This window comes from Lycorma delicatula, chromosome 8 (assembly GCF_047948215.1).
Source record: "Lycorma delicatula isolate Av1 chromosome 8, ASM4794821v1, whole genome shotgun sequence".
NCBI lineage: Eukaryota > Metazoa > Arthropoda > Insecta > Hemiptera > Fulgoridae > Lycorma > Lycorma delicatula.
In genome coordinates this window covers 140,799,964-140,872,052 of record NC_134462.1, presented here as the reverse complement: position 1 = coordinate 140,872,052, position 72,089 = coordinate 140,799,964, and the positions used below count along the sequence as shown (strand labels likewise).

Below are 72,089 nucleotides of genomic sequence, written 5' to 3'. Positions count from 1 at the left end.
AAGCGACTTAAACTCAAAAATAGAGTGATAAAGTAAATTTTACTTGGTTTAATACAGTAACAGTTTGTGATGAGGCTACCCTCATCGTAAGATGTTTAAACTAAAAATATATTCGATAAAGTGTTTATAGTGTACTGTTAATGATTGTTCGAGTCAAAACTGACTGAGTTGTTATAAAAATGAGCAAGAATATTATTTTATTTTGTTACAGTGTACTTTATTTATAATAGCGTTCGATGTTTTTATGAACGTGTAATTTTAATATTATGAACGGTATAATATTCATGATTGTCATTAATTTTCAGTAAATAAAACCTTTCAATAAAAGCCTTTTTTTTCATTGAAAGCTCCTCCATGTAATAGCAAAAATAAAAGTCTATCGGTTTTACAGTCGCAGAATACGTTTAATTTGTACATTAATTTTGAACTTCATATTTTCATTAACTCTCAGGATGTAGAATTGTAATTTCTTTTATGATTTTTTTGTAGAGAAATCATTTCAGAAACTTGTCTATAGGAATTCTGAGTGATAAATAACACATCCAGTGTTAAATTTCTGTCCTAGGCAAAGAATATCTTTTAAATTTTACTTTATTCATTAATTTTTTTTTCTATTTTGACCTTGTTCATGCATTCATCAATATGTAGTTTGACAAGAAAGAAGATATAAAAAAAAATTATCTGCAAAAATTTGCATCCTTACAACAATCGAATCAGACACCAAAAGGTTTAGAAAAACAAGTGTGCTGATCGCTGCCAGATTTATTTAATCCTGTTAACATGAATCATTTACTTATCCAAGTTAGAATCATAAACGCTAAAAGAAAAATTCCTGTTAATATTGTCAATTTTTATATGCCTCAAATATTACCTGTTTTTTTTGTCAGTATTTAAATAATCATCTATTTATATTTCTGAAAGTTTTTTTCACATTCTGAAAAAACCATAAATATTTTAGGTGGATTCAAAAAAATAGCTATATTCTAGAATAGATGAAGATCTATTCCAGTGCTTTTTAATGTTAACAGAATATTTATGTATAAATAAATAATATTGAATGAGATTTTTTAATATCAAAAATATAATCACCTTGTATGATTTTCTGAGAAAATTGTTTCCTCAATAAATGTTTTCTACTATCATGTTATTTATATGTTGTAAAAAAAGAACAATGTATCAGGTAATATTTTTTAAGTTCGCCTTGACTCTAATGAACATGTGAAACACATCAATGGTATAACCAGAGAAACTGATTCCTGTATCATATGTTGTTAACTGAAAGTTGTAGGGTAAAAATTAATACTATTTTTTTTTTTTTTCTTTTTTAGTAAATTTATCTTTTACGTTTTTAAATGTGCTTGTATGAAAGATTTACTGTTTTTAAAAAATTCAGAATATTTTTACGTTGTACAAATAAGACTTTTGTATGATATTGATGAAAAAAATATAGGAAATAACTATAATTACTATATAGTTATCGATTAAGCTAGGTGTCCATACCTTTAATCTTGAATGGAGCATACAATATTTAGGTAATGTTGAGAATATAATATTTTGAATGCTTGACAAAAGATTTGACAAATGCTTGTCAAATCTATTCTTTCATATTAGTTTCATATAAATTGAATTACATCAAAAGCACACTACCTGCACTGTGAGGTTTAATAAAACCTCACAGTGAGGTTTAAAAACCTGTGAGGTTTAATTTACCTAATTCATAAAGAAACTAATATTAAAATTTAAAAATAATATCGCAACCTTTCTTATTACTATATAAGAAAGGTTACTATATATCCCATTAATTCACATTTAGGTAAAATTCTTCCTAAAATTCACCTGGCGTTATTAAAAATTACTGTTAACAAGCTTTTAATTATTATGTTTGTTTTTAATTAGTCACTTTGGTGGTCTGGTTTCAATTAACCACACACCTCTCAGTAATGGTCGACCTGAGACTGTACAAGACTACACTTCATTTACATTCATACATATCATCCTCTGAAGTAATATCTTACGGTGGTTCCGGAGGCTAAACAAAAAAAAAAAAATTTAAGTAATTTTTAAAGGAAATAATTTAAATAATTATATAATGTAATTAATTAATTAACTGAGCTTTTAGGGACATCGACTACTGCGGTCATTAGCCCTTTTCTACATCAAAAAGAAGAACAAGAAAAAATCCTTTCTCCTTCCTATTAAAAACACAAGCGACATAGTCAGTACACTAGTCTTGTCACAACAGATCATCCAGAAATCAATTTGTCAAGGGGTATTAAAAAAAACTAAAAAGAAACAAAACACAACAAGGGTGTGTTTTGTTTCTTAGCCACTTCAAAAACATTTAAAACTAATACACTAAAAACACTTTAAAAAGAAGCTTAAACCGTTTCTAATGAAATGCTGTCAACATCATGAAAATAAATTCACTGTCAAACAAAAGAAATTAAATACTCTAATTTAATTAAAATTCTTGAAAAGTTCATAAAAACCTATCTTGATCATTAATTCTATCGCCTAGGTTTTTCCGTAGGTCACCTTTCTTTTTCCATCTTCCTGAAGGCATCGATGTCAACAGATGGATTCTTCTGATCTTACGTAGTAATTCACGGAGAATCTCCTGCTGCCAGCTTCAGATGATACCGGCTCCCATGGTGCAGTCTGCACTTCATCAGAGTCAAGACTGGATGCACTTCCCGCTAGAGCGTGGGAGGCGGCCGAAATGCTCGACCTCTCGTTAAAGGCGTCCGTGCTTTCGGAGGCTTAGTTATTGATTTTACAAAATCTTGGTTTTCTAATAGCTTTACGTCTGGTTTTGCAGGTCCTAAATGGGGATTTTTTTAATCTGTACTTTAGCTTCAGCCTTCTTCATTTTGGTTTCACTTTCCTTCGATTTTGACTGATCGAAGGTTCACTCCTGGGTTGTGTAACAATCTTTTGAGTAGAGACATCCGCTTCTTTCTTCATCGGTTTTGGATTACTTTCTCTTATTGGGTTACTCTTCCATCTGCAATCGATGATATGTTCGACATTACTTGCCAGTGTTGGAGAGATTACTTTGGTTCAAAAGAAGCTGCAGTAGCCGCAGCAACCTGAGCGTAGGACGTTAGCTTCGGTGATTTGGTGAGCACAATTTTTATGGTTTGGAAGTAGCTGATCTTTTGAATTGTCTTTTCCTCCTGGATTTTAGATCGAACAGCTTCGCGATCTAGCAGAATAATGTACATTAACACAAATTGGCGGATCCTTGCAGAGTCATCTGGATGTAATGGATCACCACAGGAACAGATCTGTTTTCTAGTGCATCTCGCCGCTGTATGCTCAAATTTCTGACATTCCAAACACCGTAATGGAGTCGGACATTCAGTCTACGAAAGCCAGCCTTAATTTTCTCATTTAGGTTTGTTAAATGTAAAAACACACAACGCAGAGGGTACAACTTCTTCGTTGTATACTTGGCACTCTCAAACACCCGTTGTCGGGTGTTCAAACGACGACATGCAACAGCTCCTTGTTCCTGAATTTCCTAGCGATCTCTTCTTCTGTGCAGGTAAGAAGATCCCTGCCCACAACTCCCTTGGAGTTAGTTAGTGACCGTGCAGTACAACCTCAGCGTCGATGAGTCCTATCTTCCTAGCTTTCAATAGCCGTGATGACTGTAGGTTATTGATGGTCTCCACAAACAAGCTCATAGCAGTCTTCCTTGTCTCTTTTATAGGGCCTCGTGCAGCTTCTGTGATCCCATGAGCAATCATGAAAAGGTTAAAAAAATTTGCCTTTAGAAAAATCTCCTTCTTTCTTCTTTATTACCAGATACTTAGGAACTGGCCCAAAACTCTTAGGTTGAAATTTAATTTGGATGTTCTTCTCTGGCTCACCGAACTCTATGCTCTTTCTTCCCTTCGCTTCGCTTATTATTATTATTATCCAGGTTTCTCTGTTTCCTTTTCTTTGTCTTCTGTTTTTGGTTCAAAAGTGTTGGAAATGTCAGGGATGGGGACGTGAATATTGATTGTTTCCAAGGCATGACATACCTCATAAAAATAAATGAATTTAAAAATTCACTGTGTTATTTCTTCTATATTTCTTACCCGTCGTGGCCTCGCCCAAGCAATACTTGAATTTTTAACATATTTATTGAATGTTTTGGAGTGATGCTTTTGCTTATTATGTTGCTATGTTTAAAAGATTATGTCAGAAATAGATAATAGAACTCCTGTTCTTATCACTCATAATCATCATTCATTATCATAATTACTTGCAGGCTCCCAAAAAAAAAAAGTCTACCCTTTTTTCCATCCAAGCCCTCACAGGCCCAGTGTTTTTAAAAATCTACTAATAAATACTAAAAACTTCTTAATCGCATGTTAATTACAGAATTTATTTTAATAAATATTTAAATAACAAACATAAATAATAAAAAAACATTAAATAACTAATAACAAAAAATGAATATAAATATTTTAAGTATAATATAAAAATAAAATTATTCTAGAACTTCTTTGTAAACTACATTAGATATTTTTCCTTCTTGCACCAAAATAAATAAACCTGAAGGGTTGCTGATTCTGGAGCATGCCACATAAAATTTCCCATGTGAAAAACAGTCTTCTCTAACATCAATCCCAGCAACTTGTAACATTTGACCTTGTGATTTATTTATTGCCATTGCAAAATAAACTTTAACAGCAAAAACTGCAAACTTCGTTCTCTTAAATTCAAATGGACAGTCCAATAGTATCATTGGTATGCGACGAATGAGCACCGATTCTCCTTTGGCACACCCAGTAATAATTTTAGCTTCAATAAAATTTTTTTTAAATGGCGATTATACGCAGTACCATTGCATAACTTAGGTGGGAAAGATTCCTCAATATTATAAATTGGAGGAATATAAATCAACTTATTAATATAAATCAACTTTCAAAGTTAGCACGTGTGGTGGAAACACAGGTAGATTGAGAGAATTGAGAAATTCAACGGGTAATTAATTGCTTCATCGACTTCCAATACTGAATTAACGGATCTATATTCCATTCTTTCTGCTTAGAATGATTCTAATAATATTTGATTTATTTTAGCTGCTGTTTCATTTTTTGAAGTCAAAATGGCTCTCTCTCATAGCCAGTCCATAGATTTGTTTCTGAGGTTTCAAGTATCCAGATATATTCTATATATGAGTTCTTTTAAAGTACTTACTACTGTAGCAAATGATGCAGGTAAAGTAATTTTTCCTTCAGATTCAGGGAATTTGCCATCTCCTATTTTTAAGAGAAGTTCAGAAAACTGTCCAGCAGTATTGTCTTCTTTTAGGTGCAACCTCATATGTTTTAGTAGGAGAGAGATTTACTATATGAGGCCACAGATATGAAGTTTTGAAACATGCCTCAACATCGTTGCCTCAAATTCCTCTAGGCTCTACTGGTAGAGTTTGACGAAAATCTCCAGTTAAAAGGACAGTAACTCCTCCCAGAAGTGTATTTGAATTTCTGAGATCTTTGAGACAGATACTTAGAGCTTCAATCCCTTTCTTGTGTAACATTGGACACTCATCCCAAATAATTAATTTACATTCTTGTAAAACCTTTGTCATATTAGACTGTTTACTGATGTTGCATGTAGGAGTTTCGATATTATTGAGATTAAGTGGTAGTTTGAAAGCCGAATCTGCAGTCTTTCCTCCACTTAATAGTGCAGCAGCGATGCCAGATGATGCGACAGCCAAAGCAATGCCGTGAGTGCTTCTTACTTTAGCCAAAAGAACATTAGTCAAGAAAGTTTTCCACTAAAAGCACCTAAAAAGAATACACCTCCTGAATTTGATTCAATGCTGTGTATAACTTGATTGCAGACAGAACGTTGTTCATCTGTCAAAGATGGTTCGTTATCTGACACAAACTCATTCAAAGCCATAACATCATAATTGGTTTCCCTCAAATATTCTCTGTTTGTCAAATTCCACCAAGTCTTAATGGCACTGGTAAGCCATATTCTTTTAAACTTTGACCACCTAAATTTAAAACAAAATCTTCAAGTAATATTAAACATCTATTATATATTTCATCTTCTGTTACATTATTTTCCATATGCTGTCTAAAGTACTGGTGCTTAATATCCTCTATCTTTTATCTATCTTAATATCCTTTATCTATCATATCTGCTGTAATTTTATTTTGTAACCAGAGTAATATATGAACATGTGACAAGCCTCGTTTCTGCCATTCAACTGAATGCATAAAGCATTTCACACTTCCAAAAAGTTCTCCTTTTACTAATAGGTCTATTAACTCTTTAAATTTATGATTAAAAACTCTTGCAATGATATCTGGACGATGATAATGCTTTTGCCCAGGTAATAATGTTTCTTGAATTTCTTTACATTTGAGATTGCATGTAAAAGTTATGAATAAATCCGAACTGCCATAATGTCAAACATACGTCAGTCCATCTTGAGCTCCTTCGTGCATATATCATGGACCTCCTGTGAAAGATGATGGCAAAACCACGACTCTACGTAGTTGATCTGCTTGAACATCTTGTCTCCGTATTGCATCTTTTAAATGGATATAGTTATCTGCCCTAAGCATTTTTTGATTGCATCTGATGAAATTTAATCTTTCAGTTTCTATTTTGGTGTACATATCGACTAAATACTGATTAAATAAAGCACCATAACATAGCAAATGAATATTTTTTCCTTTTCTTATCATGATTCTGTATGCATAAAAACTGGCAGCAGATACTGACTTACTCAAAGGAAGTTTTGTTGTTGGGTCACATTGAAAAATATCTATAGAAAAACCGTCTTCTCTGTAACAAAACAAAAGTGGATATTGTAGTGCGTCATAAGATCGATGAAGTTCACTGATATGTTGCAGTCAACCATCGTGACTCTGTAAACAATATCTGGTTTTTAAACTGCTGTTCAACTATTACTAAAGCTACTTCATTAGATGTCGCAGCATTATAACAACCTCTGTGAGCATTTGCAGGGTTTCTGTCTGCACGAATCACCACTTGAAATTTTTTACAATTCTGTGGTACTTTATCCACATTAGTTTTCAAATCACTTATGTACTTATTTTCTTTATGGAGCATATCTTGCAACTGTTTTACCAATCCTTGATTCACTTCTGGATAGTTAGAGCATCTAAGTTTAATTCTTTTTCATCTTCACCAACAAAATATATTTGCAAAAAGTTTGCTTCTTCCTGAGAATGTGGTATCAAACTATGGCAGTTTGATACCACATTCTCAGTAAATAGTAAACTTGGCCTTGCACTTTAAAAGTCGACATAAAACCTTCTTCAACAATCTGCTTAGCACCAAAAGATGTCATCTGAAAACAACCATTATATTTTCTACTATAGTCAATAAAGTGGCCATGGTCACGGTGATCGCAATTTAATAAGGTACATAATGGTTCAGGTGGTGGTTTCAGAGGTTTTAGCTGTACTTTTCCAGAATTGCAGCACATGCCAGGTGTTTCACCTTTCCATTTAAGAGCATAACAAAACTGACATTTTTCAGTCATAACTCCAGTGTCATTTTTATAATCTATATTAGGATTGTAAGCCAAACCAGACAGTCTTAATTTTCCAAGGGCACGAACAATTTTCTGTACGAATCCCTGAAATCTTGCACCCATATTGATGTTGGGATGCTCCATGATCTTCAGCATGATTGCTTTGATATGTATCTGGAGCAGTTCTGAGTACTTCTGCCTATTTTGATAGGCTACTACTGCAGCTCTATGGACCTCTGAATGATTTTGTTGATACTTTTTCACAGCTTACCTTCTGGGTTGATTTGTGCATACTTTTTCGCTGCTTTTTTGACTTGATTCTTTCTTGTTCTGTCTGTGATCCTTGCACGATGCTTTTTATTATTTCTAACAGGAATAGTTGAAAAAGAATTTTATGAAATGTTGTCTTCTAAATCAGGCAAATATGCATTGAAATGACCACTATTAATATTCCCAGTAAGATGCAACCTTTTTACGGGCAATGTGTCAGTACCAAATTTCCAATAAAGATTGCAGTTGTAATAAACTTCAAATAAAAATGGAAAAATCTTACCAGCTGTAAATAATTCGCAAGAACCACCGTAGACTGAATGAATTGACATTTTGCGTACATATTCCTCACAAGTTGGAAAGTTGTGACCATTTGAAGATTTGTAAGACATATGAGCCAAGTCAATCTAATGATAAGCCACGTACGAAACGATTGTGTGTCATACCTCCTGGCATCGTTCTTCATCACTGAATAAGTGAAAAGCAAGTGCTCGGAACAGGCATGCACCAACTTTGATAGGTTTAACTGTTTGGGTTATTAACGTGTCATTGACAGTTATCTTTTCAATTGACGTGTTTATTCACTTTTTGAAACACTACACTAACCTGTTGTCTCATAAAAATTCATATGACTTCTTTTTTCTTAAATGTTTATAAACGATCGGTAGGAAGAAGCAACACCAACAAATAAGAGCCAGAAGAAACATGTTGATGCCCGTCAAAAAATCATAAGAATTTTTCTTAAATGTTTATAAAGAATAAATAAATAAACATTAATAATATATTTAAATTAACTTTAAAAATTAAATTATTAATAAATTTTACTACTGTAATCCATTCATTCAATATCGATTGATCTTAAAACACAAATAAATCGATACTGAAAATACTATCGATTATTCATTTGAACTCCTTAAAATCATTTATTTGAACCCCTTAAAATCAAAATTTTGTAAAATCCTTTCTTAATGCACACCTACTTAAGATACAAAGGTACCCTGAAAATTTCAAGTCTTTACCTATAATAGTTTTGGCTGTACATTGATTATGAGTCAGTCAGTTAAGACATTCTCTTTTATACATATTGATAAATAAATTTAACTACTGTCTTGTCTTCTTTATATTCAGTGGCTTAATTACAGGTGATATTTAATACATTATGTTCCACTGTATTGTTCACTCTTGTTTGTAACTACAGACTGTCATGATCATCTCATATCATACACCATAAACATAACACAACAGTGTAATTCATATTAAATGTAATATACTTAAATATGTAAATATTAACAAGAAATATTATTGAACAAGTGTAACCAGTCTATTTCATTGCGTAAAGTGATCCTGTGGATTACAGTATTAGAATAGTGGAAAATTAATGCGGACGCTATTCAACTTACATTTTGGTCCTCCTCCAAGGATTTAAAGATTTATATGTGATGGTGTTCAAATACAGATTATGTATTTTTCAAATTATAATTATGCTTAAGCTTCAATATTGATCCTCATTAATACACAAAATAATGAATTGATCAAGTTGCCGTCTTACAATGGAATTGAGGTTACTATACCTTATCTATTCAGTATTCACGAAATATTACTTTATTTTTTGCTTAATTTATAGTATTAAGAATTTCATTGTTGTGGATAAAGAAGAACTGTTAAACAGAGAAAGACTGTTAAAGCCGCTATTACATGAATCAGTATATTCACTGATAAATTTGATATCTCAGTGGGTGATAGTTACGCCCTACAATCAAGTTGAGAAATCTTGATTTACAGAGTAAATATGAAGTTATACAATCTCATCTCGAAACGGAATTTGATGATGATGATCTCTCCTTAGACTGTATTGAAGTTGAAGATGATTTATATTCCATTGAATGTAGATTACAATATCTGATAAAATAAAACAGTAATCAAAAAACAACAATTTGAAAAGCCAGTGTAAACACAGCAGTTAAACAATTATAATTGTAGCCAATTGATATACCAATATTTTAGGGTAATGTATTAGATTTGCAGCATTACTGTAGCATCTTCAATGATCTGGTGCATTATAGAGATTATTTGGCAAACTTACAAAAATTGCATTACCTATGTTCTTCTTTAAAGGATAATGTGTTGGCTGTTATTAAGAATTTGTCCATTACAAATGAAAATTATATCATTGCACTAGAGCAATGAATGCCAAACAAAGTTTAAAATTAAATTCTTTAAAGGGAGAACCTTTAGACATGTCCAGATTTATTAATGAAGTGTCTTAAGTAAATGCTTTAGATTTACTGCAAATTCCAATTAATTTATATGAATTCATTGTAGTTCTACTTTTAACTTGAAAATTAGATTACAACACTTCTAAAAAGCAGAAGGAGAAACTATTAAATCTACAGTTTCCCAGCATTCCTAGATTCAAGACGTCAAATTCTCTGATACCAATCCAAATAGGTCATGTTATCAAAATAACATAGGAAATAACATAACACTAAAGGACATCATTATAACAATGCAACCAAATCTTTTACCAAAAGATTTACTTCAAACACTAATAAACAGTATAAGGAAATAATCTTAGTTGTTATTTAGAATTTAATTATATGCATCTATTTTCTAATTATAACTATAATTTATATTCTTGTAAAGATTTTTTATTCACTGATGAATGAGGAGATTTTTTGAGACATAATAATTGTTGTCATAAAGGCCATTCAGTTAATGAATGTTATTTTACTAATATATATTAAATCTGCTCTCAGAAACATAACACTCTTGCTCATATGGGTGAATTTATTGAATCTAAATTAAATGACAATAATAACCATTATTTATATAAATTGCAATCGGACAAAAAATCAATTTTTCTACGGTAATTTATAACGCCAATGATGCTGTTTGAACATGTCGGATCTTGTTAGATTCAAAGCTTGACATGCTTTGAATCTCAATAATTTTGCTTTGGGCAAAATTATTTTTGCCCAAACGTTAAGGCTTCTGTTTTTTTTAAAATTAATCTTTCCATTACAGGAATAAGTAATTCACTTTCTCAATCTCAGTACATTGTTGTGGTTACATTGCACTCTTTTCTTTGTATATGGATTTTTCGTTTAAGATGCAATGTGCTATTCTTTCAAACATAACCGATCGTTCATTCTTTGTTTGTTACATTGTTCATTACATTTAATGTATCCATTAAATGATGTGAATTTTAAAAAAAATCATTGATTTGTAGATTACATTTTGCTTTTCCTTTTGCATAATGTACAAGCATTTTTTCCTTGCGACTCATTCTTCTCCATGATCTCCAGAAAGTATTGTCCAGTTGCATACTAAATTAACCTACAAACAGTGTAAGTATAGAATCTACTTTGTTTTTGCAAAGATGAATGACCTGACTTCACATTTGATAATAGAGTGTACTGTTAATTATGGTGATGTATACACATACATCAAAGCTGTGAAATCACAGCTTTTAATTAAATCTGGGCATTGAGTTCAGAGGTATAATGCATACATCTAACAGTTTTAGATTAACTGTGTACAAAAACTCCCTAGCCTGAATGTTTAAAGAGCTACCTTAATATGTTGCTAATAAAAACATAGATGAGGTATGTAAATTTAACTCATCTCTACTCATATTATTGACTCAATCGTTTTTTGTTTTGTTCATTTATTAATTCATACGATTTTTAAATCTTTACTTTTATCAACAAGCTCTGCTTTAAACCTGGTTACAACAAACAATAATACAGCCTGTTTAGGAAAATCATTACATAAGGACATAATAAGTATCAAGTAAAATTCTGATGATTATTACCTGAATTATAGGAAAGTGAATTTGATTAAAAGTACATTGTTAATTTGTTATAGTACGTGTAATCAGAATTAACAGCATATTAAAGTATGAACTCAATAAACTGCTGCACACTTATTTATAATAATTTATAGGTAAATGAATACCAAATAGATACTTGAATATATGATGAACGTATCTTAATATGCATGTACCTTAGCCAATAAATGCCACTGAAACCTATGACCGACTTAATTCTCAATTCACATACAACATACAGAACACCAAGTGAGTTAGCACGTCAAATAAAGAGCGCAATACAAAATTAATGCTGGTAATGCATAACAGATACAAATATAAAATTCGTATGTATAGAAATTAAAAAAAAAAATGAATTAGATGTAATTAATTGATTACCCAATTGTTTTTATCATAAATACAATTTTTTTTTTTGTTTTTTACAAAAAAGAAAATTAATTTTGTGTTAAGATATATGTACATTTTACATGAGTATTTGAATGCCTATCTAATGTTTCTAGATAACTGGAAAGTCTACTTTTTCTCTAAATGATAATTAAACCTAAAATATTACTGATTGAAATATATGGATTTAAATAATGTTAAGCCCAAAAAAGACTCGACATTTAAATAACAACACTTAATCATTACAATTACAAAAATATAGCAAGAGGCAGTACCCTTCATTGGTTTGAAAGATTTAATAGGATAAAACTGGATCAAAGAGGTTTTAATTTTCGGTTTTTGTTACAAATTTGCTAAAAAACATTTCAAAGCCCTTTACTTATTGGTTTTTACTGATCCCCAGTCAAATTCATGCCCAGTGAAGTCTTAATATTACATTTTAATATACTTGTATGATGAATTAATGCATGAATCTGAGGCAATAGCTGCCACTGCCAACCCACAGCCAACTGTATTCTCTATTCACATACAGCACTATCTCGTCTAACTTCCTAAGCTAATGAAGATGAATCAGGGTTCAAGATTCACTACCATTCAGGCAACTTAGGATTGATATCTGCTTAATAATGACATCCTGTTTAGGATTGACATCTGCTTAATAATCTAATAGTCTCCATTATTTTTTAACATCATTTGATAGCGCATGTATCTTACTATATATATATAAACTTCATTTAGATTTTGCTAGTGAAAAGGAAAAAAGAAAATGGTCAAATTTAGTTAAAACCCAAAAATTCAAAATTTAGTTTATCTATATTACTATAATTATCTATAACTATAACTATCTATATTACTATAATTTAAAAAAAATAAATATTTTACTTTAGTTACAAAGTAAGAAGACATTATAATTGCTAGAAGTTTCTATATATAGATTTATACATGCAACAAAAGCATAGTCGTCTTTTTATGAAAATCTGGTTATACTATAGTATCTAATTGTATGCAAGTTGCAAAGCTACAGCACCATTAATACCAAATAATGCAAGTCTTTTTATACAGTAAAAGACCAGAAAATATAAAAATTATTTCTAAAGATTTAAAAATGATGTCTTCAAGAAGTCTAAGCTTTTTATTTATTCCTAGAATATTATAGGAACAAACAAAAAAAAAATGTAGTTGGAAAGAAGAATTTTGGGTCTTATTAGGCAGTCTCTGATAGGTTTTTTCTAGTAATATATTTATGGATGTGTAAGTAATTTTATACAAGGTATACAAAGCCATCAACTAATTTGTACTGGTAGTATAGTTAGCTAGAGTAATATTCCAGTTATATTCCAGTCAGTATAATGATACTGACTGTGTTTTGTGATGTAATAAAACCATATGTGCATGTCAAAAGTCAGTATAAAATTCACGAGTACCATTATTATTAACATTATTATTTGTTTCATTTACAATTGAATACATAAGTTGTTTTCTTTTTAACGGTGCAATCATGAACTCAAGCTAGCAGCACATACTGTAACAGATAGTAACAACTACATACTAGAAATATATGTTGAAGCTGCTCAAGGTCCTACTGTTATGTTAATGAACAGGTAAATTATAATAGAAGAAAGTGATGAAACTCCAGTTGTAAAGACCGTACTGAACAAGCTACTCCCAACAGTTGTGTTTGAAGGTGTTAGTCATGAGACAAAACAATGCCAAAATATTTCACACATCCAGATTTGGGGGGAAACACCCATATTATGGTGGTTTTGAATTCTGCAATTTTGTGAAATTCATATTGTGGTGGCTAATAAAAGACATAAGCCTCTGTTTGATAATGTTCCAGAATATTGATGACCTACTGTGAGACTAAATTGGGTAAGTAAAAGTGTATACATTTATTAGTTTGTAAGTAGAAAAAACAGTGTCCCGGTCAAATTATACAATTCATCTTCTTGCTTGAAAGAAGATAAAAATAAAAAAAATTTATTTTTCATTTTGGGTATTCCCATACCCAAGTGGAAGAATAGAGATAAAATTAGTTTTTAAAAAAATAATCCATAAGTCATAATAAATTTAAAAAAAGAACTTTCTAAAAGCGCTAAGAAAATACAAAGATACAGCCATAATTCTAAATAAACAAAGTTGTAATTTTTTAGGAAGAAGGTGAACATCATTGGCTAATATTTTTTCAAGAAATTAGACATGAGTCTATTAAAAAATTAAGAATTTCACATTTAAAATGCAACAAATAAATTGTGAGATGGATTTAAATTTAAAATTAATTAAAAAAAATTAATTAAAATTTTGAGGAGGAGGATGAATATAAAGTGAATTTTTTTGCCAATTTATTATTTTGGATAAGAACTTCAACTTTTGAAAGAAAAACCTTTTGCTAGAGTACCTAGTAAAGATTTTAAATTTTATTTTGCCCAAAATATTCTCACCTCTTTTTCCAATTTTTGCAAAATTGTAGAACATTCCTTCCCCCTGAAGTTAGTACCTGTCTACACGATTGAAGAAAATTGGTCAACAGGGTCCAGAGTTATAAAACCAAATATAAATAATTTTTATTTTTAATAAAAAATAAATAACCAATAAAACACACTGTTTATAAAAAAAAGGAAACTTTATAAAAAAAAAAGGAACGTTTCCTCGGTATCATTCTGATAAGTTGATATATTTATGTTGGAGGAGTTATTTACCTGTTATTTTAAATTATATTTTAATTTTTGTATTTTTTAAGGTGTTTATATTTTTCATTCTTTTAAGGTTTTTTTATTTTTTAGTAATTTATGCTTTTTTTTAGATTTTTAGCACATTTTTAGTTGCTTTTGGTGGTTGTTTAAATGTGCATACGCACAAACATCCATCTGACAAATTTTTTGGGCTTGGAATAAAAACTTTTCTCAGATTATTTACAATTAATTTTATATTTTTATCTCCTTGAGGCATGAAACTTAAAAAAAGAATAATTTATTTTTAGACCAATTATATTCTGTACTTTCCCACTATAGCTGGTAAAGTAAAAATTAAAAATATAAATAAATTTGATTAAAAAGTGGAAATCAGCTGCTTTGCCTGTTAACTTTTTTTTTTGTGAAGTCTTCAGTGAAATTTCTGGTTTAAAAGAAATTTATTTAATAAAACATATATACATAAAGTTTTTTTTTGTTTTTTTTTGTTTTTTTTTTAACCTTCAGGACCACCGTTAGGTATTGCTTCAGAGGGTGAGATGAATGACAGTTTTTATAGCGTGTGAAAATGCCATACCTGACCAGGATTTGAGCCTGGGACCTCCAGATGAAAGTCCAAGATGCTATCACTCGCTTCACGTAAGTAAGGTAGGAGGTAGGTCCACGTGACGTAAGTTTCTCTGCTTTAAGCTTATTATATGCATTATTATTGTTATAATTATTGCATAACAGAAATTTTCAACTATTGTTCTTACCCTAGTATGAGTTGATGTTATTGTTTGTTGTTTTTATTTTAATAAGGCAACTATTTATTTAGGATACCTAAATTCTAAAAATTAAATTTAAATTGAATATTCTATAATAAGTTGTCTTTTGTGAGTGTGGAGTTTAATCATGTCCACCAACTATTCGGTAAATTTATGATTTGTTCCATAAATGAGTTTTTAATTTTAATTTAATTATAAATAAAATATTTCTTGAAAGCATAAATTCCTTACAAAAATAGCATTTCTTATAAAATTCCAATCATAACCTCTTGTAAATTATCTTGATCTGAATGTGGTCCATCTTTCTGCTGTTTGATTGTTCCTTTACTCTACCCAACCTTTTCCTTGTAGTTGTTTCCTTCCTCTTTGGGCCAAGTATGGCAAATTCTCCGATTCCACATGTGGTGTTCCAAGCTTGTGCCCTTGGAACTATCAAAATATCTCTTATCTGGGGGTCGCACAATAAACCACAAAAACCTATTTGGTATAGCATGACTCCTACTTGTTTAATTGCAAAGTTTGACAGTGTACTATAAAAAACCATTTCTCTCTAAGACAATTCCAGACGCAGTAGTCTATACAGATGGATTAAAACAGAATAACAGCACACTTTCAATACTGTGTGCTGCTGAACAGTATGCTATCAATAAGGCATTTAATATCATTTTACCGACATATCCTTATTTGTAGCAGCTCGTGTAGTGCATTCCAAGCTTTAGAATATTTGTACTCTGAACATCCTATTGCCACCAAAATCTATAATGCCGCTGTATTGAACTGCCACTTGACTGTGTGTAGTGCACAGTCCACACAGTATGTGGCATCCGTGTGAATTGCATATCTTATGTGGCCTTGCATCGTAAATTTAAATTGAACAAAAACATTCGTCAAATCCTGGGCAATAATAAGGAAGTTTTAGACTGGCTGTTGCTATTATTCTGAAGTGTTAACATTTTACATAAAATTTTATATATATTTTGTTCTAGTGTAGAAGAATTATTTTAATTTTGTTTTATTTAAATTTTTTCATTTAATTATTAAGATGTTATATTTTATATATATATTTTTTTTGTTTTTAATTCTGTTATCCGACAAGGGACCTTTTACACCCCTCTTGGACTTAGACTTTTTTTTTTATGTTTCCTTTTAAATAAATTTACCTTATTAATATTCCTACTATGATATTAGTTGTAAGTTTTAGTTTTTTTTTTTATTATTTAGTTTTTAACCTAGTTTTAATTTTTGTGATTGTCTTCCTGTTATCTGAGAAGAGGCCCTTACATTCCTCTTGGACTTTGTTAAATTCTATTTATTTTTAGTTAAACTTTATATTTTTTATGTTTTTAATTTTATGTTTACAACTGTGATATTAATTTTAAATGTGTTTTAAGATAATTATAGCTGTGATATTAGTTGTAAGTTTTTGTTTAATGTTTTAGTTTTTAGGCTAGCCTTGCTATTTTTTTTTTTTTTTTTTGTAAAAATATTTTATTCTGGATGATGATAACACGAAAGCGTTCCTCACCCTTTAAAAATAACCATCAATTAATGATGTATTGATTATAATCTATTACTATACGAATAGAATTTAAATGTTTCATTTGTGTTGTTATTATTGTTGTATTCACTCAAATTTTTGTTTTTTTATGATTAAGGTGTGGTCTTCTTCTGTATTATAAACATGATCCAAAAAGTAATGTAAATTTTATACTAAAAGGAGCTGTTGTCAAAAGTTCTGGAGAAGGACCAAAAATGGATATTTATAATCAAGGGGCTGTTGAGAAACCCAAAAAAATTATGGTTACTAAACACACAAAAAATATGGGGAAATTCAGCTCCGTTACTGTATCAACTATTGATGAAGAGGAGGATGAGATCGAAGCGGTATGCAGATTTATCAGAATGAATTTTTTTATTAATGATAGGTTATCTATTCTATATCTGCTTACTTCTAGTTATTTGTTCAGGGAGGAATCACAAAAATTGGAGGAATCAAAAAAAATTTTTGATTCCTCCAAATATTGAACAAACTTTACAAACAGTTGTTTTTAAAGTTTTTCCTCAATTATTTAATTTAAAATAATGATAATAAAAATGAGCATGCTACTATCAGTCTATTAAAATTAAGAAAAAAGTACCCAGTTTTTACAAAATGTTTCATTTAAATCAATTTTGAGATAAAGTTTCTTATGCAATGTTTCATTTAAATCAATTTTGAGATAAAGTTTCTTATGCAATCTACTACAAAATATTTTTCTTTAGAAACAAATATTCTTACATTATGTTTATGCATGTTACTAAGTGTCAATGTATAAGGAGTTGGTAATTTTAAAAAATTGTAATTTTTGTCCCCGAGGTATAATCATAAAATAGTACAAACATTGCTGCCGTATACTACAAAAGTAAAAGCAACTTGATGAAATTTTTTTTTATTTTACATGCACCTTTATGAAAAATTGAATATTTCATTTAACTTCTGAAAAATGGCCCAATTATTTTTATTACCGACATTAACAAAATTAATCAGTTCAGAAAAGTACAAGGTTTAATACCAGCTTTGAATCTAAATTTGTTGCTTCTCCGTGATATATGACTTCAAATCCTAGCTTTATCTTCCATTTTAGACTTTTCGTTGAAGGTTACTCTTAAAATGATTGTAGTTCACGTGATTCAGAAGTGGTATAAACAATGAATGTCTTGAAAGTAGTCTTAAAGGTTATGCCTCTTTATGACATCAGAGGGGCACAAAATCAGGCCTGTATTAATCCTTTCATTGCGTTATATTTTTAAAGAATTGCCAGCCATAATATGAATACAGGTGTAGCAATTGCATTCCTGGATTGAGGCCACCAAGACAGACTTATACTTGTACACACAATCAATCAAAAATATTTATTGTTTTTGATAATTATATTGAACCTTCATTCAGTATAGTGCTCACACTTGCTTCTTTAACTTGTTTACTTACATATTGCGTATATAATGAATTGAATACCAAGAAAACACTTCCTTTGATTTCAGTTTACTCATCATAAACTTTTGAATTGAATGAGTCAAAAGTTAATGAGTCATTAACAAGTGAGAAAACAAAATATTGCTTGCTGACATAGTCACTGTTTGGGAACATAAATATTGATTGTGTGGGAACTGATGAAATTCTAATTTATTTTCAGAACCATATCATATTGTCATGAACCAAACCTTATAAGTAGTTCATGGTGTAATTGTATTAAACGTGTAATGTTGTCATTGCAGTTGAACCAGAACAAATTTGGGCAACGCTCTTACATCAATCAATCCAAACTTTTAAGAGAAATATTGTGCGAATAATTTATTTATTATTATGGGAAGTGTGATTCGTAGCACCATAAAAAATTACAGGACGCCAGAAAAAGTGACAGCATATAAGTCATACACTGGCCGACCGTCTTTTGTTATATAGAACACAAGATTGCTACTGATGTTAGAGTAACTGATGAAGACAATCGCATGACAACGTGGTCACAAAAAAACATTCATTAAAAATATGGGTATACTGTAATTTTTGGTTTTCTGACTATCTTCAAATTCTCTTGTTGTCATGCGATTTTCTTCATCAGGTTACTCTAGCATTAGTACTTATGTTGTATATAACAATAGATTGCTGGCCAGAGTATCAATAATATGCTGTCACTTCTTCTGCCCTCCCTAAACTTTTTATGGTGCTGCGAATCATAATGTAATCATCACACTTCCCTTAACAATAAGTAAATTATTGGCACAATATTTCTCTTAAAAGTTTGGATTGATGTATGTGCGTCGCTCAAATTTTGTGACCCAAATTCATTTCTGGTTCAAACTAAAGATAAAATCATAATACCAAAAACTACAGTACACCCATATTTTAATGAATGCGGTTGGGTTGTCCCAAAATTGATGCACAGTTCATCAGGATTCAAACAAAATTTATTTTGGCTTCAATATTTTTGCACATTTCATGCAGATGAATAAAATATTAAATAAAATAAATATTACACTTGTTTTACAAATGGTTATTACTCTTGAGTTATGTAATTTGCATAATGCTGTATATTTGTATTCAATAATATTCAGACAATTATTGAAATGTGCACAGTTGTATGGACTTCAGTAACTGAATTCTAAGAAAGAAACAGTGAATTTAAAAGTAATGTGTAATAATTATGTATGTGTATAAGTATTGTGTAATAATGTGTAGTAATGTAATAATTTTTAATGTAATCCATTTCTAGAGAGAAGTTGCTGATTCTTATGCGAATAATGCAAGAATTATTGAGAAACAGTTGGAACGAAAAGGAATGAATAAACGAAAACTTGTAGTACAACAGACTCAGGCAGAAATTGATTCAAAGAGAAATAGAGTTAGAGGAACATTAATTGATAAATAATCATAAAATCACATTATTTCATATTGTGTTTAAAATTGTTATATTTTACTTCTCTGTAAATAGCTTCTTGAATGTAAATAAAAGTTTAAAATTTTTGTTTGTTTGTTCTTATTTAACAACATAGAATCCTAATATTCTAATTCTCTGATAATAAGCTACTTCTCTACTACTGTATGATAAAGAAAACTTAGCTTTAATTTTATTATCTTACTTTGTGAAGTCAAATTATGGAAAGAAGAGAGTAAAAAACATTTATAATGTTAAAAATTCAGTTTATGTTTTATCTTTAAAGTAATTATTAAAAATTTTGTTTATTTTCCATTAAAACTGACCGATATTGAATGATTTTCAATTGCCAGTTTTTTTATTTACTTTTAAGTTCTTTTTTGGTTAATAATTACTGTTAATAATATTTTTTATTTTAATACGGCGAGTGTTACTTTGAATTTAACATAATGCTTCAGCTGCAACAAGCTAAGGTTAGGAAGCCAGCAAGATAGGTAAAATTAGGGATCTATGATACATCTTTCTTTTATTGTGATCTGATGTAGAATGTTAAGAAATATCTTTGTAGATGGAATGTTGCATCAAAACACAATATAATATATTGTGTATATTTCTATTTCAAATCACAGAATGGTGAAAAAGATACAAAAGATGCAAAACATTTACAGACATGTTTACAGAAAATTTTTTTCTTATGCTAGTCCATTATTCCAAAGTCAATTTGTAACAAATTGAAATAAAACAAAATTTATGTTTAAGTTTGAGATATTTACCTGTCAGCTGATAGAAATAGTGAAATACTACAGCTAGAATGTGAAATGAATTGTATTATATGATGATTTATTTGTTCTGAATGATGCTACACAGTAAATGAATGTTCACAATAAAAAGAAAGATATGTAACCTAGATCCCTACTACCTATCTTTCTGGAGTCCTAATTATTCCCATTGCAGCTATAGCAGTTATAAAAAATAAATGTTGCCAAAAGAAATTTAATGAAATTTAGTATATCTTTTTTTAAACCAATATATTCTATGAAATTTTGTTCATAAATTTCAAAATAGCCACAATTTTAATTTTTGTCTGAATATGACTCGAGAACTGTTAATTTTTAGAAGTAATTAATTAATTACCTGAAAATATAATCATTTTATAATGAACAATGCGACACCTTATTATTCTAATCATAATTGGTAGGATGGGCCATGGTTGGTATGCACCCATCCGTGCAAGGTGATCTGCTTGTTCATTTCCATAGATACCGCAGTATCTGTGTATGTTGGAATCAATTGCATCACTAGCTCATCTACGGTTTTACTGAGGGTAACCTCGTTTTTTTGGCATGTTAGAATTCCATAAGTAGACAGGGGTTGACTAGAGGCAATCGCAAGTAGTGCTGCCTTTGAATCCGACAGCACCACTATCTTTTTTAAAGAACAATTTTTAAAGAACAATTTAGATTCGGAGTAACAGTACAAGGTGAAAAGATAAAGATGCTACGATTTGCTGATGATATAGTAATTCTAGCCGAGAGTAAAAAGGATTTAGAAGAAATAATGAACGGCATAGATGAAGTCCTAATCAAGAACTATCGCATGAAAATAAACAAGAACAAAACAAAAGTAATGAAATGTAGTAGAAATAACAAAGATGGACCACTGAATGTGAAAATAGGAGGAGAAAAGATTATGGAGGTAGAAGAATTTTGTTATTTGGGAGGTAGAATTACTAAAGATGGACGAAGTAGGAGCGATATAAAATGCCGAATAGCACAAGCTAAACGAGCCTTCAGTAAGAAATACAATTTGTTTACATCAAAAATTAATTTAAATGTCAGGAAAAGATTTTTGAAAGTGTATGTTTGGAGTGTCGCTTTATATGGAAGTGAAACTTGGACGATCGGAGTATGTGAGAAGAAAAGATTAGAAGCTTTTGAAATGTGGTGCTATAGGAGAATGTTAAAAATCAGATGGTTGGATAAAGTGACAAATGAAGAGGTATTGCAGCAAATAGATGAAGAAAGAAGCATTTGGAAAAATATAGTTAAAAGAAGAGACAGACTTATAGTCTACATGTTAAGGCATCCTGAAATATTCGCTTTAATACTAAAGGGGCAGGTAGAAGGGAAAAATTGTGCAGACATGTTTGGAATATGTAAAACAAATTGTTAGGGATGTAGGATGTAGAGGGTATACTGAAATGAAACGACTAGCACTAGTTAGGGAATCTTGGAGAGCTGCATCAAACCAGTCAAATGACTGAAGATAAAAAAAAAAGACCTTAGACATATAATTGTCCAATATTTTAACATTTTGTCTGTTCTGATTACATGACTGCCTTAATGTAGGTGATATGTATTCCAAACAACCTGCTGTCTATGATATACAGTGCGTTATTTCTGAAAATAACTGTAATATTCAATGTAAAAAACTGTGAGCTTTTGCTGGATCCCCAGCCATATTGGAATTTCAGGTAATGAGCGTGTGCTGATAGTGCAGCAAAAGAGGCTTGTTTCCAGCTCCTTTCACTAATTACGTTGTTTCTGATAATCTTGTGTGTTTTCTGAAGAAGGTGGTGTGTGATGAGTGGCAAAGTGAATGTAATGTGACCGTCAACATGGCATCTTTACTGGACAAAGTTTATTGTTAATGAACACCGTATAGAGGAGGTTATTTGTGAACAAGACACAGTAGACACACTTATAACTCAGACCAATGCACCACTTTGTGTTCACTGTGACTGCCAACTAGCAGTATAACACATCCTTGCAGAATGTGTCTTACGCAGCATTATGTTAGAAGCTTAAACAAAGGGCTAACATCCAAAGTATCTTAGGCAACAATGAGAGGATGTTATCAAGTGTTCCACTATTTCTTAAGGCTGTCTGTTTATATTGAAATTTTTGATTATTAATATAGAGTGCTCTATATCTATTTATACCATTTGGTGTATGGCAAATGGTAATTTTATTGTTTTAATTAAAATTTTTAATATTGTATTTCATTGTGGTTTTATTCGTCTTTAGCATAGCATACTCCTTAGGCATTTTACAACTACGTCGTACAGCATGAGGAATATTTTTCGTTATGATGTTGTGCATTTTAATCGTTTCATTTTATTTGTTTTATTGTAATGTTATTCAATTTTTAACCCTTTGCACTCGGTTGGCCAGCAGGACTGGCTGTTTTCCACTCCCAGTTCGCTCTTTCATATGACCGCATTGAACGTACGCACAACTTGGATGGCCACTTACGTTTCTGTTTCGACTTACAGTAACCATGCGTCACCAGCTCAGAACTGTTTTTCATTACAATTTTAAATATTTTATTGGGCTTTGTTAAGTAAAACTATAAAGAAATTAACGACTTTATGAACATTTATTTGTCACACTAAGAAGTAAAGAAAATAGATTTTAATTAACATATTTTTTTAATAACGGAAATAATATATATATTATTAATAATAATAATATATTTAAATATTTAAAAGACTAAAAAATGAAACATTTTAACTTCACATACCATACAAAGTCCTTTTTTTTACTTCAAATTAGGTTTAAATTTCTTTACTGAACGATATTTTTCAAAAAAATCTCCTATATATAAAGCCTTGGGATTATTTTGGCAGGTTTTACAGTAAAATATACTTTGTTTTCTCACACCACTTTCCTTGTAGTTGTTTCCTTCCTCTTCGGGCCAAGTATGGCAAATTCTCCGATTCCACATGTGGTGCTCCAAGCTTGTGCCCTTGGAACTATCAAAATATCTCTTATCTGGGGGTCGCACAAAAACCACAAAAACCTATTTGGTATAGCATGACTCCTACTTGTAATGAAATCTAATTAATTGCAAAGTGTAACAGTGTAGTATAAAAAACCATTTCTCTCTAAGACAATTTCAGACGCAGTAGTCTATACAGATGGATTCAAACAGAATAACACCATAGGATGCACAACTATAGTTACAGACAGAACCTATATATTTGGTTGACCTGGTGTTGCAACTGTCTTTACTGCTGAACTGTATGCTATCAATAAGGCGTTTAATATTGTTTTACTGACATATCCTTATTTTGTAGCGGCTCGTGTAGTGCATTCCAAGCTTTAGAAGATTTGTACTCTGAACATCCTATTGCCACCAAAATCTATAATGCCGCTGTGTTGAACTGTGGCTAGTACACAGCCACACAGGATGTGGCATCCGTGTGAATTGCATATCTTATGTTGCCTTGCATCATAAATTTAAATTGCCCAAAAACATTCATCAAATCCTGGGCAATAATAAGGAAGTTTTAGAGTGGCTGTTGCTATTATTCTGAAGTGTTAACATTTTACATAAAATTTTATATATATATTTTGCTCTAGTGTAGAAGAATTACTTTAATTTTGTTTTATATAACTTTTTTCATTTAATTATTATGATGTTATATTTTATATATATGTATTTTTGGTTTTTAATTCTGTTATCTGACAAGGGACCTTTTACACCCCTCTCAGACTTTGTTAGATTTTATTTACATTTATTTAAATTTTATATTTTTTTTTTATGTTTCCTTTCAAATAAATTTACCTTATTAAGATTCGTACTATGATATTAGTTGTAAGTTTTAGTTTTTATTTTTATTATTTAGTTTTTAACCTAGTTTTAATTTTTATGATTGTCTTCCTGTTATCTGAGAAGGGTTGAATTCTATTTATTTTTAGTTAAACTTTATATTTTTTATGTTTTTAATTTTATGTTTACAACTGTGATATTAATTTTAAATGTGTTTTAAGATAATTATAGCTGTGATATTAGTTGTAAGTTTTTATTTAATGTTTTAGTTTTTAGGCTACGCTTGCTATTTTTTTTGTAAAAATATTTAAATCTGGATGATGATAACTGAAAGCGTTCTTCACCCCTTAAATAAAACCATCAATTAATGATGTATTGATTATTACTGTATGAATAGAATTTTAATGTTTCATTTGTGTTGTTGTTATTATTGTTGTATTCACTCAATTTTTTTTTTTTTTTTATGATTCAGGTGTGGTCTTCTTCTGTATTATAAACATGATCCAAAAAGTAATGTAAATTTTATACTTTTTAGTATAAAAAGTATAAAATTTACATTACAACAGCTCTTTTGAGCTGTTGTCAAAGGTTCTGGAGAAGGACCAAAAATGGATATTTATAATCAAGTGGCTGTTGAGAAACACAAAAAAATTATAGTTACTAAACACACAAAAAATATGGGGAAATTCAGCTCTGTTACTGTATCAACTATTGATGAAGAGGAGGATGAGATCGAAGCGGTATGCAGATTTATCAGAATGAATTTTTTTATTAATGATAGGTTATCTATTCTATGTCTGCTTACTTCTAGTTATTTCTTCAGGGAGGAATCACAAAAATTGGATTCATGGCTGTTTGTAAAGTTTTTTCATCAATTATTTAATTTGAAATAGTGATAATAAAAATGAACATGCTACTATCAGACTATTAAAATTAAGAAAAAAAAATTTAGAAAATTTTGTATCTAGTTTTTTCAAAATTTTTCATTTAAAACAATTTTGAGATAGTTGCTTATGCAATCTAGTACAAAATATTTTTCTTTAGATGAAATATTCTTACATTATGTAATGCATGTATAAGGAGTTGGTAATTTAAAAAAATTGTAATTCTTGTCCCCGAGGTATAATCGTAAAATAGTACAAACATTGCTGCCCTATACTAAAAAAGTAAAAAAAAAACTTGTTGAAATTTTTTTTTATTTTACATACACCTTTATGAAAAATTGAATATTTCATTTAACTTCTGAAAAATGGCCCAATTATTTTTATTACAAAATTAATTAATTAAAAAAAGTACAAGGTTTAATACCAGCTTTGAATCTAAATTTTTTTGCTTCACCATGATATATGACTTCAAATTCTAGCTTTATCTTCCATTTTACACTTTTCATTGAAGGTTACTCTTAAAATGACAGTAGTTCACGTGTTTCATCCGTAGAAATGGTATAAACATTGAATTTCTTGAAAGTAGTCTTAAAGGTTATGCTTCTTTATGACATCAGAGGGGCACAAAATCAGGCCTGTATTAATCCTTTCATTGCATTATATTTTTAAAGAATTGCAAGCCATAATATGAATACAGGTGTAGCAATTGCATTCCTGGATTGAGGCCACCAAGACAGACTTACACTCGTACATACAATCAATCAAAAATATTTATTGTTTTTGATAATTATATTGAACCTTCATTCAGTATAGTGCTCACACTTGCTTTTTTAACTTGTTTACTTACTACATATTGCTTATATAATGAATTGAATACTAAGAAAACACTTCCTTTGATTTTAGTTTACTCATTATAAACTTTTGAATTGAATGAGTCATTAACAAGTGAGGAACAAAATATTGCATGCTGACATAGTGACAGTTTGGGAACATAAATAGTGACTGCGTGGTAACTGATGAAATTCTAATTTATTTTCAGAACCGTATCATATTGTCATGAAGCAGACCTAATAAGTTGTTCATGGTGTAATCGTATTAAGTGTGTAATGTTGTCATTGCAGCCGGAAAGAATTTAAGCGATGCTCTTACATCAATCAATCCAAACTTTGAAGAGAAATATTGTGCGAATAATTTATTTTATGTTATGGGAAGTGTGATTCCCAGCACCATAAAAAATTTCAGGAGGGCAGAAAGAGTGACAGCATATAAGTAATACTCTGGCCGACCGTGTCTTGTTTTAACACAAGATTGCTACTGATGCTAGAGTAACTGATGAAGACAATGTGGTCACCAAAAAACATTCATTAAAAATATGGGTGTACTGACTTTTTGGTTTTCTGACTATCTTCAATTTCTCTCGTTGTCATACGATTGTCTTCATCAGTTACTCTAGCATTAGTACTTATGTTGTATATAACAATAGATGGTTGGCCAGAGTATGATTAATATGCTGTCACTCCTTCTGCCCTCCCTAAACTTTTTATGGTGCTGCAAATCATAATATAATCACCACACTTCCCTTAACAATAAGTAAATTTTATTATTTAAAATATTTGCACAATATTTCTCTTAAAAGTTTGGATTGATGTATGTCCGTCGCTAAAATTTTGTGACCCAAATTCATTTCTGGTTCAAACTAAAGATAAAATCGTAATACCAGAAACAACAGTACACCCATATTTTAATGAATGCGGTTTTGTAACCAAAAGTTAAAGAAATGGGTCTAGAAAAAATGAGCAAAGGTGTACAATTTTGCAAGACATGCATGCATTCACAAATTGTTAGTTCTATCACTGATATTTTCATTTTGTTTGAATCGTGATGAACTGTGCATTACTTTTGGGACAACCTTGCTTGCTATCAAATTACATAACAATTTGTTCTTCGGGTTCCTTTTAAAGCTAATTACTAGGGTTGTCCCAAAATTGATGCACAGTTCATCAGGATTCAAACAAAATTTATTTTGGCTTCAATATTTTTGCACATTTCATGCAGATGAATAAAATATTAAATAAAATAAATATTACACTTGTTTTACAAATGGTTATTACTCTTGAGTTATGTAATTTGCATAATGCTGTATATTTGTATTCAATAATATTCAGACAATTATTGAAATGTGCACAGTTGTATGGACTTCAGTAACTGAATTCTAAGAAAGAAACAGTGAATTTAAAAGTAATGTGTAATAATTATGTATAAGTATTGTGTAATAATGTGTAGTAATGTAATAATTTTTAATGTAATCCATTTTTAGAGAGAAGTTGCTGATTCATATGCGAATAATGCAAGAATTATTGAGAAACAGTTGGAACGAAAAGGAATGAATAAACGAAAAGTTGTGGTACAACAGACTCAGGCAGAAATTGATGCAAAGAGAAATAGAGTTAGAGGAACATTAATTGATAAATAATCATAAAATCACATTATTTCATATTGCGTTTAAAATTGTTATATTTTACTTCTCTGTAAATAGCTTCTTGAATGTAAATAAAAGTTTAAAATTTTTGTTTGTTTGTTCTTATTTAACAACATAGAATCCAAACATTCTAATTTTCTGATAATAAGCTACTTCTGTACTACTGTATGATAAAGAAAACTTAGCTTTAATTTTATTATCTTACTTTGTGAAGTCAAATTATGGAAAGAAGAGAGTAAAAAACATTTATAATGTTAAAAATTCAGCTTATGTTTTGTCTGTAATGTAATTATTAAAAATTTTGTTTATTTTCCATTAAAACTGACCGATATTGAATGATTTTCAGTTGCCAGTTTTTTTATTTACTTTTAAGTTCTTTTTTGGTTAATAATTACTGTTAATAATATTTTTTATTTTAATACGCCGAGTGTTACTTTGAATTTAACATAATGCTTCAGCTGCAACAAGCTAAGGTTAGGACCCCAGCAAGATAGGTAAAATTAGGGGTCTATGTTTCTTTCTGTTTGTATCTTCCTGTTTCCTGTTATCTGATGTAGAATGTTAGGAAATATCTTTGTAGATAGAATGTTGCATCAAAACGCATTATAATATAACTATATTTCTATTTCAAATCACAGAATGGTGAAAAAGATACAAAACATTTCTAGACATGTTAACAGAAAACTTTTTCTTATAGTCAATTTATAACAAATTGAAATAAAACAAAAAAAATATGTTTAAGTTTGAGATATTTACCTGTCAGCTGATAGAAATGGTGAAATACTACAGCAAGAATGTGAAATGAATTGTATTATATGATGATTTACTTGTTCTGAATGATGTAACACAGTAAATGAATGATCACAATAAAAAGAAAGAGATGTAACCTAGATCCGTACTACCTATCTTTCTGGAGTCCTAATTATGCCTGCTGCAGCTATAGCAGTTATAATAGAAATATGTCGCCAAAAGAAATTTAATGAAATTTAGTATATCTTTTTTTAAACCAATATATTCTATGAAATTTTGTTCATAAATTTCAAAATAGCCACAATTTTAATTTTTGTCTGAATATGACTCGAGAACTGTTAATTTTTAGAAGTAATTAATTAATTACCTGAAAATATAATCATTTTATAATGAACAATGCGACACCTTATTATTCTAATCAGAATAGGTAGGATGGGCCGTGGTTGGCATGCAACCATCCGTGCAAGGTCTATCTTTTTTTCAGCAGCACCTGTCATTTTTTTCCAAACAGCAACCTCTCCATCAAAATTTGTGGCATTTTTCCAAATAGATGCTGAAAGTTGAAACGCATTGGTATACACACCGGCATCTGTATCAGTATTTACTCCAGTAGCCGATCCATCTGTGTATATTTGAATTCATTCTGGCTCAGGATATTGTTCAGCTCTAGTGACAAATGCTATTGCCTTTTGTTCTTCGACAGGAGTCAAGGCTTTGTTGATGGGCATTATTAAGTCTAAAGAAACTGTAAACAGACACGTCCAAAAGCCATGTTTAGATAGTCTTAATTCAAAGTTCAGGCCCAGGTTTGAGATGATAGATATTGTCACATGTCTAAATGTCACTTGTGTTTTTAGACTATGAGTTGTGACCTTGTTGTTTGCCCAGTAGTCACTACCATTTCTAAGAACGCGCTCATAAAGGAGGTGGTTTGCTTTCACGTGTCTTTTAGGGACTTAAGTTCTGTCTGTAACTGCAAGGTTATGATCCTAGTGCCTTAGTTTGAACCAAATCAAGACGCCCCAAGGTTGAGTCAGTAGCTGACACCATAATTCGGGATCGATACTCCAACATATGACGTATAAGCCGTTCTTAAAAACTCATTGTTAGCTCCCCGTTTTATGGCTGTTATTCATTTCATCAGTCATAGCCTAGAATTCACCTTTAACTGCAACATGTTCACTTTGTTTAGCCCAGGTCAGTTTATTATCCAGCACTAGTCCCAGATATTTCACTTCATTAGTCCTACTTATAGGCTGATTGTTAAACTTCTTATGAGTTATTTAACTGTGTACCCTTGAAAACGCATCTGATGGACAGAAAAGGATCTGCTGGAGAAGTTAGCCTATTTATTGTGTAGAAAATCAGGTTAAAAGGATATGCCACATTTTGTTAAAATAACTTATTCCATCCTCCATACCAGGAGGTAAATATTTCTATGTGAAAAAATCACACATGGATGAATGTATTATTAAGGGGTGTTCCTTAGGTGTAATATAGGAAGGTAAAACCCAACCCCCTGAAATCAATTAACAGTGAAGATTTATTTGTCTGAGAATGTATAAAAGCTTGCATTTTTTAAAGTGATCCAAATCCAAAAGTCATCGTACAAAGTATCATACAAATCAATTATGCCAGTCTGAAAATATCAAACAAAATAATAACTGAAAATAAGAGTGACGTACTAATATAATGGATTCTTATAATTAGTTTATGAATGTAGCTTTGAAACCAGAAACAAAAAGAGAATTTTGTTCCCATTCTTAGGTTGATTAGTAACGGATAAAAAAATCAGTCTTTTTGAATTGTTTGGTAACATGGAATTTTATAAAATGACTGATGTAAAAGGTAAAGTCTGTGTGATATATGTTATTTTTACATTTTTTTAAAATGTTGTTTAATTCATACATTGTGTCAATTTAGATTGGCTACTGTTTGTATCAGTTGCACATTTTTATAACGATTAATTTACACAACGTAAGTGAAATTTTGTAAAACTGGGAAAAATATTTATGTTAAATTAATTGTTAATGTAAACTTATAGTAGAGATAGTTCAAACCATATTCAGCATTATAATACCAGATGTAACCCTTAATGCCATCTGATTTTGATGGACATACAAAAACTGTATTAGAGGGATATATTAGCTTAATACCTAAGTAATACTTGCTTACAACAGTGTTGAAATTGGGTTTATCCAAATCATTTAGTGTATTTCCCTTCCTTAAATTCATAATTTTCTACAAGAGATAGGTCTGGCAGAGGCTGTCTTGATTCAAAGTTCATATTCATATGAGTTTGTGTCCTTGTTGTTTGCCCAGTAGTCACTACTATTTCTAAGAATGCGCTCATATTGGAGGTTGTTACCTTCACCTGTCTTTTAGGGACTCAAGTTCTGTCTGTCTGTACCTGCAAGGTTATGATCCTAGTGCCTTTGTTTTGGAGCAAATCAAAATGCCCCATTGCTGACACCATAATTCTGGATCCATACACCAACATATGACGTATAAGCCATTCTTAAAAACTCATTGCTAGCTCCCCATTTTATGGCTGTTATTCATTTTATCAGTCATAGCCTAGAATTCACCTTTAACTGCAACATGTTCACTTTGTTTAGCCCAGGTCAGTTTATTATCCAGCACTAGTCCCAGATATTTCACTTCATTAGTCCTACTTATAGGCTGATCGTTAAACTTCTTATGAGTTATTTAACTGTGTACAACTTGAAAACGCATCTGATGGCTGAAACGCATATGATGGACAGAAAAGTATCTTCTGGAGAAGTTAGCCTAATTATTGTGTAGAAAATCAGGTTAAAAAGATATGCCACATTTTGTTAAATAATCTTATTCCACCCTGGAGGTGAATATTTCTATTTAAAAAAATCACACAGTGATGAAAGTATTTATAAGTGTTTCTTGACTTATATTTATAAGAACATTTTTCTTGTACTGATCTTAGAACACACAACTTAAAATATGTACATTTTTTATACACCTGTGTATTCTTCATATTTAAAGAAAAAACTACTGGGAATGTTACCACCAATCACTCAAAAAAAGCTTGCAATGAACTTTACCAAATCATAAAGCCATTTTACCAGCGACAATAAAAAAAGTCTAAATCAACAAAATAACAGATTTTTGAGTCATTATTATTATGGAGTGTTCCTTAGGTGTAATATAGGAAGGTACAGTAAAGCCCCCTGAAATCAATTAACAGTGAAGATTTATTTGTCTGAGAATGTATAAAAGCTTGCATTTTTGAAAGTGATCCAAATCCAAAATTCATCGTACAAAGTATCATATAAATCAATTATGCCAGTCTGAAAATATCAAACAAAATAATAACTGAAAATAAGAGTGACGTACTAATATAATGGATTTTTTAAATTAGTTTATGAATGTGGCTTTGAAACCAGAAACAAAAAGAGAATTTTGTTCATTTATTATATTATATTAATGAACCACTGAAATTTGTCAATGATAACCCTATCAGGGAAATTATACTTCAAATAAAATAAACAATCATTAAAATAAATCACCAAAATAATTGTTCTAATCTCTGCCAACAGTTTACAATACCAGCAGTAGATACTATGAGTTTTTCGTTACAATTTCAGTACGGGGTAAAAATATAAAATTGGATGTAAAAAGCCAATTATGCATGACCTAACAAATAAATAGTATTTATTATATCTGTCTTCCGCCTCCACTTCAAGGCCAACCCTGTGATTAGATATCTTTCTCCTCAAATTTCTTCGAGAGTACTCTTTGAAACCAAGTCCATCCTTCGACCCCATCATCATTGCCATCACCTTCTCAGGTGATATGTTCTCATCAAATAGCCTTTCTGCCTCCCACCTTGAGCACCGCTGAAAGGTATGCATGGAGGTAAACCCCAAATCAATCCATGGCCGAAAGCCTCTGGACCATCCAGAAATCCACCTCCCCATGTCCCCTGTTGATCCAGGTCCTTATGAATGGTATTATGGAAAGTGGACGCATCCACCTTATTAATGGAAGGTGGACGCATCATCATGCGTCCACCTTCTGGTCTCTGCATTGTCCCACCTCTCTTGTCTTGTATCTACCAAGTCCCTCTTAGCCTCCTTGGGATTCTTGCCTTCTACCTTCATGTCTAGCTAAACGCTCTTCTGCCAGGAGATCCACAGGTGTCATTCCTGCAACTGCCTCTTGGGACAAAAAAATGATCTGTTGTCGCTTTGTGCCCCACTCATCACTTACTGATGATCAAAAGATTGCAGTGGAACTGCAGAGACATGACAAGATCGGCGGTGGGGACCTAGACTTCATGTCTTGCATCGTAACAGGTGATGAAACATGGTGTTTTACATATTTCTACACAATTTCAGATATTCAGGGGGCTATGGCATGGCGATGTAGGCGATTAAAAGTTGAGTATTAATCAGAGTTGTTTAAACAATTTTTCCAACGCTTCCTTATGTATTTACTCACAAGGAGCCCATTTTAATAAAAATTCATATTAACTAAAAATAAACAATGTCTTGTATTTTATTTCAAATTAGTCACCTTTCCTGTGGGACGGACTGTGTAAATAATTTCTCTTCCCAGCATCTTGCTATGCTGTTAATATGACCTTAGACATATAATTGTCTAATATTTTAGCATTTTGTCTGTTCTGATTACATGACTGCCTTACGTAAGTGACATGTATTCCAGACAACCTGTTGTCTATGATATACAGTGCGTTATTTCTGAAAATAACTGTAATACTCAACGTAAACAACTGTGAGCTTTTGCTGGATCCCCAGACATATTGGAATTTACATCAATGAGCGTGCTGATAGTGCAGCAAAAGAGGCTTGTTTCCAGCTCCTTTCACTAATTGCGTTGTTTCTGAATCTGTGTGTGTTTTCTGAATAAGGGTGGTGTGTGATGAGTGGCAAAGTGAACGTAATGTGACCGCCAACATGGCATCTTAGTAAAGATGCCATGTTGGCGGTTGAACATGTTGCCATGTTCATCAACTACTGTTTAGACTGTTCATCAACACTGTATAGAGGAGGTTATTTGTAAACAGGACACAGTAGACACACTCATAACTCAGACCAATGCACTACTTTGTGTTCACTGTGACTGCCAACTAACAGTATAACACATCCTTGCAGAATGTGTCTTACGCAGCATTGTGTTAGAAGCTTAAACAAAGGGCTAACATCCAAAGTATCTTAGGCAACAATGAGAGGATGTTATCAACTGTTCCACTATTTCTTAAGGCTGTCTGTTTATATTGAAATTTTTGATTATTAATATAGAGTGTTCTATATCTATTTATACCATTTGGTGTATGGCAAATGGTAATTTTATTGTTTTAATTAAAATTTTTAATATTGTATTTCATTGTTGTTTTATTCGTCTACAGTAAAATATACTTTGTTTTCTAACACCGTCGGCGCTCTTGTCACTACACACAACGCAGTCTTTTGCTTTTCCTCCTTCCAATGTATATGGTAGATGCAGTTTTCCATCTAGCCTTTCATCTTCTGATTGCTATGGTCGCCCACGTTTGTTTAAATGTCTAAAATCACCAACCAATTGTTTTATTCATTCTTTTGTAAATTTTCATTGCCGAATTTTTCTTTTGCCTTGACGACTCAAATTGTAAAGTTCACAATACCAGTTTCCAACAACCAGAAATACGTTTTTCTCCACCATTTTAATGATTTTCCAGTAAATGCGTATAATGAAATATATGGTGAGAAATGTCAACTCGTCCCATATTATTGTTATATTTACACAACACTGTTGGTTTTTCCACGTTTTCTGTTCCTCCGTTTTTAATCATACGCCTAACTGTTTTGGTTGTGTTGTCGTAAAGCGTACTCAACATTGTAACTTCATTAGAGTCTTGTTGGTCTGACTTCATCTGGTAAGCCTTTTCTATTTCTCATTATCGTTCTAGTTAAATGTACTTTCATATCGTAAAGTAGTTTAGCCAGTTCTAAATTGGTGTACCAATATCAGACATGAAGTCCCTCTATGTCACCATTGATTTATTTTAATTTATTCACAAGATGCAATACTACACGGGTTGTGACACCTAAATCTTGGCATTCCATACGATCTGTAGTAACTTTCCCACAGTACAGTTCTAAGGGACAAATTTACCCTGTAGGCTTGCTTCGGAAAGTACAAATATTTTTATCCCCCATTCAGTTGGCTTGTCCTTATTGTAAACTTTAAACAAAATCTTACCTTTGAAGCCTACTGTACTTTCATTAACGCTCACTTTTTTATTAGGTAAATAAAATTCTCTAAATTTTTTAGCAAGGTACAAAACGACATTACTTAATTTTCCAGACTGTGATAATGTCCCCATGACCGGTCCAGTTGGAGAAGAGCTTACGTGAAGATTCCAAAAAATCTGTTTAAATCTTTCTTTAGGCAAAACATCTTTGTAAAATGGGCAATTATCAACCCAGTCAGTAGAAAAATAATCGTCTGTCTCGGGTTTATCATTCATACCCATATTAATTAAAATTCCCAGAAAAGCTTTTTTCCTTAATGGAGTGTTCTTTTGAATTTTGTCTTCAGCGTATCTAATTATTTCTGACAATAGTTCATCTGTAAAAAAAAGCTGAAAATAATCTATGGGTGTTGTGGGATTTTTTACCCATTTAAATTTCTTTAAACCCATTTTACCTTCGGACCACTTTTGCCAACTATTTTCATTCCCGTCACCTTCACCTGCTGCTTCTTCGTTCACTCTTTCCTCGGCTAGTTGTCCATTGATAACACCTGATTTGTGTTCTGAACCTGCACTATTTTCCTTGTAGTCAAATTCTTCATTAACAATATTTTCAAAAAGTTCTCATTTTCATCCAATTCATACAACTATTTTCTAACATCATCTATTAGTTTGTAACGATCACCTATTATAACAGTTTAACTAAATAAACAGTAAATATACAACAATACTACATGAACAAGAAAACTTTCTTGAATTACATACACTTAAGCACGGTGCACTACTTTCAATAAAACATGTGGAACGCAAACATTAACTACGATACTAAATAATTACTCAAAAACAGGTGGGAAACTAAAGTGCCAATTAGTTCAAGAGATGGCCGATATGATTCAGCACAGTCCAGACTGTGCTTAAAATTACTTTTTGGTCAATCCTGCTGGCCATCCGAGTGTTCAAATGATTTTAACATGGCCAGTACTGCTGGCCATCTGAGCCGGGAGACTCCTACTCACGCAAATCATTCTGAGTTGATGAAGAAATGGTAACGACCAGTACTGCTGACCAGCCAACATAAGTATACATGTAAACTTATTCAAATGAAAATAGTATTCTCAGTATGGGTTTACAACTTTTATGCCATTATTTGTCAAAATAATATACATTTACAGGTAAACTTATTCAAATGAAAATAAAAAGTATATGAACAAAGAATAAGTTTATTATTAAATTATAAATTTCAAAGTAAAATCAATTTTTAAACCATTACAATGCATATTTACACATTTATCTGAAGTGCTTGATAAAATTTAGCATTTTCCATCACCTACATTGAATTTTGTATCGATTGACAATGTTGTAAATATCATCCAGTAATTGAACACAAACTTCAAAACATTCTTGAAGGCTGTAACAACATAGAAAACAAATGAAAATTAGACAAAACTCATTAAACCTAGAAAATAAGAAAATATATATCAACTATTATTTTATCTAATAGAATTTACGGACTAATAGTTTTAAATTTGCTTAAAACAAATTTAACATTTAGTCGTGGAAAACATTTGATATAGTAGTCAAGAACAATACATGGCTTCCTTGAGCACACTCACAATCACTAAGGACACTGGCACAAAGGTTTTTCACTGCTAAAAACTTTTTCTATTTGAGAATGGACTATTAAGCTTTAATGATTAGCAAAATATGTTTCCAAACTGCAGTGAAAAATATTACAAAGTTGGTGATTTATTACAACTTCAAAAGCTGTAACTTACTTTTATTGAGTGGATTTTTAAGAAAATATTTAGCTGGTGTGTATAAATTATGTGGAATATTTCAACAAAAATTCAAAATTTTAGGATAGAAATTTTAGGAAATGAAGTATTGAAGAAAAAGAGTAGTATTTCAGATTTATATGTCATAATTTCAATATGCAAAATTTTCATTGCAGCTACCTAGCTGCAATACTAGGTCCTGTTAGATTCATGCACCCCTGCATTGCAAAAAGGCGAACATTCAGAAGTAATAGAAGTGAGTAAACAACTCGTGAGAAAATTATCAATCTAAGGAAGGGATCAATCTATACTATTTCCCTTCCTTAGATAAATTATTTGCATAAACCCAATTTCAACACTGTCGTAGGCAGTGTTGAATAATAATTACTCAGGTATTAAGCTAATATATCCCTCTAATAGAGTTTTTGTATGTCCATCAAAATCAGATTGCTTTAAGTGGACATCTGGTATTATAATGCTGAATATGGTTTAAACTATGTTTACTATAAGTTTACATTAATAATTAATTTGTTAACATAAATATTTTTCCCAGTTTTACTGAAATTTCCCTTACATTGTGAAAATTAATTGTTATAAAATGTCCAACTGATACAAACAGTAGCCAATCTAAATTGACACAGTGTATGAATTAAACATCATTTAAAAGAATGTAAAAATAAGATATATGACATATAACATATAGCCTTCACCTTTTACAACAGTCATATTAATAAAATTCCATGTAACCAAACAATTCAAAAAGACTGATTTTTTATCTTTTACAAATTATCCTAAGAATGGGAACAAAATTCTCTTTTTGTTTCTGGTTTCAAAGCCACATTCATAAACTAATTTAAAAAATCCATTATATTAGTACGTCACTCTTATTTTCAGTTATTATTTTGTTTGATATTTTCAGACTGGCATAATTGATTTATATGATACTTTGTACGATGAATTTTGGATTTGGATCACTTTCAAAAATGCAAGCTTTTATACATTCTCAGACAAATAAATCTTCACTGTTAATTGATTTCAGGGGGCTTTACTGTACCTTCCTATATTACACCTAAGGAACACTCCATAATAATAATGACTCAAAAATCTGTTATTTTGTTGATTTAGACTTTTTTTATTGTCGCTGGTAAAATGGCTTTATGATTTGGTAAAGTTCATTGCAAGCTTTTTTTGAGTGATTGGTGGTAACATTCCCAGTAGTTTTTTCTTTAAATATGAAGAATACACAGGTGTATAAAAAATGTACATATTTTAAGTTGTGTGTTCTAAGATCAGTACAAGAAAAATGTTCTTATAAATATAAGTCAAGAAACACTTATAAATACTTTCATCACTGTGTGATTTTTTTAAATAGAAATATTCACCTCCAGGGTGGAATAAGATTATTTAACAAAATGTGGCATATCTTTTTAACCTGATTTTCTACACAATAATTAGGCTAACTTCTCCAGAAGATACTTTTCTGTCCATCATATGCGTTTCAGCCATCAGATGCGTTTTCAAGTTGTACACAGTTAAATAACTCATAAGAAGTTTAACGATCAGCCTATAAGTAGGACTAATGAAGTGAAATATCTGGGACTAGTGCTGGATAATAAACTGACCTGGGCTAAACAAAGTGAACATGTTGCAGTTAAAGGTGAATTCTAGGCTATGACTGATAAAATGAATAACAGCCATAAAATGGGGAGCTAGCAATGAGTTTTTAAGAATGGCTTATACGTCATATGTTGGTGTATGGATCCAGAATTATGGTGTCAGCAATGGGGCATTTTGATTTGCTCCAAAACAAAGGCACTAGGATCATAACCTTGCAGGTACAGACAGACAGAACTTGAGTCCCTAAAAGACAGGTGAAGGTAACAACCTCCAATATGAGCGCATTCTTAGAAATAGTAGTGACTACTGGGCAAACAACAAGGACACAAACTCATATGAATATGAACTTTGAATCAAGACAGCCTCTGCCAGACCTATCTCTTGTAGAAAATTATGAATTTAAGGAAGGGAAATACACTAAATGATTTGGATAAACCCAATTTCAACACTGTTGTAAGCAAGTATTACTTAGGTATTAAGCTAATATATCCCTCTAATACAGTTTTTGTATGTCCATCAAAATCAGATGGCATTAAGGGTTACATCTGGTATTATAATGCTGAATATGGTTTGAACTATCTCTACTATAAGTTTACATTAACAATTAATTTAACATAAATATTTTTCCCAGTTTTACAAAATTTCACTTACGTTGTGTAAATTAATCGTTATAAAAATGTGCAACTGATACAAACAGTAGCCAATCTAAATTGACACAATGTATGAATTAAACAACATTTTAAAAAAATGTAAAAATAACATATATCACACAGACTTTACCTTTTACATCAGTCATTTTATAAAATTCCATGTTACCAAACAATTCAAAAAGACTGATTTTTTTATCCGTTACTAATCAACCTAAGAATGGGAACAAAATTCTCTTTTTGTTTCTGGTTTCAAAGCTACATTCATAAACTAATTATAAGAATCCATTATATTAGTACGTCACTCTTATTTTCAGTTATTATTTTGTTTGATATTTTCAGACTGGCATAATTGATTTGTATGATACTTTGTACGATGACTTTTGGATTTGGATCACTTTAAAAAATGCAAGCTTTTATACATTCTCAGACAAATAAATCTTCACTGTTAATTGATTTCAGGGGGTTGGGTTTTACCTTCCTATATTACACCTAAGGAACACCCCTTAATAATACATTCATCCATGTGTGATTTTTTCACATAGAAATATTTACCTCCTGGTATGGAGGATGGAATAAGTTATTTTAACAAAATGTGGCATATCCTTTTAACCTGATTTTCTACACAATAAATAGGCTAACTTCTCCAGCAGATCCTTTTCTGTCCATCAGATGCGTTTTCAAGGGTACACAGTTAAATAACTCATAAGAAGTTTAACAATCAGCCTATAAGTAGGACTAATGAAGTGAAATATCTGGGACTAGTGCTGGATAATAAACTGACCTGGGCTAAACAAAGTGAACATGTTGCAGTTAAAGGTGAATTCTAGGCTATGACTGATGAAATGAATAACAGCCATAAAACGGGGAGCTAACAATGAGTTTTTAAGAACGGCTTATACGTCATATGTTGGAGTATCGATCCCGAATTATGGTGTCAGCTACTGACTCAACCTTGGGGCGTCTTGATTTGGTTCAAACTAAGGCACTAGGATCATAACCTTGCAGTTACAGACAGAACTTAAGTCCCTAAAAGACACATGAAAGCAAACCACCTCCTTTATGAGCGCGTTCTTAGAAATGGTAGTGACTACTGGGCAAACAACAAGGTCACAACTCATAGTCTAAAAACACAAGTGACATTTAGACATGTGACAATATCTATCATCTCAAACCTGGGCCTGAACTTTGAATTAAGACTATCTAAACATGGCTTTTGGACGTGTCTGTTTACAGTTTCTTTAGACTTAATAATGCCCATCAACAAAGCCTTGACTCCTGTCGAAGAACAAAAGGCAATAGCATTTGTCACTAGAGCTGAACAATATCCTGAGCCAGAATGAATTCAAATATACACAGATGGATCGGCTACTGGAGTAAATACTGATACAGATGCCGGTGTGTATACCAATGCGTTTCAACTTTCAGCATCTATTTGGAAAAATGCCACAAATTTTGATGGAGAGGTTGCTGTTTGGAAAAAAATGACAGGTGCTGCTGAAAAAAAGATAGACCTTGCACGGATGGGTGCATGCCAACCACGGCCCATCCTACCTATTCTGATTAGAAAAATAAGGTGTCGCTTTGTTCATTATAAAATGCTTATATTTTCACGTAATTAATTAATTACTTCTAAAAATTAACAGTTCTTGAGTCATATTCAGACAAAAATTAAATTATGGCTATTTTGAAATTTACGAACAAAATTTCATAGAATATATTGGTTTAAAAAAAGATATACTAAATTTCATTAAATTTCTTTTGGCGACATATATTTCTATTATAACTGCTATAGCTGCAGCAGGCATAATTAGGACTCCAGAAAGATAGGTAGTACGGATCTAGGTTACATCTCTTTCTTTTTATTGTGATCATTCATTTACTGTGTTACATCATTCAGAACAAGTAAATCATCATATAATACAATTCATTTCACATTCTTGCTGTAGTATTTCACCATTTCTATCAGCTGACAGGTAAATATCTCAAACTTAAACATATTTTTTTTGTTTTATTTCAATTTGTTACAAATTGACTATAAGAAAAAGTTTTCTCTTAACATGTCTAGAAATGTTTTGTATCTTTTTCACCATTCTGTGATTTGAAATAGAAATATAGTTATATTATAATGCGTTTTGATGCAACATTCTATCTACAAAGATATTTCCTAACATTCTACATCAGATAACAGGAAACAGGAAGATACAAACAGAAAGAAACATAGACCCCTAATTTTACCTATCTTGCTGGGGTCCTAACCTTAGCTTGTTGCAGCTGAAGCATTATGTTAAATTCAAAGTAACACTCGGCGTATTAAAATAAAAAATATTATTAACAGTAATTATTAACCAAAAAAGAACTTAAAAGTAAATAAAAAAACTGGCAACTGAAAATCATTCAATAATCATTCAGTTTTAATGGAAAATAAACAAAATTTTTAATAATTACTTTACAGACAAAACATAAGCTGAATTTTTAACATTATAAATGTTTTTTACTCTCTTCTTTCCATAATTTGACTTCACAAAGTAAGATAATAAAATTAAAGCTAAGTTTTCTTTATCATACAGTAGTACAGAAGTAGCTTATTATCAGAGAATTAGAATGTTTGGATTCTATGTTGTTAAATAAGAACAAACAAACAAAAATTTTAAACTTTTATTTACATTCAAGAAGCTATTTACAGAGAAGTAAAATATAACAATTTTAAACGCAATATGAAATAATGTGATTTTATGATTATTTATCAATTAATGTTCCTCTAACTCTATTTCTTTTTGAATCAATTTCTGCCAAACGGGGGACTATTTTACCTCCGGAATATTTTACCAAGGAAGGCGCCTCCATTATTGTTGTGTGAAAATGCAGAGAGCTACATTTTCTTGGAAAAAAAAACAGCTGTAGTTTTCCATTGCTTTCAGCTGCGCAGTACTCAGACGACTGAGTGATGTTGATATGGCTTATTAACTTTGCATAGCAAAGTGCTGGGAAGACAAAATATGTACAAAGTTCGACCCACAGGAAAGGTGACTAATTTGAAATAAAATACAAGACATTGTTTATTTTTAGTTAATATGACTTTTTATTTAAAATGGGCTCCTTGTGAGTCAATACACAACTGGAAGCGTTGGAAAAATTGTTTAAACAACTCTGATTAATACTCAACCTTTTAATCTTTAAATAAAGTGATGTTGATATGGCTTATTAACTTTGCATAGCAAAGTGCTGGGAAGACAAAATATGTACAAAGTTCGACCCACAGGAAAGGTGACTAATTTGAAATAAAATACAAGACATTGTTTATTTTTAGTTAATATGACTTTTTATTTAAAATGGGCTCCTTGTGAGTCAATACACAACTGGAAGCGTTGGAAAAATTGTTTAAACAACTCTGATTAATACTCAACCTTTTAATCGCCTACATCGCCATGCCGTAGCCCCCTGAATATCTGAAATCGTGTAGAAATACGTAAAACACCATGTTTCATCACCTGTTACGATGCAAGACATGGTCCCCAGCCGCCGATCTTTTCATGTCTCTGCAGTTCCACTGCAATCTTTTGATCGTCAGTAAGTGATGAGTGGGGCACAAAGCGACAACAGATCTTCTTTTTGTCCCAAGAGGCGGTTGCAGGAATGACACCTGTGGATCTCCTGGCAGCAGAGCATTTAGCTAGACACGAAGGTAGAAGGCAAGAATCCCAAGGAGGCGAAGAGGTACTTGGTAGATACAAGGTAAGAGAGGCGGGGCAATGCGGAGATCAGAAGGTGGACGCATCATCTAATACCATTCATAAGGACCTGGATCAACAGGGGACATGGGGAGGTGGATTTCTGGATGGTCCAGAGGCTTTCGGGCCATGGATTGATTTGGGGTCTACCTCCATTCATACCTTTCAGCGGTGCCCAAGGTGGGAGGCAGAAAGCATTTGATGAGAACATATCACCTGAGGAGGTGATGGCAATGATGATGTGGTCGAAGGATGGACTTGGTTTCAAAGAGTACTCTCGAAGAAATTTGAGGAGAAAGATGTCTGAACACAGGGTAGTTCTTGAAGTGGCGTTAGACAGATATAATAAATATTATTTATTTGTTAGGTCATGCATAATTGGCTTTTTACATCCAATTTTATATTTCTACCCCGTACTGAAATTGTAACGAAAAACTCATAGTATCTACTGCTAGAATTGTAAACTGTTGGCAGAGATTAGAACAATTGTTTGGTGATTTATTTGAATGATTGTTTATTTTATTTGAAGTATAATTTCTCTGATATGGTTATCATTGACAAATTTCAGCGGTTCATTTATTATATTTACTATTCTTTTATTGTGAGTTATTTTCTAAGTGTATGCCTATTAAATTTGTTATGATTATTAAATTCTTATATTGATATATTTTGATTTTTAGAATTCAGATTATTTAATATGATCAATGTAACTGGATTTTTTTTGTTTATTTACATGTTTAAATTAAGTACCTATTTATAAGTTATTACATAATCAGAGAACAAAATACATTGAAAAAGCTTATAACTTTAAAAGAAAATACAGTGTCCCATGAAATTATAAAAAAAATATATGCATAGTTCACAAATTACAAAAAACAGAAGGAACTATCAGGTTTATTAAGACTTTTATATAATACAGCAAATAATAAAAAATTGGTCTTTTAACACTTATTTGAATTTAAAAAAACAAAAAAGTATGCTGGGTGCCAGGTCAAGAGACTATCACCAAAGTTTAGCCCTTTTACTGTTGACATTTTTTAGTTTTTTTTTTTTTTTAACAAAAAAACAATAATTCTGGTTTGTAGTTGTTCTTTAGACAAAAATTTATAGTAAGTGACACCATTACTATAAAAAAGCTGCAAACATGACTTGACACTTCATCAAACTTACATGATTTTTTGGTCTTGGTGAAATTTTTCTAACTCATTGCAATGTTTTATCATTAATGCCATGTTTAAAAAGATTCTGACAGATCAGAATGCATGATTTTTGGTCTTGTAATGGTAATCAAGTTAAAAGAATTTGCTGAAATTCAATTTATGCGAACATTTTTGTTTAAGAATATCATGGTATGAGTCAATTAAAATGTAACAACCATCTCCTAATTTTTACACTGTTGCAAGCATTAAAATGCATATAACATTCTTAGCTTTTATAACATGTTGATGTTGACAGCCTTCCCAAAGGCAGATCATTATCAACTTATTAATGTGCATTATTAAACTGTGAAAATCAATCATAATGCTGAATATGGTTTAAAATCTTTACTATAAGTTTACATTAATAATTAATTTGTTAACGTAAATATTTTTCCCAGTTTTACAAAATTTCACTTATATTGAGTAAATTAATCGTTATAAAAATGTCCAACTGATACAAACAGTAACCAATCTAAATTGACACAATGTATGAATTAAACATCATTTAAAAGAACGTGAAAATAACATATATGACATAGCCTTCACCTTATACAACAGTCACGTTAATAAAATTCCATGTAACCATACAATTCAAAAAGACTGATTTTTTATCCTAAGAATGGGAACAAAATTCTCTTTTTGTTTCTGGTTTCAAAGCCACATTCATAAACTAATTAAAAGAATCCATTATATTAGTACGTCACTCTTATTTTCAGTTATTATTTTGCTTCATATTTTCAGACTGGCATAATTGATTTATATAATACTTTGTACGACGACTTCTGGATTTGGATCACTTCTGAAAAATATAAGCTTTTATACATTCTCAGAGAAATAAATTTTCGCCATTATTTCAAGGGGGGGTTTACCTTCCTATATTACACCTTAGGAACACCCCTTAATAATACTGACTCTAAAATCTGTTATTTTGTTTATTTAGTCTTTTTTTTTTTTTTTTATCGCACGCAAAATGGCTTTATGATTTGGTAAAGTACATTGCATGCTTTTTTTTTTATTGTTTAGTGGTAACATTCCCAGTAGTTTTTTCTTTAAAAATGAAGAATACACGGGTGTATAAAAAATGTTCAATTTTTAAGTTGAACATATATTCATATATTCTAATAAATATAAGTCAAGAAACACTTACAAAAACTTTCATCCCTGTGTGATTTTTTTTAAATAGAAATATTTACCTCCAGGGTGGAATAAGATTATTTAACAAAATGTGGCATATCTTTTTAACCTGATTTTCTACACAATAATTAGGCTAACTTCTCCAGAAGATACTTTTCTGTCCTGGGGCGTCTTGATTTGGTTCAAACTAAGGCACTAGGATCATAACCTTGCAGTTACAGACAGAACTTGAGTTCCTAAAAGACACGTGAAAGGAAACCACCTCCTTTATGAGCGTGTTCTTAGAAATAGTAGTGACTACTGGGCAAACAAAAAGGACACAACTCATAGGCTAAAAACACAAGTGACATTTAGCCATGTGACAATATCTATCATCTCAAACCTAGGCCTGTACTTTGAATTAAGACTATCTAAACATGGCTTTTGGACGTGTCTGTTTACGGTTGCTTTAGACTTAATAATGCCCATCAACAAATCCTTGACTCCTGTGGAAGAACAAAAGGCAATAGCATTGGTCACTAGAGCTGAACACTATCCTGAGCCAGAATGAATTCAAATGTACACAGATGGATCTGCTACAGGAGTAAATACTGATAATATTTTTTTATCTCGCAGGTGTGTATACCAGCGCGTTTCAACTTTCAGTACCTATTTGGAAAAATGCCACAAATTTTGATGGAGAGGTTGCTGCTATTAATTTTGCTGGAGAGTTTGCTGTTTAGAGCAAATGACAGGTGCTGCTGAAAAAAAGATAGTGGTGCTGTCGGATTCAAAGGCAGCACTACTTGCGTTTGCCTCTAGTCAACCCCTGTCTACTTATGGAATTCTAACATGCCAAAAAAACAAGGTTACCCTCAGTAAAACCGTAGATGGGCTAGTGATGCAATTGATTCCAACATACACAGATACTGCGGTATCTATGGAAATGAACAAGCAGATCATCTTGTACGGATGGGTGCATACCAACCACGGCCCATTCTACCTATTATGATTAGAATAATAAGGTGTCGCTTTGTTCATTATAAAATGATTATATTTTCAGGTAATTAATTAATTACTTCTAAAAATTAACAGTTCTTGAGTCATATTCAGACAAAAATTAAAATTGTGGCTAAATTTCATTAAATTTCTTTTGGCAACATTTATTTCTATTATAACTGCTATAGCTGCAATGGGAATAATTAGGACTCCAGAAAGATAGGTAGTAGGGATCTAGGTTACATATCTTTCTTTTTATTGTGAACATTCATTTACTGTGTAGCATCATTCAGAACAAATAAATCATCATATAGTACAATTCATTTCACATTCTTGCTGTAGTATTTCACTATTTCTATCAGCTGACATGTAAATATCTCAAACTTAAACATAAATTTTGTTTTATTTCAATTTGTTACAAATTGACTTTGGAATAATGGACTAGCATAAGAAAAAAATTTTCTGTAAACATGTCTGTAAATGTTTTGCATCTTTTGTATCTTTTTCACCATTCTGTGATTTGAAATAGAAATATACACAATATATTATATTGTGTTTTGATGCAACATTCCATCTACAAAGATATTTCTTAACATTCTACATCAGATCACAATAAAAGAAAGATGTAACATAGATCCCTAATTTTACCTATCTTGCTGGCGTCCTAACCTTAGCTTGTTGCAGCTGAAGCATTATGTTAAATTCAAAGTAACACTCGGCGTAATAAATAAAAATTTTTATTAACAGTAATTATTAACCAAAAAAGAACTTAAAAGTAAATAAAAAAACTGGCAACTGAAAATCATTCAATATCGGTCAGTTTTAATGGAAAATAAACAAAATTTTTAATAATTACTTTAAAGATAAAACATAAACTGAATTTTTAACATTATAAATGTTTTTTACTCTCTTCTTTCCATAATTTGACTTCACAAAGTAAGATAATAAAATTAAAGCTTTTCTTTATCATACAGTAGTACAGAAGTAGCTTATTATCAGAGAATTAGAATATTTGGATTCTACGTTGTTAAATAAGAACAAACAAACAAAATTTTAAACTTTTATTTACATTCAAGAAGCTATTTACAGAGAAGTAAAATATAACAATTTTAAATGCAATATGAAATAATGTGATTTTATGATTATTTATCAATTAATGTTCCTCTAACTCTATTTCTCTTTGCATCAATTTCTGCCTGAGTCTGTTGTACTACAAGTTTTCGTTTATTCATTCCTTTTCGTTCCAACTGTTTCTCAATAATTCTTGCATTATTCGCATAAGAATCAGCAACTTCTCTCTAGAAATGGATTACATTAAAAATTATTACATTACTACACATTATTACGCAATACTTATACATAATTATTACACATTACTTTTAAATTCACTGTTTCTTTCTTAGAATTCAGTTACTGAAGTCCATACAACTGTGCACATTTCAATAATTGTCTGAATATTATTGAATACAAATATACAGCATTATGCAAATTACATAACTCAAGAGTAATAACCATTTGTAAAACAAGTGTAATATTTATTTTATTTAATATTTTATTCATCTGCATGAAATGTGCAAAAATATTGAAGCCAAAATAAATTTTGTTTGAATCCTGATGAACTGTGCATCAATTTTGGGACAACCCTAGTAATTAGCTTTAAAAGGAACCGGAAGAACAAATTGTTATGTAATTTGATAGCAAGCAAGGTTGTCCCAAAAGTAATGCACAGTTCATCACGATTCAAACAAAATGAAAATATCAGTGATAGAACTCACAATTTGTGAATGCATGCATGTCTTGCAAAATTGCACACCTTTGCTGATTTTTTCTAGACACATTTTTTTAACTTTTGGTTACAAAACCGCATTCATTAAAATATGGGTGTACTGTAGTTTTTGGTATTATGATTTTATCTTTAGTTTGAACCAGAAATGAATTTGGGTCACAAAATTTGAGCGACACACATACATCAATCCAAACTTTTAAGAGAAATATTGTGCCAATAATTTACTTATTGTTAAGGGAAGTGTGATGATTACATTATGATTCGCAGCACCATAAAAAGTTTAGGGAGGGCAGAAGAAGTGACAGCATATTATTGATACTCTGGCCAACCATCTATTGTTATATACAACATAAGTACTAATGCTAGAGTAACCTGATGAAGAAAATCGCATGACAACAAGAGAATTTGAAGATAGTCAGAAAACCAAAAATTACAGTATACCCATATTTTTAATGAATGTTTTTTTGTGACCACATTGTCATGCGATTGTCTTCATCAGTTACTCTAACATCAGTAGCAATCTTGTGTTCTATATAACAAAAGATGGTCGGCCAGTGTATGACAGCAGAAAAAGTGACAGCATATAGTCACTTTTTCTGCCGTCCTGAAATTTTTTATGGTGCTACGAATCACACTTCCCATAATAATAAATAAATTATTCGCACAATATTTCTCTTAAAAGATTGGATTGATTGATGTAAGAGTGTTGCCCAAATTTGTTCTGGTTCAACTGCAATGACAACATTACACGTTTAATACAATTACACCATGAACTACTTATAAGGTTTGGTTCATGACAATATGAGATGGTTCTGAAAATAAATTAGAATTTCATCAGTTCCCACACAGTCAATATGTCAGCATGCAATATTTTGTTCCTCACTTGTTAATGACTCATTAACTTTTGACTCTTTCAATTCAAAAGTTTATGATGAGTAAACTGAAATCAAAGGAAGTGTTTTCTTAGTATTCAATTCATTATATAAGCAATATGTAAGTAAACAAGTTAAAGAATATACTGAATGAAGGTTCAATATAATTATAAAAAAAAATAAATAGTTTTGATTGATTGTATGTACGAATGTAAGTCTGTCTTGGTGGCCTCAATCCAGGAATGCAATTGCTACACCTGTATTCATATTATGGCTGGCAATTCTTTAAAAATAAAATGGAAGGAAAGGATTAATACAGGCCTGATTTTGTGCCCCTCTGATGTCATAAAGAGGTATAACCTTTAAGACTACTTTCAAGACATTCATTGTTTATACCATTTCTACGGATGAAACATGTGACCTACTGTCATTTTAAGAGTAACCTTCAATGAAAAGTGTAAAATGGAAGATAAAGCTAGGATTTGAAGTCATATATCACGGAGAAGCAACAAATTTAGATTCAAAACTGGTATAAATCTTGTACTTTTCTGAATTGATTAATTTTGTTAATGTCGGTAATAAAAATAATTGGGCCATTTTTCAGAAGTTAAATGAAATATTCAATTTTTCATAAAGGTGTATGTAAAATAAAAAAAAATTTCATCAAGTTTTTTTTTACTTTTTTAGTATAGGGCAACAATGTTTGTACTACTTTACGATTATACCTCGGGGACAAAAATTACAATTTTTTAAAATTACCAACTCCTTATACATTGACACTTAGTAACATGCATAAACATAATGTAACAATATTTGTTCGAAAGAAAAATATATTGCAGTAGAGTGCATAAGAAACTTTATCTCAAAATTGATTTAAATGAAAAATTTTGTAAAAACTAGGTACTTTTTTCTTAATTTTAATAGTCTGATAGTAGCATGCTCATTTTTATTATCATTATTTCAAATTAAATAATTGAGGAAAAAACTTTACAAACAGCCATGAATCCAATTTTTGTGATTCCTCCCTGAAGAAATAACTAGAAGTAAGCAGATATAGAATAGATAAACTATCATTAATAAAAAAATTCATTATGATAAATCTACATACCGCTTCGATCTCATCCTCCTCTTCATCAATAGTCGATACAGTAACGGAGCTGAATTTCCCCATATTTTTTGTGTGTTTAGTAACCATAATTTTTTTGGGTTTCTCAACAGCCACTTGATTATAAATATCCATTTTTGGTCCTTCTCCAGAACTTTTGACAACAGCTCCTTTTAGTATAAAATTAACATTACTTTTTGGATCATGTTTATAATACAGAAGAAGACCACACCTTAATCATAAAAAAAAAAAAAAAAATTTGAGTGAATACAACAATAATAATAACACAAATGAAACATTAAAATTCTATTCATACAATAATAATCAATACATCATTAATTGATGGTTTTATTTAAGGGGTGAAGAACGCTTTCAGTTATCATCATCCAGAATTAAATATTTTTACAAAAAAAATAGCAAGCCTAGCCTAAAAACTAAAACATTAAATAAAAACTTACAACTAATATCACAGCTATAATTATCTTAAAACACATTTAAAATTAATATCACAGTTGTAAACATAAAATTAAAAACATAAAAAATATAAAGTTTAACTAAAATAAATAGAATTCAACAAAGTCAAGAGGAATGTAAGGGCCCCTTCTCAGATAACAGGAAGACAATCATAAAAATTAAAACTAGGTTAAAAACTAAATAATAAAAAAAAAAATAAAACTTACAACTAATATCATAGTAGGAATCTTAATAAGGTAAATTTATTTAAAAGGAAACATAAAAAAACATAAAATTTAAATAAATGTAAATAAAATCTAACAATGTCCGAGAGGGGTGTAAAAGGTCCCTTATCTGATAACAGAATTAAAAACCCCAAAAAAATATATATAAAATATAACATCATAATAATTAAATGAAAAAAGGAAATAAAACAAAATTAAAATAATTCTTCTATACTAGAACAAAATATATATAAAATTTTATGTAAAATGTTAACACTTCAGAAAAATTTGCAACAGCCACTCTAAAACTTCCTTATTATTGCCCAGGATTTGATGAATGTTTTTGGGCAATTTAAATTTACGATGCAAGGCCGCATAAGATATGCAATTCACACGGATGCCACATCCTGTGTGGACTGTGCACTACACACAGCCAAGTGGCAATTGCATTGTACGCACAGTGGTGTGATTTCTGCTGACATGAAATACCCTTGTGTGACTCCAGTATGTCCTAACTGTAATCAGAGGGGACCACTTCCTCACTACAAATTTTTTTGCATGCAGAGTGTCCTATGGCTACACAGATTCTTTAACGTACCGCAATTTGTTATCTGCTGTAGCCATCCACTGTTTTATACGATTAGTAAAGTTAGAAGTAGCAACATGAGTAGTGAAGGGTGTGTATGCATCTTTAGCATCAGGATCTGGATGTTCATCAGCTGGAATTCCCACTAGGCTAGGAAGTAATCCAGCAGAAACTCACTTGTGTGTCGCAATTGTTCAACACAGCGGCATTATAGATTTTGGTGGCAATAGGATGTTCAAAGTACAAATCTTCTAAAGCTTGGAATGCACTACACGAGTCGCTACAAATAAGGATATTTCGGTAAAACGATATTAAACACCTTATTGATAGCATACAGTTCAGCAGTAAAGACACTTGCAATACCAGGTCAGCCAAACAAATAGGATCTGTCTGTCTTTAACTACAATTGCGCATCCTGCGGTGTTATTCTTTTTTAATCAATCTGTATAGACTACTGCATCTGGAATTGTCTTAGAGAGAAAATGGTAAGACATTTGCTAAAAGACAAGAGGAGCTGTTGATTTTATTGTGTATGGTAAGGTCAACGATTAAATTCTATCGGGTTGATCTCCCACGTAAGATATAAACATGGATAAATTGGAAAAATAGAAGTGTGTTAAAATTTAAAATGGTGTAGTAAATGCTGGGTACGAATACTAGCATAAGATCAAGGGTTTAATATAAAGTCACCTGCAGCATGACGGAGGAAAGCATGATGTTCAGCATCCAGCATTTTAAGCATGGTATGACGTGCTGAAGAGCAGGCGACACAACCATAATCTAAACAGGATGAACTAAGAAAAAATAAAAATGTAACATTCTTGACCAATCAGCTCCCCGATTGGTGTTGCTCAGGACACGCAGCATATCTAGCGATTTTGAACATTTTGTTTTAATTGTTTGATGTGTTTGACTCATGTAAAATGTCTATACAAAAATAAAACTAGAAACTTAACATCAGTAGAGATATTGATTTGCTCTGCGTTGTACTTTTTATTCTGCACTTTTATTCTGCAGAATAAAAGGGTCTTGCAGGCGACAAAAGACTACACATTTTGTTTATTCAGGTGAAAACATGAAGCCAGTAGGTAACCTTGGACCAAGTAAGACCATAGTGCTCTGTAGCAGTTTCTTGCTGTGGCTGTTAAATGGGATGTAATATATATGTATAGCAAAATCATGAACAAATAAAGAACATGAAACAGGTGGTTGCACACACATTTAGCAGAAGAGGCTCTCCATAAGGATGGCTAGGGCCTATCATATAGTGTCTCTGGAGGCGGTATTGGTGGTCGCTGGTACGCCTCCAGTAAGCTTCCTGATAACAGAGATGACAGAAATTTCTGAAGGCCTGTCCAAGGCAGCAGGGAAAACCTTCTACAAAAATGGCAGAACAGATGAGATCATATGGTGACGGGTCGGTGGACTCATCGGCTCATACAAGTATTGAAACATGGGTCCTCAGAGGGTATGGGGAGATTAATCAGTGGATGGCCAGTAGACATGGGTGTATACCTCCATGCCAGGAATGGTGGTGGTGACAACTGGAAGCGTCACAAGGCGGGTGTCTTCCGCTACAGGGTTGGGATGTACCTCCATGCCATAGGAAGATGCCCAAAGCCAATATGTATGTCTATCACAATTTTTTCAGTGCCCAAGATGGGCTGAAAATAGACCACTAGAGGAGCAATATGAGGACCCTGAAGGTGTAATGAGGAAGATGCTGGAGAGCAAACAAGAGTGGAAGATCTGCTCTGGGTGGATCAGTAGTGTGGGGGGAGTGGGGCCAGGGACAGCCAGTGTGGGGAGGTGGAGTCAGGCTGCTACTGCTGATGAACCGTGCGGGATTCCCTCTATCTTTCTTGAAGCCTGTGGCGAGCATAGCATGTCCTAAGAAATGCCGGTAAGGCGAATATTGAGGCATGCTGTTTTAAGGAGGAGGTATTTTTAGTGGGTAACCCGCATTAGGTGGAAAACCCCACATATCCAGTATTGTGGGCTACTGTGTATCTGGCTGTACATATTCACTCCTCCTACGAAAAAAAAGCCACTAGCAGTGGAATTTCTTGAAGAGGAAATGAAGAAAAAACACTATGAAAAATGTGTTGAAGTTGAAGGCAGCTTTGTAGAAAAGTATTAAATAAATGTGATTTTTATCAAGTAATGGATGGACTTCCAAGACAGACATTGCACGGTGTGTTGTTCAATACAAGAAGGAGAAGACCATGAACAGCATTAGCTGTAGGACTTGAAGAGAGGAAGTGGGGGAATGGAGAGTGATTCAAAGAAGGGAAGGATGAATTATTGAAGAGGCCTAGGTCCAAATACATCAGACTGCAGTGCTATGATGAATAATTCAGTAATAAAGTATGTTCATATTTTTCAAATTTTTTTGTTTGTTTCAAAACAGACCTTAGTTTAAAAACATATCTCATATAAATTATACGAGCCAATTCACCTGCACAGGGTGTGAGGATCATAAAATATAATTAACTACGTACATATATATATATATATATATATATATATATTCTTTTAAATTAACAAGCAACACAACCATAAAAGATTCAGGTGATATCATTTAGTTGAACCTTATTTTGTATGGCAGAAAAAATTGTCCTTCCCATCTATTCCTACACTACTGTGTAGAAAATTCTAGTACTGATATTGAGATAGCTCAGAACTGTCTTTGCTTATAACAATAGTTTCAAGTGCAGCAAAGAATATTAGTTAACAGTTTTTGTTTAATAGTTAGAACAGATTCTGTCATAAATAATCCAATATGATAGTGTTCGTAAGCTTACTTAAATGAATATGTATATTAGTTATTAATTTTAGTCAAGACAGTAAAACTTAATTTTATATGAATAAATACAGTAATATTTGCTTAGTTTTGTAGATGTAAAAAATTATCAAAATTATTTTGTTGGCTTTTTATACCGTTTCGTTTATAAAGAAAGTAAGGAATGTAAATGAGAGTGTTACAAACAGGAAATATATTAAGTGGCACCAACTTAAGAATATAAAAAAGCAGCTTTTATAGCTTTAAAACAGTTCAAAAACTTGAAAACAGAATAGAACTTTCTTTAAGTAAAACCCAAAAAAATATGGAAAACATAATAAACTTAAAAATAATCAATAAAAGTTCAAAAATTGATATATAGTTCACCAAGAACTACCAATCTGCAGATAGATGTTTGGAAATTAGATCTATTTTAAGAATTTCATTTTATTTTAAGGGTTTTAAGAAATTAGAACATCTACTGGGATTCAACTACAGATCACACCACATGTAAAAAATTTTTAAAAAATTAACTTTAATTTAAATTTCATTAAAATTATTTTATTTAGTGCTTCTTTGTCAAGAATGAAATTTGGAATTTAAAAATACTTTCAATGAAAAGCAATTTTGAAAGACTACGGATAAAAATGAAGTATTTGAACTGAACTGCAATCAGACTTTTCAAAAAATATTTTAATGAGACTTGCACTTTTAATTTATATATTTATATACTTTATTAACTGTCATATATTTATAATTTCCATCGCTGTAATATGATTTTGTTTAAAGATCAGACAATTATTTAGTTTCAAACGACTTAAATTAGATTTTACAATTAACATAACTTTTAATTTTATTTCTCACTATCCTGGGAACAAAGTTCTACAACAGAACCATATGTTCTAACACTGAAACATATCAAAATCAATGCAGGAAATATAAAATTGTCTTAGTCGCCTTAGATTGATGATGTCTTTTTAAAAAAATGTTCAGCATGTTAGAATCAATAACCACCATCAACATTAATTAGCAAGCTCAATGCAAAATTACCAATTTACATTTACTGGTTTGACAAATGGTGACGAATAGTATTTTAGTGTACTTTTTGGATTCGAAAACGACATTTTATTATACTGATGAGTTATTATTGAGCTGGCTTTAATTTGGTGATATAGATTTCTTTTCAGACACCGGTCACTGTAGTTCCATAGAATAGTTAGTTAATTTCTGGCTAGTTTTTTAACTCTCCAATACTACTTCACTCTTTGACTGTGCCACTTTCTTCTTTCTTCCAACCACTTTAGGTTAGTGTATTTTTTCTTATCCTTCTGGATCCCTTTGAATTCTTAAATCTTTTTCCTCAGCACCCTTCATTTTTTTAAATCTGTCACGTTTATGTTTGCTACCTTTAGGTTCTCTTAACTTGCTTGAACCATTTAACATTTGTCTTGTCGTCGTAACTTGTCAAAAATTCTCTTTGTAAGTTTGTTTGAATCCATTCTTGTCAGTAGAATGCCAATCTTTATTTATGTATTGCTTCCGTGATTCTATCTACCTCCCAGTAAAGTTCTCATTTTTCTTTAATTTCCAACCATCTTTAGTTTTTCTTTATAGATGGCTTTTCGACATAGATCTTTATTTTTTATTAAACATGGTGTCTAGTATACTGCAATTAATAAATATTAACAAAATCACCTACAAACACGCCAAAATAGCAGGCCTAATATAAATTTGTCAATTGATAGAAGCCTTTTGAATTATAGACTTATCGGTTATAAAATACTAGATCAGGTGATGCATTTTCATCATTAAAAGTAATGATGACAAATATTGGTAAACACAAACTTATATGTAATCTATGGTATAACCTTAGACAAAAAATATTATACCTAAGTTGAGACATTTTTATTTAAATTTTTAAAAAAATCAAATTATCTAACCAAAATAAAAATATGTTGGCAGATAATAGAGAAGATCGATGTATGTACACATAGAACATGCATGCGCGCGCGCGCACACACACACACACACACACACACACACACACACACATATATATATATATATATATATTACATGAAATAAATTTGGCAACTTTCAACTTACTTTTTACATTTCATTCTGTACTGCTTTTCTATTCCATCAGGTCTTTTAAGATACACCGTTTCATCTGCATCACATGTCATTTTATGAGCGTGCTTACTGCCATCTATAACTCTTGCCCCATCTCGCTTTCTTAAAGGCAATTTTTCAATTGCACAATCTAAACAAAAAAAAAGATTGGATTTACTTCAGGAATAGGTTGACATTAATTTATAGTTGTTCAGCGCAGTTATTTTTAATTTTACATTTACACAACTTAAATTTATTACATTATATCACGAGACTATAATCGGTTTGAAAGTATAACTGAATTACCTATGTTCTCACATATTGATTGTTTATTAACATAGAATTCAGATTTGGTTAGTACTAAATCCAACTTGATCAGAATAGACATCTTAACATTTTTACTGAAGTATGAAACCAAAGGCTAAAGACAGGAAGTACAGACAAATGATGGGTTGAAAAATTACTTTTATTTTAATTTTATACTACTTAATAATTAAATTCTAATAAATTTTATTATAATATACTATTATGTGACTACAATTATTTTTCTGAATATTAATGAAATTAATATTTAAATTTTAAATATTAGGACCTCTAGAAATACCTTAGGTTGTTAAATATATTAGAATTTTATTTTTTTAAATAGATTAAATCAAAATAAGAAAAATTTTTAATAAAATAAATGGTTTGGAATATCAGTAATTTAAAAAAAAAAAAAAATTTGAAATATATACAAAAAACTTTATTCATTAATGATTATCAGATAATTACAATTAAATAAAAAATAATAATTTTCGGCATTATTAAAATTATAATCCTATGCAAAGTATTGGAGAAATCAGGAAATGCCTTGCAGTCATGATTTCAAGAAAGGGAAATTCTGGACTTTCACCGTGGTAGAGAGGGGTCAACGATTACACACTGCTTATGGTAATATGTATAAGTAGCTATCGAAAGCTGTAAACGAGCATCTTTTGGGAAAAGGAGATCCCCTTCTACAAATGCTGAAGGAAACCATCGCATTAAAAACCTTTATGGAATTCCTCTATGAATCATGAGACCTTACCATCAGTAAGAGGCTGAGTGCTCTGTGATATAGAATAGCTGGACCAGAGGTGCAACCATATCGGACTGGTATCTGTTTGAGAGCCAGACTAAAGAATGATTCCTGAAAGAGGAAGGCAGCTCTTTCAGTAGTTGTTAAGAACATAGGTCAGGAAGATCTAAACGGTCATATCAACATCACTTAGTCTTCTGAATACTGTGCAGCTGAAAGCAATGGTAAACTACAGCTGTATTTTTTCAAGAAAATGTAACTCTTTGTAGCAAAGATGGAGACACCTTCCATGGTAAAATTTTCCAGAGGTAAACTAGTCCCCCTCTTGGATCCCCAGGTGGGGACTACTGAGAAAGGGGTCATCAGAAAATTAAAAAACAACACTCTACGTGTTGGAGCAAGGAATGTTAAAAGTTTGAAAAAGGTTGGTAGGTTACAAAATTTAAAGTGGGAAACAGATAGATTAAATATAGATGTAGTAGGAATTGTGAGGTTCAGTGGGAAGATGAAAATGACTTTTGGTCAGATGATTTTAGAACTCAGCGTCAAATAAAGGGTAAGCAGAAGTAGATTTCATAATGAACAAGAAGATAGGGCAGAGAGTACAGCATTTCAAAAAGCTTAGTGATAGAATCATTGTAATCAGGATAAAAACAAAACCTAAGCCGACAACGATTGTTAATGTCTATATGCCTACAAGTGCCTATATTAACAATGAGGTAGGTTGTGAGTACAAAGAAATTGATGATGCAATTAAACACATAAAAGGGGATGAAAACTTAATAACAGTTGGAGATTGGAATGCAAGCATCAAAAAAGTCAAGGAATTAAATATTATGGGAGAATACGAGCTGGGCAAAAGAAATGAAAAAGAGGACCATTTTTTGAGTTTGGCATGAAGTATAACTTAGTAACTGTCTACACTCAGCTTAAAAATCATAATAGAAGAATATATACACATGAAAAAAGCCGGGCAATACTGCAAGGAATCTGATTTATTATATCACGGCTACGGAAAGATTTAAAAATCAACTAGTCAACTGCAAAGCATATCCTGCAAAGACATTGAGCAAGCATATCAACTGCAAAGACATTGATAACAACCATAATTTAGTGATAATGAAATGTAGATTGGAGTTTAAAGACCTGAAGAAAATGTGTTAGATGAATCGGTGGAATTTAGAGAAGCTTGAGGAAGAGGATGTAAAAAAGATTTTTGAGGAGAACATCTCAAGAGGATTGAGTAAAAAGGTTAAGGTAGAAAATACAGAAGAAGAATGGGAGAATGTTAAAAAGAAAATTCATAAATCAGCAGAAACGAACTTAAACAGAACAAAGAGAACTGGTAGAATACCTTGGATAACAGAAGATATATTGCAGCTAATGGATAAGCGTAGAAAGTATAGGAATGCTAGTAATGGAGGAGGGAAAAGGAACTATCAACAATTAAGAAATACTTTAAACAGGAAAAGCAAATTAGCAAAAGAAGAGTGGATTAAACAAAAGTTTTCGGAAGTGGAAAGAGATATGATCATTGGTAAAATAGACAGGGCATACAGTGAATTTTGTGATACATAAGTTAAAAGGTGTTAAATAAAGATGATACACCAATTTATAACTCGAAAGAAAAGGTTGATAGGTGGGTGGAATATATTGAAAAGTTATACGGATTAAATGAATTGGAAACTGGTGTTATAAAGAAAGAAGTCGAAGTAGATGAAAAGGGAGATACAATACTGAGATCTGAATTTAATAAAGCATTAAAGGATTTGAATATCAGAAAGGCTCCTGAATAGACGGGATACCTGCAGAATTACTGTGCAATGCAGGTGAAGAAGCAATAGATAAATTATGCACACTGGTGTGTAATATTTATGAAAAAGAGGAAGTTCCGCCAAACTTCAAAAAGAGTGTTATTATCATAACATCAAAGAAAGTAGGAGCAGATAAATGTGAAGAATACAGAACAATTAGCTTAACAACTCATGCATCAAAAATTTTAACTACAATTTTATACAGAAGAACTGAACTGAAAGTGGATTTAAACTGTTAAATAACAGTTTAGATCCAAAGTAAAAGTGCAAAACGAAAAGATAAAGATAAGCTGATGATATATTATAGCTGGGAGTAAATAAGATTTATAAGAAACAATGAATGGCATGAAAGAAGTCTTACATCAAAGATTAATTTAAACATCAGGAAAACATGGAGCATAGCTTTATATGGAAGTGAAACTTGAACAATCGGAGTACCTGAGAAGAAAAGATTAGAATATTTTTAAATGTGGTGCTGTAGGAGAACGTTCAAAATCAGATGGGTGGATAAAGTGACAAATGAAGAGGTGTTGTAGCAAATTGATGAAGAAAAATGCATTTTGAAAAATATACCTAAAAGAAGAGACAAAATTATAGGCCACATATAAAGGCATCTTGGAAGCTTTGATGTTGGAGGGACAGGTGGATGAGAAAAATTGTGCAGGCTTGCAATATTTGGAATATGGAAAACTAATTGTTAGAGATGTAGGATCCAGGAGGTATACCAAAATGAAACAACTAGCACTAGATAAGGAAGCTTGGAGAGCTGCATCAATCAGTCTAATGACTGAAGACAAAAAAAAAATTACAATACTTTGAAAATTAATTATAATATATGATACTATATATAGTATTAAAATAATGGCAGTATCTTCCTCTGCATCAATATTGGAGTAATTCATTGTAATAATAAAAAACATGTTAAAATTACACATCGTAATTTACCAAAGCTATCTTAAGCTTAAGAACACATCCTGTAAAAAAAAATTTATAATATATAAAAAATAAAATAATGAATTGCAAGGACCTGATTTACACTCTTTTAAATTACATTATTTTTTTTAAGAATGATCTCAAAATTACTGACAAAAGTTGTAAAGCAAGTAAAATTATTAATTACAAAAAAAAATCAGAATTTAAATTTAAACTAGTAACCAAGTTAATACAATACTCACATATAAATTTTGAATAAATAATTAATCCATGACAATTTTTATTTTTATAATTCCTTTATACATTTTAATTAATTACTTAATTTCTTATTATTAATATTATTTTGTTAATGCATTATTTAAAAAAATAATAAATTACACTGGATTTATAAATAATTTAATTTCAGAATAAAACATACGCTTTTATCCTATCAGCAGAGTGAAAATTAAATAACTCGTAAAGAATCGAAGGATGGAGCAAAATAAAAGAAAGAGATGGAATGGATGCTATGCTCACTTCCACTATTTTAGCTAGTATTTACGCATTAGGAGATTAATTCAATAAACCGGGCCAGTAAAATATCTTGCTAAATAATACAATTGGGGTTTTTAAGTAAAGAAATTCTAAACTTCCCTCTTAAGACCTTAAAATAAGTTCCCAAAACTGTAACCAAATAGTCATGCAAAAAAGGCTACAAAAACCCATACAATTTGTGTATTAAAAGCTGTGTACCAGACAGGAGTCGCATATAGTGTGATAGATGTCACAGCAGCTGATATCACTTTACGTTTTGATGCTTTGGGACCCCACTTGTGTCCCATCAGTCGACCTAGAGAATTTATTGTTTTTTTCTGCATTTATCATAATTTCTACAATATGCTTGTTGTATGCTCCTGACTGCTGGAACCAAATCCCTAAGTGTTTCGCTTGCTTCGTCATCTCTATTATGTTAATGTAATTGTTAATGTAATTGTTATGTTAATGTTAATATTATGTTAAAAAATCATCCATGCTGACACGGATAATCCTAATTTTTATTCTGCCAGTAATCACTAAAACCTGTATATGTTTAGGTTCCAGACTAATGCTGCAGTCTTTGAGCCATCTGTTCACCATCTCAATCGCCAAGTTTGCTTTCTGCTCAACTTCATCTTTGGTCCAACCTGACACCAACAGTGTCAGGTCGTAGGTGTAGGCCAGTGGGGAGACTCCTGCCAGATATCTTCAGTTCAAGATACCGTCAAAACAAATGTTCCAGAGAAGGCAGCTCAGAACAGAGCCCTACGGACTCCCCCTTGCATCTGGAACTGTACTTCACCATCCTCAGCAGTAACAATTAACTCCCGTTCACTCAAAAAGTCACAAATGACTGCACGGATATATACGCTTACATTTCTTTGTTCAAGTTCGTCCGCCACTACAGCCCATAGGAGGCTGTTGAATGCATTGCAGACATCCAGGAGGACCATCAAAGGAATCTTTCTGGCCTCCAGGTGCCAGGTACACATGTCCGCCCACAACACCACTCTTCTCAAGGCGTCAATGTTGGATCTATTCTGTATAAATCCAAATTGTGCTTGAACTGACTTTTTCTTAACTGTAGTAATAAGCTCTCATTGAGAGCTTTCAATGATATAAAATGCGTGGTACTTATTTTCATTGGTTCCAGAGTTATAGCCAAATAAAATTTTAATCAATGAAATATTTGGATCTTACAAGGGTAAAGCACATTGGTTCAAATTCAACTGCATCTCCTTTTTTTTAATTTTTTTTTTTAATTTAAATATGATTTATTAATAATTATTAACCACTGATTGCAAAAAAAAATTACAATAAATAACAATTCAATAACAACAATAAAAAAATATATATATATGAAAAATATCAGAAGTTATTAATGAAATAAAATTTTATGTACTTTTTATTTAAAAAAATGTGTATATGTAATTTAATAGGTATACAAGGAGTCATGTCGTGCCAATATCAGATTTCTTATACTAACATTAAATGAATACATAATTACGTATTCATGATTTGCAACACATTTGTGTAAGATGATAGAATTTCAATATTTCATCCAAAACTATACAGATATACCACAACATTGTTTTTTTATTCCATTTAGCATTACTTCAAGACAATTCTACATTCAGTGGCTGCATGCCAGCATCTGGATCGACAAAAGTAAAGTTATAACTAACCTTAAAGAGAGCAAACTGTTTTGCTTCAAAACAGATGTCTGATGTGAACACCATGAGTTTTAAAAAGAATCAGGAGCAACTGTAAAAATAATCTTTCAACTTTTTTTAGGCTGTTACTTACAAATACAGCTAACAAATCCACCTCTTGGTACTAATTCAAAAGTTGGGCAGAGAATTATGAACACCATACTTTTGGATGTGACATCGAATAAGATTTTTTCAGTTTATTCTTTTGCTGAAGTGAGCAACAATCAACACAAATTATCTGAAAGATTTAAAAGTTAACCTTCAACTTTATAAAAACATACATAAATCGTGAAATAAATCCTATTAATCATTTGAGCTTGAAAAATCTACGATTAAAAGTGATACTCACTGACATATACAAAAATCCTAACTTACATTTATGTACTTCAGGGGAATTTCTCCTCAATTAGGTTAGTTTTAGTTTAAAATCAAGGAAATTAATTTTTTTTCAATACTTAACTGAATTTTTAATGTTTAGTACTTCAAATTTCCAGTTTTACCTTCACAAAATATTTTAAACTGAATGAAGTTGTCTAAAATGAAATGAGTAAATCTAAATACTAAAAAATACCATACTAAATTTTGACAACATTGCAGATAAAGGAAGGATGTATGTATTATATTTCTTTCCACTATGATTAGAAGGGATGATTATATCTTAAAATGCAGAGTTACACAACTACTGAAAAGGATTAGAAAAAACTAATATACATTAAAATAGTTGAATCATCAAATTACATAATTCATTGCGTTTTTTTTATAATTGAAAACAGAAATATTCTTTTAAAATGCTTTTCAATGACAGTAGATAATGACATAAGTTAAACTTTTGTAACGACAAATTAAATCAAACTGTACAAAAAATGCTTTGAATACTTATTTCAAAAACTCAGCACTAACCTACCTCAAAACTGTTTTTCGTTATCTTTGCAATCATTCTCAATGACTGGTGTTGCTGTTTCCCAGTATCATAAGTTGATATCGCTACTAATTAAAAAAAAACAAATCCAGCAGCAGAAACATCAGCTGACCCCATTATGAAAATAACAGCTCTAGTCACTGTAGAGATTCACTGAAGATGATAGAAATAGTTTTAAGGTAAGTATTTAAAAACATTTTTTATTCAATTTGGTTTGGTTTTCATTGCAGTTCAAATTTTAGCTTAAATCAGAAAAAGGAACTCCATAAATTTAAAAGTAAACAATTCAAAAATTATCAGAAAATTAAATTAAAAAAATTACAATTAGTAAACAGGATTTTTTTTAAAGAATAATAAGGTTTTTTACCTTTATAATATTTTCTTATCTGTGGGCCTACAATTTATTTTCAGCACGATTAGAACACCTTCCCCTCAACAATACACCTCACTTGGTCTTAAGTATCTTTTTATAAATCAACGCTACTAATAATTCTGAAACACATTCAGGGTACAGAAAGTAATGTTAGGATGATAACAAACACTAAAAAATTAATCTCTTTTTTTTAGTTTATTTCCAGATGTTACAAAATCTACCGCTGCATTTACTATGATGGTTTGAATGCAGGGGAAATTAATTTAATTTCTTTTCAAGGACCAAAATTATTTCAGCAAAATTTAATTTTATTAATTTGTATCATTATTGCATTAATAAATTATATAATAAAAAATAATTCAAGCGATTGCTTATCATCACAGTTGATAATAAACCAATAGCCAGTCACTGGAATCTCATGAAGTATCTACAAAAATAATAAAATATTAGTTTATCAACTAGCATCTTTCTAAACAGTTCAGGAACATCCTAACATTAATTAAACCGATGTTAGAATTAGGAAATATATGAGATATTTCAAATTACTGACCACTCTCCTTTTATATAATTTTATATCAATTACAGAACACACATAACAATTCTACTACGGTAAAAATTAAATTTATCTTATATATATGATTTTAGGTATAATACCGGATGTAAAACTTCACAGAGGTGCAAGTACACCTAGTAAGCAAGAGAATAAGTAAAAGTGAATTAATGTGAAGAACATTTTGCTGACCTCCACAACAAAATGGTAGTATCTGTCTTTCAAGTTCTCAGTTTTCTCTCACAAAATGTATTGTAAATAAGTACCTCTAAATTCAAAAGAACTGTAATTTAACTTACTTTATTTATAAGATATTTTATAATTAAGTAAAGCATTAATTATGTTTTAGTTTTCCATTTCAAAATACTGTTAAGTGACAGCTTTAACAAGTAATTTGGGAGCAAGTTGTTAACATTGAAAAGGCGTTTTTAATATGTACTCATAAATATAAAGTAAAAACAGGAATGAACAACTTCCTAAAGACTAGCTGTTAATGACAACTTTGAAGAAAACAACAAAAGGTTTTACATGTAAATGAAAAGGATACAAGAAAGAAGCAATGCAAGAAAACGTTTTGAGGATAAGCCTGCTTTAGGAATAAAACAAAAGAAAAATGTATCAGTAATACAAATTCCAGGCACAACTACAACATACTTATAAAAAAAAAAAAAATTAAACTCATTTAAGTGAAAGAAAATTAAAATAAAATGGTCGAATCATAACAATATGGTTGCGGAGGGTTTAAGTGGATGGGGTGGAGGGTCCCATCCCAAACATTCTTTTTACGTTAGAAAATTCATTATTTAAATATTTGTAATTTTATATAAAAGATAAATTTTTATACTATAAACTCTACAAAGGAGAACCCCAAAGAAAGCATAAAAAACAAGCACCTAAAACAAAAAGAAAAATGGACACTACCCAGTTGGGTAGTGTAATTTTCATTCTTGATTAGTTAATCAAGAATGAAAATTACAAAGAAGCAACCGGAAAAATAACAAGCATAGACAAACTTGAAGATCTAGACATCAACAAATCAAAGAAGAATTAGTCCCAATAAAATGCTGTAAAAAACATCAATGGTAGAACAGTGAATGCGACGAAACAGCGAGAAAAAGACATCGAGCATGGCTATTTCACCAAATCAGAAATATTCTGCCAAAATCTAGTAAAACAAAGAAAAGAATCTACCTGAAACCTAAGGAGAACAAAAGGACCACAACATAAAGATGCACTGAAGTATTCAATAACACAGTTGAGAGACTACTACAAAACATAAGAAATCAGCTCCAAAAACATGAACCTCCAACCCTACTAATAAAGAATGAAAACGGTAAACCGGCCCATAATAATAAAGAATGAAAATGGTAAACTGGCCCATAATAATAAAGGCAATGCGGAAATCCAAACAAAATATTTCAACAAACTTCTAAATTGTGAAACCAACAGAACTTCTAAACTTTAACAGCAACATCCCAATAACAACACCACCAAAAAACATCAACCCTCCCATAATAAAAGAAGTCTACCAAGCATTGGCTCACATGAAGCAAGAGAACAAAGCAGCAGGAGAAGATCAGACTTTTGTAGAGATTTAGAAACATGTAGGAAGATCAGTAAAAATTGCCCTTCATCAACAGCTTGTCAACATCTGGATCAAAGAAAAAAGAAAAACTACCAGAAGACTGGATAACAGCCCTCATCCATTCCCTACACAAAAAAGGGGACCAGGAAGGTTTCAGACTCCGGAAGAGCTGTCCAGACCAGATCATCAGTCTCAAGCTAATAATAGATTACAAGAAAAGAAACATAGATGTAGTGATAACATTTGCAGATTTCAAGAAAGCTTATGACTGCATCCACAGAGGACCCCTAATAAAAATTCTAAGACACCTCAAATTACATACCCAAATTAATAAACATGACAAAACTGACCCTCACAAACACTAAGTCGAAGGTAAAATTCAGAAGCGAGCTCTTGGAACTATTTGAGATCAAAATAGGACTGCACCAAGGTGATGGGCTCTCATTGCTATTATTCAACTACACCTAGAAATGGTAATGAAAAGATGCTCAAAAGTAAAAGTAGGCTGAAAAATGAAAACAAACTGTCTTGGTTTGGCCTATGACTTAGCACTGCTAGCAAAATTAAATATTAGAATTTCCAAACTATGCAAATAAAGTTGGCCTCAAAATATCATTCAAAAAGACAGAAATTATGCTACAAAAACCAACACAATTAAAAGAAGTAAACTTAAATTGTAATAAAATCAAAATAGTAACCCAGTTTAAATACCTCGGATAAACAAAAAAACTTTTATCCAAATACGAAGAAACAAACTAGCTAAAGCTCAAACATTAATCTAGTACACTTACAATAAAAAATGCTAATCAATAAACACAAAAATAAGCCACTACAACACAGTTATAAAACCAGAAGCCACTTATGCAGCAGAAATACTCTTCCACCTAACAAACAATCAAAGAAAACTCCAGAAAATCAAAAGAAGAATTGCAAGAACCTGCATCAGTAAAAAGTACCATTAAGACAGACAGTGGTGGATTGTGCCTGACAAAGTCACACACAAAGAATTAGAACCCATCACTGATACCATGCATAAGAAGACTAGGATTCTTTGGGCATATCATGAGGATGCAAGATTCAAGATTTCTGAAACAGCTAGTACAGTACAATCTCGACTTGAAAAACACCAAGAGAAGCTGCAGATGAATCAGAGAAAGAGAAGGTCTAAAATGAAATTGGCCTTACACCGCAAGACAAAAACATTTGCTTCACACAAAAGAAAAAACTCATTTTCAACACTAGAAAGGGCACAAAGATGCCTTCATGAGTGCTTTTTCATGCCTTTGGGCATGAAAAAGCACTGTAACTCACAGTGCCTCAGTAAAACAAGCAATTCTAAAAATGCAATGAGGTAAATTCTTTTATTTTATTTTTACACTGAAAAAATCTGATAATTAAAAGCTTTTAAAAAGAGAGAAACCTTTAGATAACTGCATACTGCTGTAGGTACGGTGTAAGATTATTGCATAGTTCACCCACAATTCCTTGAAGCATCTTCATAAGAATTTGATTAACATCCTGCTCTACTCTAAGTTTAGATTCCTGAATTAAGTGAGGGTGAACTAAATATAAATACTTAAGTTTTCAAATATACCTAAAAAAAGTAAGAGCTTATTTAAACATAAGGGTGACCTGGTTGGCCATATTACATTGGGACATAACATGGTTAGGAAAGTATTCTGGAAGACCATCTTAGAAATAACTTCTCAAAAATTAGTTAACTTCTTTATTGGATGACGGATGAATTCAGATACCAAAAAAAATAAATATACATTCACTGGAGAAATATACAAGTTTTTTGACAAACAGAAAGCACCTTACTCAATTGAAAAGCAAACTAGTGACACTAACGGAAGAATAACAATCCTACTTAGAAATATAATAGTATCTGTATCGCAGAAAGTAATACTTTGCCTTGCTGATAACCCTTTAATTATTCATATTCAAAAACTTGATTTTAATTATCCAAAATATTAAATTATAATTTAATTAAATAAAATATTAAAATGAGGATAAAAAATTTTTATCCCCTTTTTTTAATCAGTTTTTTTTTTTACTTTTTCACAATAAAGTTTCAATCACTTTTATTAATTGTACTTATTTTATTCTTAATTAATTTTTTATAATGTGACAAAAATGTTATGATTACTTGCATGTCTTTTCACAGCTGATCATAGAATCTGAATTGGATTTAAATCAGAATGGTAAGACAGAATCCTACAAACCTGATGTCCATATTTTTTTCTAAAAGTTCTAAAAGATAGTATAAAAAGTAATACTGTCTTCTTACAGTTTTATACGACTTCATTAATTAATATAATTGTGGTTTTGGCATTGATGAAAAATCGATTAAAATTAATGGAATATAATTCTTTTCCAGTCAGTCAGTCATACCACTGTTCTAGGAGTTGATATTCGGAGCATTATTTACTAGCGAGTTGTATGAGGCATTATTCACCACAGACTGTGGAAGATGATTGGGAATTAATTTCTCAGATGACCATTATTTAAATTTATATTGTCATGATAACTGCTTGAACTGATTTTCCAAGCTGATATTGTGTTTGAACCAAACTCTGTTTTTCTTTTGCCAGTGATTTTAAACACTCACTTTTATTAATCAATACAATATATTCTATCACTTTCAACAGACCATGGCTGTCATTGAATATGGTTTGGTTTTATTCACTAAAAAGTTATTTACAGTTTTATGCCACTTCACTTTCAACTATTAAATAACAACTAAAATAATGTTACTACGGTACTTAAGTATTAACACCACCGCAGCTACAGCTTTATTTAAAAACAAAGTAGTCAATCGGATTTCGGTGGAAAATGGGCCGATATAGAGTTTAACATAGATTCAAAACAGTCTCTTTATTAATTTTAATAAATGGTTATTTATTTCATAAATATATAACCAAACTTAACCTACGCTCGCTAACCTTCACTAATTAACAGGAGTGTTTTGATTATTTAAATAACAAATAATTGCAATAATTACTGAATTTAATAAATAAATACTCAAAAAATTACGGTGTTAATTAGTCAAGGTTAGCGAGCGAAGTGAGCATAGGTTAAGTTTGGTTAAATTATATTTATAAAATAAATATAAATAACTATTTATTAAAATTAATTAAGAGACTGTTCATTTTCTACCGAAATCCGAATGACTACTTTGTTTTTAAATAAAGCTGTAGCTGCGGTAGCGTTAATACGTAAGTACCGTTACTACTTTAAAATCAGTAACAATTTGAAATCCATACAATTTTTTTTAAGGTAGCCAATTCCTTCTTCTTGCATGAAAGCTGTTAACTGTTCTTTTAATAATGTCTTTATCAAAACCAACCAGTCCAGACAGTTTTGTAAAACTGTTTATACTTCATCAGAGTGCTAAATGAGCTTGACAGCAATGTTGATTGAAAAAGCACTTTTCTTTCGTTTCTATGTTTTTGAGCCTGTATAGCTGATATCCCACAAGTAGAATTCAACAGTTTGGTATATGATTTAATTTGATAAGTCTAACTTATTTGTCACAAATATATAAAAATCAAATAATTTGATTTGAATAAGTTATAGAGTTTCTTAAATCTGTATCAGTACAGAACCTCTATTGAAGGATTCTGCACAACACAAATTATATACAATACAAAAGTCATGGGAAAAATGTAAAGTACTCTTATTTGTCTAGATGGTAGACTGTCCTTTCTCATCATCCACCTCTTTTCATTACACTTGTTTCCTTCTTTTTCATTATTGTGGGTTGGGTCTGATCTTATAAGTTTCTCCATGATGAGGAAGCCACGACCAGAAAGGCCAATGCTTCCTTGGTAAATAGTACAGCGGTTGCCAGTGAACTGATTCAGTGTCCTGTTTTTCCTGGCTGTATGCAAGCCTGGTGCTGAGATGCATATTGGGTAAAGCGCTACCAATTTAGTAATTCCCTTAAAAAAAATTACTGGCAGAAAAAAAAGTTTCCCTAATAGTCACTATAAAATAGTTTATCAACATGAAAAAAAGTTAATTCAAACAATTGATATAAAATTACAGCCAGATTTTTAGCAACCTGACAGACTTTCATTTGACAATTACAATAATATCTATCACTTACCTAAAATTAACGTCATTTGTCCACATAAACAATAATAAATATGAAGAGGTTTTTCTTCACTATATTCCTCCTGATCTTTGGTATCTGAACAAACTATACTTCTGGATACTACCTTAGGCATGCTTAATGTATGTATTTTCTGGAATAGCACAACTTTTCTACGATACTATCAGACGATATTTTAAAAACAAAATTGGCAACTAAAAACGGATTCGGACGCTAAACAACATAACCTCACTTCTCAACAAAGAATCGTCAGGTACAATATATCGATAGCCGAGTCAATTGATTTGATTTTTAATTTATTGCTCCATAATTGTTTCCACGTTACTATCACTATTAATTCAGACATATTGGTGTTGAATTATTGTAATATACATTGAGCTTGTAAGAAACTGATAGTTGCTGTCCTTTGTTAAGAGGCTTGATTTTTCAGAACTTTTGAAACGTTCGTTCAAAGAATACAAAGCAAATTATACCATTCACCCATTTTTTTTCATTTATCTGGTATCGTACATAGTGATATTAATTCATTTTCGGGTGCTGAATTCAAAAATATTATCAGAATTTGTGTAATACGTCTCGTTTTTTTTTTTTTTAGATACATACGATTTATTTACCAATAAATACATAATCACTGTGAAACCAATATTTAAACAAAATTATTTTGTGTATTCATTTAAAATTTGTTTAAATCAACTGAATTTATTTATTCAACACAGATAAATTGAAATACATTAATACAATTTTAAAATAAAGAGGTTTTCAAAAGTTTAAATCATTGAAATTAACTTACTAATTTTTTAAATATATTGACAAACTTTTCGCTTGTACGATGTTTGATTAGTTTCTCTAAACAAAAGCCAACAATAATCAGTTATCATTTCAGCATACCATCTTTTCTGTTGCCTAAAAAAACTACCAGTAACATCTTTGAAGAACTTCAATGCAGATAGTTCACATTCACTAAATATATGGTAAAAAGTTGAGTCCTTAAGTAGTTTCTTGATTTGCAAACAATAAATATACTCTCCTTGAGCTTACTCAGTTTAGGAAAACTTTGATTGATTTGAACACCCATGAACTTTTTCAGAAGCCATATTGTGGCAAATAAAATCAAGAAAAATCACTTTTGTTGTATAAAAAATTCCTGAAAATATAGCAAAACACTAATAACTCTGTGAAACACAACACACAGTATAGACAAGTGAAGCTAGACTGAATAAGATTTTAAGCTCTGTAGTAGGAAATAACTCATGAATGTACGATGTCATCATACAGACATGTTTGTACGTGTCTGCTTCTCATGATACAGTGTATATATATTTTTTCTTTGTTCAGTAAGTATGTAATGTTAAAAAAAAAACAGACACTAATCTAATTTTAATCAGTAGTTGAACAAAATGAGTTTATTATAAAAGAATTTTACAAATTTTCAATTTAAATAAAACTTTTACATTGTAACACAATTTCAATAGCATATTTTAAATCAGCACTCAAATTACAGTGAGAAAAGTTTGTGTAACATGTTAGATACAAATTTCATGTTGACTAGTGTTATCTAAGTCTTCATAGATTTTTTTTCTATTTTTTAACTCAAGAGTACTGAATACATCAACGTTGAAGAATTTTCTCGTTATATTTTTAAATCAGAATATACATAGCTATGTTTGTATGAACCGACGTTTGTTTAAAATAAGAAGTGTCTGAGGCTTATCTGAATGGTTGTCTTACCACTGTTTCTATTGAACTTATAATGAATTGATTTATTTTTACAAGTAAAATAAATCTTTGAATATTTTTGTTCGTTTTAAGAGATAATACAAGAATGACAGAACCAGTTTTAACAAAATTTAGAATGAACTTATTTATTTCAGACATAGTCATTTATACATTTGAAAACTAGCAATGTCTACTATTTCTTTACTAATATTTATCAGTAATTTCATTATTGTAAATAAATTCTTATATTAATACTGTAAATTCTTATAATTATTACTGTAAAGTAACTTCATTACTTTATAATTACCAGAAGGCAGCTCAGTCCTGATGAACAAAAATTAGAGTTTTGGCATTTACTCTGTCAAAAAGATTCACTTAAGCCAACAATAAGCCTAAAGGAAATAGAACGACTTATTAAATCTGTTTTGTTTTTTATTTATTTTTTTTTAATTTTATAATACACACTCAGGATAATTTTAAAAATATATCAATAAAAATAAAATTTCAAACCTCTTCAAAAAAAAGGGGGGGGGCAGTAAAGGGGGTTACATTTTAATATTAGTACACATCTTTTTCATGTTTTATTGGTAAAGAATGCAATAAAAAACTTCAAGCACAAAAAATTAAAGATAAAACTGATGATACCATTCTCAGAAACCTTTTATTTAAATTACAAACAAGGATTCCTTTTCCCTTCCTGTGGGGAGAGGAAGAGTGCTTTGTGATTTTTGTCAGTGGGAGATTTCAGAATAAGATTTCTGAGGACAAAAATCAAAACAGAACTTAATTCAGCTTTTATCAAAATATTCTTTTTATGTTTCGATGCAAATTCTCTTCCAGACAATAAATAATGTATGGATCCAGACGAACATCAGTAAAGTTTAGCTTATGCTCTGTGTCTGGATTATTTTGAGTGAGATTATTATCATTAAAAAGAAGACCATGCTAAAACCTTCAACAATTCAGACTAGAGATTCATTCACAACAACCTACATTAAAAATTGTTACAAATTTTCTCATAGG

General features: G+C 30.9%; 1 protein-coding gene and 1 pseudogene across 2 annotated transcripts; one reads left to right on the top strand and one right to left on the bottom strand.

Moving 5' to 3' along the window:
- Nucleotides 1-13,061: 13,061 nt before the first annotated feature.
- Nucleotides 13,062-27,880, top strand: LOC142329544 (uncharacterized; annotated as a pseudogene).
- Nucleotides 27,881-46,901: 19,021 nt separating this feature from the next.
- Nucleotides 46,902-69,809, bottom strand: LOC142329059 (STING ER exit protein). 2 transcript variants are annotated; one of them, XM_075373343.1, is made up of 5 exons: nucleotides 69,345-69,809; nucleotides 61,901-62,044; nucleotides 55,769-55,925; nucleotides 49,621-49,849; nucleotides 46,902-47,152 (listed from the first exon to the last, which is right to left on the bottom strand). In XM_075373343.1, the coding sequence occupies exons 2-5, from the start codon at nucleotides 61,965-61,967 to the stop codon at nucleotides 46,997-46,999; spliced, it is 609 nt and encodes a 202-aa protein (XP_075229458.1). In that variant the 5' UTR covers nucleotides 61,968-62,044; nucleotides 69,345-69,809; the 3' UTR covers nucleotides 46,902-46,996. The 2 variants fall into 2 exon arrangements, with proteins under 2 accessions (XP_075229458.1, XP_075229457.1); XM_075373342.1 differs by lacking the exon at nucleotides 61,901-62,044 and having other exon boundaries at nucleotides 69,345-69,805.
- Nucleotides 69,810-72,089: the final 2,280 nt, after the last annotated feature.

Coding starts and splice junctions, on each gene's coding strand:
- LOC142329059 (XM_075373342.1), bottom strand. CDS start 69,465: ATGCCTAAGGTAGTATCCAGAAGTATAGTTTGTTCAGATACCAAAGAT. Junction 55,926..69,344: donor ACAAATGACGTTAATTTTAG/GTAAGTGATAGA, acceptor TTTTTTGTTTAG/ATTGTGCAATTGAAAAATTG. Junction 49,850..55,768: donor TACAGAATGAAATGTAAAAA/GTAAGTTGAAAG, acceptor TTTATGATTAAG/GTGTGGTCTTCTTCTGTATT.